Source organism: Protomyctophum parallelum (genome assembly GCF_964188405.1).
Source record: "Protomyctophum parallelum genome assembly, chromosome: 3".
In the NCBI taxonomy this organism is placed as follows: Eukaryota; Metazoa; Chordata; class Actinopteri; order Myctophiformes; family Myctophidae; genus Protomyctophum; species Protomyctophum parallelum.
Window position 1 is genome coordinate 31525808 of NC_139698.1, and position 62472 is coordinate 31588279.

Genomic DNA, 62472 nt, shown 5'->3' on the forward strand with positions numbered 1-62472 from the left:
ACAACTCTCGATCTCAGAGACGCGTATTTCCACATTCCCATCTACCCACCACACAGAAAATTCCTGCGGTTCGTCTTCAAGGGACAGATATACGAATATCTGGTCCTTCCGATCGGACTGTCACTGGGTCCAAGGACTTTGAAGTGTACAACAGACGTTCTGTCGTTCCTCCAGGACCTCTTGGACAAAGGCAGAGCCTTTAGTACTGTCAAGGTGTATCTGGCTGCTATCTCAGCCTGCCACATCGGGTTTGAGGACAAGACGGTGGGCCAGCTCCCGCTGGTGCGCCAGTTCATGAAGGGGGCTAGCCACCTTCATCCGGTGACCAAGTCTCTGGTCCCCTCGTGGGACCTTGCTTTGGTTTTGGACTCTCTGTCCCGACCACCGTTTGAGCCCTTGGAGGGGTTTGAGTATGAAGCTATTGTCGCTGAAGACAGCGTTATTATTAGCTTTGGTGACCGCTAGAAGGGTCAGTGATATCCATGCTTTGTCCACAAGTGTGGAATGCGTGAGGTTCAATGGGGATGCAAGGGTGGTCATGAAGACCAATCCAGCATTTTTACCTAAGAACCGCCTAGCTGCCCCGGTTCCGATGGACTTGGCGGCGTTCTGTCCGCCCCCCTTTGCCTCTGAGGAGGATAGGAGGAGGCATAACCTCTGTCCGGTAAGGGCATTGAGGTTGTATTTGGACAGGACTAAGGTGACGAGGAAGACTACACAACTGTTTGTCTCCTGGGATCCCAAGACTGTGGGACTGCCTATCTCAAAGGTTAGGCTTTCCCAGTGGATCGTGGAGGCTATAGAGCGGGCCTACTCTGGTAGGGATATGGTGCCTCCCGTAGGGTTGAGAGCACATTCCATGAGAGATATGGCATCATCCTGGGCCCTCTGTAGGGGGGTCTCTGTTCAGGATGTGTGTTCCGCTGCAAGTTGGGCGTCGTCTTCCACCTTTGCCACCTTCTATAGACTGGATGTGACAGCAGTGCCAGTGGCGCATGCGGTCCTGGGCGTGGCCTCCAGTTAGTGGAGAGACTTAGTTCCCCGCGGGGGACGTTGGTTTTCTCCAGGGCGTTCAGACGGTTGTTCTGTCGGCCCCTCTTAGGCACATATGGCAGACTTAGGTCTGTTTGGTCTTCCCGTTGGGGTGCAGTAGTCCTGTCGAGGGACGTACTGTGGTCCTTTACTCACAGATAAAGGTACGGGCCCTAGGGGTCCAGACTTCGTGATGACAATAAGGGAGTTAATGGAGTCTCCTGTAGTGAGCGGTCTTGCGAGCTGATTATTAGAACTAGGGGTTACGTATGTAACCTAGGTTCTATAACAGCGAGCAAGACCGCTCACCAAGTTTCCCTTCTTGATTGCTTGAGAAGAGAACAATTGTTATCGAATGGAGACGTGATCGTTGAGGCACGGTTATAAGGTGCACCCGGCGGGCGGGGTCGGCAACGTCATCACGTCTAAAGTCCCAGCCTAAAGTCTGAGTTTATATTGAAATGCTTCTGTGTTTACGCCAGGGGGCGTCAACTCCCGTAGTGAGCGGTCTTGCTCGCTGTTATAGAACCTAGGTTACATACGTAACCCCTAGTTACTTGTAAAGCGCTTGAAGCCCAACACACCGGGAGCGCAGCGACGCGCGGCGGTGTGGGCACCGTCTGCGAACGCCGCGTTATTTTCAATGAACCTATCCCACAACGGCGGCACACACGCGCACGCGCGCAATTGCAGAGTCTTGCTCAACTCAAGGACATTTTGTAGTTTGTTTTGCAATTTCCAGCAGATTTAAATAAGCAGGTTAGTGGGCTTAGCAACGTCAATAATGGGTGCTCGATGTGTTCAGACTCCAAGAATAGACTTGATTTGATTAGCTGCAGATGTGTAGCTGCAGATGTGTTGCCTATACATCATCTAATGCAGCCTGCCATGTTTGTAACCTGAATTGGAAAACAAAATTAGCCTACCTGGATTTCATTCGCCTTTTAATATCAGCAGGTCAATGCTTAGTTGACCCCCAAAATTACACTTAATTGAATATTGATTATCTTTTTGCATTCCTGATCCAGTAGCCTACTCCAACATTTGATTATAACCGGCTTACACAAGGCTTCATGGGGCAATTAATCCCAGAAGCGCTGTCCCTCATTAATTGATATAAAGTAAAGTAATTATGTGGGTGAACTATTTATTTAATGAGTCCACGGCGCTGTCCATGGTGCTGAAGGAGACCCCTTCACGGTGGTGCTGAACCATTCTCCAATTGTGTGTGCTGTCCTTGGTGCTGAAATGTTGTATTGCGAGTGGCACCTGTAGCCTTTATACAAGTCTTGAGAATTGCTTGGTTCAATAAAGGACAATTTGTGTTTCTAATACAATATCAGCTATTTTTTTAAGTGCCTCTGCCCCTCTGTGTTGAGTCTAGCTATCTGTCTTGGTCAGCATTCCTCTCCTCTTGTCCTTCTCACTCATTCATAAGTTCAAACTCTAGCTCTAACATAACATGTACATTGTTTTGTTTTTTATAGATCTTCTACTCTAATGTATCTGTTCCTATTCCTTTTGTGGCCAACAAGTTAATCTGATAATAGCATGACACTGAGCATGGCAAGGACATTATTTGAACATGCTTTGTGTATAGTGTATACATGGGGTGGGGGTTACAATTACATTACAATGAGCAAAACCATCTCCATTAACTTGCATCATATGATCTCCCACTTTCCCTAACCTATTAGTTTCTTTCCACTGCTATGCCATGCCAATACCTTAAAGGTCTAAAAATAAAAAAATATTGTAAATATTGTATTTATTTTATAAATGGATAATCTTTCACTCCAGGCTCCGCAAATAAGGGAGTCCTGTGTGGTCCAGCCCTATGGAATAGGGCTGGACCACACATGAACAAATTACATCAACTTGCGACAGGAGTTGTTCCTATAGTGAAACAAGATAATGTATTTCTAAAAGAAATCTAATATTTCAGGTGTTTTAAGGCATATTTGTCTTATTAGCCAGTGATCCTTTTAAGGGGATGAGTAGGCTACTGCGCATAGCGTTTTCTTTAATATCTTATTCTAATTCTGGGTCAATTTTTACACTCCCAGTGTTAATTTAATTTATTGTTGAAGTTTTCATTTCAAAGTTTAAATTACTTAAGCATTAATAGCAAGGCAAAGGCAACAGAGAGTATACCCAGAGTAGTAACTGAGAAAAGCCAATAGGCATACTCTGATCTGAAGAGTGTTTTGATCACTGAAAGTAATTCTGATATTTGCCGGGAATCGAACGCGGGCTTGCTGTCCGAGCCTATACACTGCACACCTTAAACTTTATCAATGCCCATCCCTCTGGTGAATATAAAACTGGCATTATAATGGTTAAAATTTAAATTATATTTTGTTGATTGGTTAGACAAAATAAAGAATCAAAATAGAATTTTCACTGTCCTAACTATAAATTTAAAAAGTCATATAAAAGATTTGTATATAACATCTTTTTATTTTCCACTTTTACCATAAATTAGTGACAGAAATACAAATAAATTTTATATTAAGAAAAAGGTTTCTGCTGATTCCTGGGGTTCCTTCACCAGTAGAGGGCACTGGTGCACTTGTTTTGTTGCATTATCTTTTTTTATATCACTTTTGATCATCGGTTTATTAACAAGATTTGACACCCTATAGAATCAGTTATTTACATTTTGGCAATGAAAGTATTGAGTTTCTATGTTAGCAGGAATACATTTGCAAGAGTGGCCTCTCTGATCTTTTGAAGCTCACGGCATTGAGTAATTCCGTTTGGTGTCTATTGTGCATCTTTGGCCTTTTGAACCTGAGATGACATTTCTTTTCCAGAGTCCACTTTTCTCATCAGCAGTTCCCAACAAGCCTGCTGGAAATATCTCCACAATAAATAAAGCCATTTTGAAAGTGATAATTTGGCAAAACATATCAGACAGAGGACCACTATCCGTATAGTACCAACCATATGGCACTGAGTTCCATGCATGGGTACCCTAATTACTATGAATAATGATATGATGATATGTGGAGTCCTGATTTCTCATGCCTGTAACAGGCAAACCAAGACATCCATGTACCCGTATGCACACATCATACAACAATTCAGTCTTAACAGATTGAGGTTGGTCCTAGGAATCATCTGTTGAGCCAGCTCTGTTGCACATGAGTTTGGATGCCAGCGATCCGTATGTAGTCTTTGCCTCAGGCTGGACTTTGCCTGTGTGCCTTCTCCCTGTGTAAACATGAATAGAATAGCACATGAGATGGTCACTACTATTGGGGTTAGTGAATACATTGCACTCAACAAAGGAACCACGTTTAGTTCTAGTGGTTAGGAGAAAGGGTTTTCAAAATAGAAAAGCTTTGATTAACTACATTTGTCCTCATGTTGTTTATAGGACTTTATTTGAGTATACATTACAATGCATTGAATTATTTGCTATTATAAAATATTACAATATGCATACCTGGAATCTTATCCATTGCAATAAAGGTTCGGTCTTGATGCTTTACCTTTGGTCTATTTCTGGCTATCAAGAAAACTCCAAGAAAAGACAGAAAGCAACTGGAAAAAAGTTTCACAGGGAGCTGGTTGAGTTACAATAATAACTGTATGATGAATTAACACTCAGTTCAGTAAAACTTAGTGATAACTTACCCTAAAAGGAACATACCGATGTCCAGTAAAGCCAGCCCTTCAAATTCCTGGTAGAACACAATCCCTACAAAATGTTTAAAAAAAAAGATTGTATATATATATAGACACACACACACACACACACACACACACACACACACACACACACACACACACTGCTATGCACTGACTCAGTGTTTACCCCATCACAACACCCAGTATCTCTCAGTGCTTTTGCTCAGTGTGTTACTGTTTACTCCTCACACAGGCCCTAATTAACGCACATGCACATGCCGCACAGGCCTGCAACCATCCAATCCAGCCCAAGGCTCCAGGGGGTCCTGCCCCAAACAATCGGACACATTATAATTTTTTCTCCATTCTGTGCCTGTGTTTGTTTGTGTCAATAATTATCCAACATAGACCAGCTGATAATGATACAATTCCCCTGAAGGAATTGGAATTTCTTCCAGTTACCAGGCACACAGGCAAATACTTCTGTATTGAGTATTGATATTAAAATCACACCCATGTACATCATCTCATTCTGGCCAATCACAATGTGCGTCCTCACTTTTGTCTTCAATGTTTGTGTTTACACAAACACTCAAAACTGGCCATTTAATGTCAATGACATTCAATGTTTGTGTTAACACAATATTTGTGTTTACGCAAACACTCAAAGCTGGACATTGGAGGGGAAAATAGGGGACAATTGTAGGGGGACAATGCTACAAAAAGGTTTTATAAAAAATAATGTATAAAAGACTGCAATCACACATGTGAATTCAACCTGCTCGTAGAATATGGGTGCAATGCATTAAATCTAGTTGGGTTGCATACAGTTAACTGCTGCCTGGAGAGTGGAGACCGGTATTTTCGTTCATTCACACGTGTGAAGTGTGGCATAGTTGACGTGCTACAGATATTTTTGTGCAGATCTTTTCATTGTGGATCAGTTTGAGTAGTTAGGATGGCCTGGATAAGGAGCTGATGGAGATGCATTTAAGTCATGCACATCAGTTGCTCAACGGTCAAAATCACACTTGAAGTCAAGTGAGGGGCATCATACAGTACATCATCATACATCACATTTTGTGCTCAGTCAATCAAATCATTTCCATGGTACAAATCTGGGCATAGGAGGGATAGCGCCCCTCACAAATAAAATCAGCACAGTAGTTCCCAGCCCCACTTTTTATTGCTGTTCAAGGTTTCGATCTCACTAGATCTTCAAAAGGAATTTTCAGGTCCAAGTGACCACTGCCATCTGTGCCACCCAGCTGGTGTTTGGCAATTTAATGTAGCCAATTTCATTTTATTTGAATGGCAAATGGTGTAAAATAAAGGCACTGTCTATGGTGCTGAAACACTTCTACAGGATTCCTTCTGGCCAGGGGTTTTAGGGTTTAAGACTGGTCATAGTCCTGGGGCCAACAAAGTATTATTTGGGCCCTGTCCTCACATGCAGCATTCAGTGGCTCGCAGATCCTCAACAATATCCTGCCCCATGATCCATCAAACATTTTCTAGGCATGTTCCCATAAAAACGCAACTATTATAATGTGTATTGAAATTGCCAGTACACCCGTTTGAAGTGAGGGGCGCTCTTATCATCATACATCATCACATTCTGGCCAATCACAATTGGCTTGAATGAGGAAGAAAATGTTCTGTCCTCACTTTTTATCCTCAAGTCCAATGTTACCTCTTGAGCCCCCAAGGGCTAATCACTTGTGGCGTCCTCAATTTTCTGTCCTCGCTTTTTATCCTCAATACGTACATTGCTCAGCCAATCAAGTCATCGCTATGGGGTGCTAAGCCAATCACATCATCACTATGGGGTACATACGCACACACAAAGCTGGGCATAGGAGGGGCTATAGCGCTCTGTTAATGCATTGGCAGAATCTGCTTCATATATAGGCAGAATCAAGGTTTGTTGTGACTGCACCCTAATGTTTATGTCTCCAGGGCAGATTGCCACAGCCAGTCCATGCTTTTTGACCAGTGACCTTCTGGCCACAAGCAAATGTTTTTAGTCATTATATTGTAGCATTGGTGATTTACTTATGTCTGTCTTGTTAGAAAACAAATAAATGGATAAAAATAAACTATTGATCAGCATGATAATGATCTATGCTGGCTGCCTATAAAGTACATGCTATAAATAGGCTGCTATAAACTACTAAAGAGATGCACTTCAGGGTTCAGGGATGAATCACCATCTTGGTACTATGCTCCACTCCTTTATGCTGTGTCATGCATAGATCTTTTTTCACTCTTCCTCAGAAATGATTTGAAAAGAGTTCATTTCACAGAAATTTCTTTTTTTGTGTGAACCCCCAAAGGAGGAAATCTACAGGCTGTGACGGTAGCATCAGTAAAGCATGTGATTGATTGACAGCACTGGGGTAGGCTGCAGCATACCTGCAACAATGGCACTGGCGGTGAAAAACACAAAGTTGATGGGAACCACCTCTGTGGCATCAAACATTTTCATTGCCTGATTGAGAAATCTGTGGAAAAAGATGAAGGATGCTCTGTTTTTAAGGTGAATAGAATTACCATAATTAAACAGACAGCATAAGGGCTCCTTATCCATCATAATAGTCTAGTAGTGTTAATACAAAATACACGATACTGTACTGTGTATTATACATCATTAGCGTTAGTTCGACAATCTTGTAACCCAACTCTATATTGGTTCTGCATCTATTCTTAGATTGGGAAAAACTGATTGGGAATATGAACTGCACTGAATTGAAACTAGCAGTGACCATAATGACTGAGTCAAGACAAAAGAATATGATGGAAAAGAAAAGAAAAGGGTAGAAAGAGAATCTTGACTAACTTGATCTGGAAGGCACAGGAGGCGACCATGACTACCAACATGACATAGAAAATGGGGTAGATGAGTTGCAGAGGGCCTTTTATAGACTCTGTGATCATCCCCGATACAGCTTTGACTGAGATGACTGTCATAGAGGCTGCAACAACACATGGAAACAAGAAAATAAAGGGTTAGTTCAGGAGAGCATGACCAGTCTACAAAAAAACACATTATTGCTGGATGGAGAGTTTCCCCCCCCCCCCCCTCCCATTTATAGAATTCAGAAGACTGAATTCTATAAAATATTCTAGACACGTTATCTTCCCTCAGAGGATAAGAATAGGTCCATGGCATGCTTAAATAGTATACAGTTTATGGTTATTACATTACAATTGATACAAATTTAATTAAGAGTCCTTCAACATGCTTCACTTATCCACCATAGACAAACTTCTTTACAGAAATGATAATGGACAGGGGTATTGGTCAGTTTTTGGTAGCCAGGCAACAGAGCAATGTGCAACTGCCTGTAATGGCTCATTCGATAACCTCTGGCATCGATCACGTTGTTTCCACTTGTTCATTACCAAGCAGGGCCACAAGTAGCATCACAATGACAATGTGCTTCACGTTCCTCCTCTTGTACACATACAGCAGGACGCAGAACACTATGATCTCTATAAGCTGGAGAGAGTGACAGACAGAGGAAGAGAAGTGTGAGGAGTGTGAGAGGAAAAGATGGGGAAGAACTTAACAGGCTTTACACTGAACAAAATGAACACAGGATTTCACATTATGGAGCTATCCACAGAAGCAAAACCTTGCCCCAAACCAAATACATCTGGCAGTGAGCATTGTGCTTCAGTTGAAACAAAACACCCTGGCAAACAAATTTAATGAGGGCAACCAGGGCTGTCCTTGTGAGGACAGCTGATAAAATGCCACAGAGCTTTAAATGTCTGTCGGCTTCTAAGGCAGGAGGAGAGGACTGTCAAAGCAGAAATGGAGAGAGATAGATAAAACATAAAACATGAGTATCCTAAATACATAGCTGTATTTTATGTTATTATTATGGCACATGACTTTTTTCGGTGATCCCATTGGACGTGTGTTTGACTGTAACCTGTACTGATTACTTTTCTGTTTGACTGTACCCTGTACCGATTACATTTCTGCCAAGTATTCAATCAATCAATGGGTGCCATGCATTAATAGTCTATTTGGATTCAAATTGAATACAGTTAACTGCTCACATTCGCTGGCATTTAATGTGAATCAAAATTCATCAAAGTGCAGCATTTAAAATAAACGTGTTGGCTGGCAGCAATGTTCCAGCATGAGCTGTCAAGACACGTAACACATCAGGAAACACTAACAGATTTTCACATCCTGACCTTTTCACAATAGACAGGTAGGATTTATGATTTATTTTGTATTTAAATATCAGATCAAATATCATGACGTTTGTGTATTTGAGTCATGCAAGTGTGACTGCCGAATAATCAGCATTTTATGGTCATGATATAGACAATGACGATCAGTGTCTATAACAATAGGCCTAATTAGGAGTCCTTCTAGATGAAAGGATTTGACAATAGTATCACCTTATGGAAATGTGGTGAGACAGTGATGGATAATTCATTGTCTTCACAGCATTGCTTTGATAACTATCTACAATGAATCACATGTTGCTTCAGGCGCTTCCTTCATAGCCTGATGAGTATTCACACATGCATTCCCTCGGCTGGTAAAGAGCACCCTCTTTTTAGACGTCATTAATCAGTCCAGCCAGAGGCTAAGCGACACCAACTCCATGTGAAAACATCTACCCCGTCTAGCCATTCAACCATACACCCCATTACCACTATATCTTTGAGCAACATTCTTCTCTGTTTTCTGTCGTCTCTCTTTTTTTATAATGCTTTTTTCAGTCTATGCCTTGGCTTGGTTCAGTGACTAGGATAGATACAGGAGCAAAATGTGAAATATGGTAGGGAGAGATGCTGTGCTCTGAATAATGATGGCGCCCATTCGTCCTGTGTCTACACCACTGGCTAGCAGCACCCCTGATGAGCTGAGAGTGAGTCTTATTGTCAGGTAAACACATTTCAGTTGAATTATGAATGGTCCATCTATCAATAAACAATGAAGGAAATAATCACACTGAGAGTTGGCACAACAATCTTGCCACATGTGGCTGCTTAAAGGCCAGCAATATTGAAGGGATTTGTACTCCGGAAATGTACCAAATGGATCCTTACCAGTCCATTTGGTTCCATTTGTACATTCTCAGAGTTAAATGAACAGAGAAGATTTTGCAGTGTAGAATGGGGTCCCAGAGATAAAAGATTTATGAAATGAGGGTCCTGCATATCAAATCGGGGGTTGAGGATCCCTGTTTAGAACATTCAACATACGAGGTAAAGAAGGAAATGCCAGCTGATGATGTAATTCTGGACCAGGCTGGCAGTGATGTGTGTTGATTTGTGGGGGGCAAACATCACCAGCACATATGTTCCTGTTATGGCCAGAGCGCCACCTGTGGAACAGAGGATGAATCATAATGTTATGGTTTTCTCTAAATATTTAGTGTGAATATGTGACACTGAATTAAATTATCACTGTTCTGCAAAACCTTAAATTACTTTAAGACTTCAAAATTACACAAAGAATTACGTAAAACAAAACATCACGCTGTAATCATGAAAGTAAAAATGTAATTATTTGAGTTAAATGGACACAGACTTTACTGTGTATGTAAATTTCCATTCCTTGAGTTGAAAATGAAGTATTTTAATTAAGACTGAGCTACTGATTTCCATCCTTTGTCCTATTCCCTTTTTGTTGCACTGAGATGTGGTTTATAATGGATTTTTTTTTTAATCGGGAAAACATTCATAATTGCTCTTCAAGCTATTTTACTTACCAACCACATCAGAGGCACGCATCGTTTCCTTGAGGAAAAGCACAGATATGATGGCGCTGGCTGGGGAGAGAAAAGGTAGAAAACACCACAATCAAGGCTTCATTCAGCCACCATTCACAACATGAATGTATACCCTATAATTTGAATTCTATCATAGTAATACCTACACACCCAAACGGTCAGCAGAGAACCTAAGGGCAGATTCACACTGAGTCCGTTTGATTCAAACTGTTCCAGAATACGATTGCCTGGTCACCACTGGCCATGATTCACATTGGCCTTGATTCTTCCACACCCGAGTACACTTCATTCAACTGTATTCAATGCTTTCACATTGCAACAATCCGTATCCGAGTACACTTCATTCAACTGTATTCAATGCTTTCACATTGCAACAATCTGTATCCGAGTACACTTCAATCGGTCCCGACACTACCTCCATGTGGTCCCGGGAACGGTTGAGCTAGTGATCCACTCCCAGGAACGGTACGCAGCATTCACACTACTATTGACACTAGCACACCGATTCTTCTTCTACTTTTTTTTGTTTTGTTTCTCCAGACTCCCCTAAAATTTACTTTGATTTAACATTTAGGACAAGCAAAGTGAGACATTTGATTGTATTGTATTGGCCTGAAACATGGCTATGGCGATAATGCAAGTAAAGGCCTATTGCTAAGCCTATTGTAAGCGCTTTGAGTAGGCACGTAGTGCATAGAAAAGCGCCATAAAAATGCAATTCATTATTGCTAGATGGGAATAATCAAGTTCTACAGCAATGAAGTCACTGAACAATGCATAAGTGACCATATGGAACATTTGTATTTTTAATAAATACCTGGCTGAATAGCAACTGGACTGAACATCTTCCAGGTTCGATTTACAATATGCTTACCTAAAAACTATATATATATACAAAAAAGGGACTCCTGCACATCTAGCAGGCATATTTCTGTGTTAGCCGATACCGATACCGAATACCAGTGTCGTGATCTCATGTTGTGTTTATAACTATCAAGCTATATATCTCGTGTTGTGTTTATAGCAGACTCCTCACTGAACTGAAACTCCACATGCCCCAACACTTAGTTTACCTGCCATATTGTCAACCCCTTACCCCTGTGTCGGATCTGTGGTTAGACTGGCATATTCACCGATACCGATATGATCCGATATGACAAATAAGGGCCGATCCGATACTTTTCCCGATACCGATACAGTATCGGGACATCTCTACATATTATACACTGGTTTGTGTTAGTCAGTCATGAATGTAATAAATAATCACAGTAACACATTCATCTTGGCTCAATTCTGTGAAAACGCATAGCTAAAGGGAGCACGTTATGTCAGAGCACCAAAGTCGGCTTGTTGTGAGATAAAAAAGGAAAAATGTCATGCTATTTCATGCCGTATTTTTATGAACTCATTCATCAGTATCATTGTCAAAGAATGGCAAGCTGAAAAGCAATCAGTTTCACATGAGCTGAGTGTCAGATTAGTCTTGTTAATGCGTCTCAGTGAAAGGCAGAGAGTGAGGCAGTTGGATAAATTGGGCTGTCACAGTAGCAAACAAGTATTACAAATAGACAGTTAACAGGCAGGCAGGCAGGCTGTCTGGCTGGCTGAGAGAGACACTCAACCTGGTAGCATGAGCAGATGCATTGTAACATTGAACTCTTGAGAGTCTTGAGAGTGTACAAAATGTACTCTCACATTTGTACAATGTCAGTAAACAGACAAGCTGACATACAAACACAGACGGCAACATCCTGAGTGATATTATCTGCAACCCTTACTGGTCCATTTTCACACTCTGGTTTGAAATGAACACTAAGCATTCGCAGTGAAAGGGTTATGTCCAAAGGCTACACCTCCATAAGCACCAGAATTAAAGATTAGCAACACATAAAGTCATGCGCGACGGACCATAAATGCCTCAATGCATCAGAGAAAGGGAGCATGTCAGCTGACATTTAGGCTATCACACTGTGGAAAATTGATTCCTACATAAATATTGTGCATTACACAGCAGCATGCTCATATAGTATGCATTCACAGTTTTGTCTCCAGTCATTTACAAGCAGAATGGCTACTATAGAGACATAAAGGGGGTTGGAATCTACTTGTAATATAGGGCATAATATCTCGGAAAGTGCATGAATCATAAAACCCACTTTAAGGATAAGAACCGGTACAGCACAGTGTACAGCACAGCGTCTCAGAAACGGTGCTGTCAAACATCACTCAGTCTTACTTGTTTGCACTTTAAAATGTTATTAAAAGTTATGCTGATCTGAGTGTGTTGACACTATATATACTATCAGCACTTTCACATACAGCGAGGAAATGTTACAGTATGATAGAATCATCAATGTTTTATTTAAAAAAAATGTTTTTTTATAAAGGCTATCATTTTGCTCATGATGAACCATTCAGGTAGCACTTGATCTTAATATTTCACTTAACCAATTAAACCGTCGGGTCATATATTGTCCCCTTCTTTGTTTCCCTCTACTGCAAATCTCTTCACCAATATACAAGCTCACAAAAACGTCACAACGCAACATGTTTTGAGCTTGTAGTTCTGCTATTTCTGAAGATTTGCTATAGCTTTAATGTCCGCCTATTGTTGCTGAATCTTCGCCTCATAAGACATGGCCAGAGTAGGGATGTTAGGGTTCATGTGGTTAACATTTTATCTAACAGGCAATGTTCGTTTTCACATTGAGGGCTCCTCTTTTGCTTCTGGGACCAGCTGGATCTAACAAGTAACCATAGCAACTCCACACAAAGTCAGATTCTCAAGGATTGCTTATATGAAATGTAGAGAACCATACATGGTGCAGAGAGTGCTGTCACCATGTATGTATGACTACACACACACACACAGCGTCACACGCATGAGCGAATGTGCCGCTAGTGTGTGTGTGTGTGTGTGACTGTGTGCGTGGGCACGTGCATGATTGACAACGTGTATAAGTGCATGTGTGTATACACACATGCACTTATACACGTTGTCCATCACTCACTTTATAGAGTGAGTGATTTATGTGCATGTGTCAGAATCTTCATGTTCTTTCTCGGATGTACAGTATAGAAGGGAACTCCTTGGGGAAAACACATCATGTCTGCGCCATATGACCCTGAAAGCGAGGAATGACAGCAGTTGTCAACGCCATGCAAGGCCAAACCGTTTGATCTCAACCTCAACTGTGCAGTACTTTTTCACAAGGTCTAAGTAATCAAAGTAGACTAAGGGCTCGATTTTCTTCCATGCTAAACCCCTTATCCCTAAACTACTTTGCCTTTCTTTTCTTCTTTTTTTACTATTTTGAAAGGTTTTGAAGCTATTTTAACTATTCAAAAATGTTTTTAAAATAGTAAAAACAATATGCTGATGATGTGCTACTGTATCTGTTAGAACCTGCAACAACAATCCCATATCTATCTATCATTTCCGAATATGGGTATTACTCAGGCTACAAAATAAATGTGGACAAAACAATGGCTATGGACATAAGCAGTAAAATACCACAAACAGTTAAAATTCAGAGTGAGTTTAGATGGCCTGAAGAGGGTATTAAATACCTCTTAAATACCTCTTTTATTAGACAAATTATACGAGACCAATTACGAAAAATGTATTCTGACTATTAGTGAAGACTTAAACCGATGGTCAGCACTTCCCCTTTCTCTAGTCTATTGGGTCGAATAGAGAGTATACGTATGTGTTCTTCCAAGATGACGTGGTGCTGAATGGAGAAAGAGCCCTGCAGTGCCTGTCAGTCCTAATAGAGAGACTGGTGGTTTCTGTAGATGGAGAAGTAATTGCACTCCACAGAGCGCAGATGTGTCAGCCAGGAGATCGGACAGGGACATCATGCATATGGAAGAAGTATCATCTCTCCTCTCCTCACCTGTCCTTTCCTCTCTGCTCTCAATATCTCCATTGCTCTTTTAAATTCCTCTTACAGTATCTCTGCTCTTCTGTCATCCCTCCCCGTCCCCTATTCTCCTCCTGTCCCCTCTCCTAAGGACCACCCATTGTCAGCCCCCTCTCTGACTTGTCGCACTGTCCTGCAGCCAGGCACAGCAGGGAGGGGGTGTGATGTTTGTATTTGTTTGTGTTAGCTACAAAACATTGCTAGCAGGCAAAATCAATGAATTTTTTAAAGCAGTATGTTTGCATATAAATGTATATGTACTGTATGTTCAATGTAATCCCTATAGTCGCATACAAAACACTACCTACGAACGACATGCCTTGCGTTGTCTTCTTCAGGTTTGCTCAGGATTAAATTAAATAAAAATCGATTTGAAAACTGGCACCCTGAACGAGGTGTGTGTGTGTGTGTGTGTGTGTGTGTGTGTGTGTGTGTGTGTGTGTGTGTGTGTGTGTGTGTGTGTGTGTGTGTGTGTGTGTGTGTGTGTGTGTGTGTGTGTGTGTGTGTGTGTGTGTGTGTGTGTGTGTGTGTGTGTGTGTGTGTGTGTGTGTGTGTGTGTGTGTGTGTGTGTGTGTGTGTGTGTGTGTGTGTGTGTGCCAGACAGCATCGCTCAGCCTTCCCGTAAGTGTGTGATTGTGAGTAAAGGTGTATTCACAGCCTCAGTAGCTTTCACCAGAGATGGCGTTGCAGTGACAGGCGGCACCCTGCACAGCCTCCCTCAGCTCCACCTGTCAGACGTGAGGTCAGACCATGTAATGCCTGCAGAGTAGACGACATCTTCTCTCCCTCCTTCATCTCTATCGTCTCATTATCCCTGTCAGACATACTGGCATCAGACATGTTTTACTCCAGCTGAGCATTTCTATTTAGCTGTAGCCTTCTCACTGTGTGTAGATGCTAGAGTCAGCTAGACCATTGATTCACTACTTGCAATAGAACATGAGAGGGAATGTGTTTTACGGTGAATAACATTATCTGCCTCATGTTTAATGCAAATGTCATTTCATATTGTGAATGTGTGTTTTTCTCACACTGAGATATCAAGGTTTGATGAAGAGTTAATTCTGCTCTGTTGATATGCATTGCAAGGCAATTCCTATTCCTAGCCATTATAGTATGACAAGAAATTAGTGTGTTTCTCGACCAATCAGGTTATTGATCAGAACCAACAGCTGTATAAAAGAGTTAGAATATACTAATCACGTATTTTAATTAAGGTAATAATTTCTTGTGACTTGAAAAGAAGCAGAGTGAAATAGTGAATGTTAATTGTTAGATTAAATAGCTTGTATAGATCTTCAAAGTCACTTTCCATGGGGGAAAACAGTTGGTTGTGAAAAGTGAGTCTGAAGAGGTGGTTTTTGAGGTTGGGCAGAGAGTGGGCAGCAACTGAAAAGGTGACGGACTGACAGTCCTATCACCCCAGGTTCAGCACTTTGTCCAGGTAGCTCAGTCGGTAGAACACTCGCCTGGACCGCAATGTTCTGGGTTCGATTCCTGCCACTGCCAACTTGGCATATGAGTAACATGGCTTGGATAACTAAGACGAGCAGTAAGTACTGGGACCTGATGGTACAGTAGGTGTTGCGCTCCACCTCAACAGTACACCAACTCCCAGGGGTCTATAGCGCATTGACGAGGGGATAGACAGACACCCTTGCTCTCGGCCGATACCAACAATAAGCCACTCCTGCCTACTTACTGTCTTGATGAGATACCCGAACAAGGTCTTTCAAGTCTTTTATTCTGCCCATTCATTCGTTGGGTAGACAGGCCTATAGGAAAATTATTGAACCATCTGGTAATTAATATCTACGGTATGTGACTCACTGTCATCTCAAGCAGGAGTGAGGGATAGATAGCCTGGTTAATAAACCAGACTAATATCGCACGGACCGCGGGCAATTTTTTTTTGCCAACGGCTGATTCGGTCTGGTTTATTAACCAGGCTAAGGGATAGATGGCCCGGAGGTGGCAGCTTGACCTGTTCAATATTTAACCTGTCATTACTGTGTTTACACTCAACAGCTGCCAGCTGTGCCAACCCAAAGAGCTGCAGCTCTTTGATTGGTTAGTGCCAGTAATAGCTGGCTTAGTAGTTCACACTAGGAAAATCTTTTGCGAAATTTGTTCATTAATTGTAGATTTTATTTATTTGTAGTGTAGAATGTTATGAATGGCAAACAAAGCTTTTTATTTGCAGCGTTTTGACCAATTTGTTGAGTATCATTAATTTTCCATTTTCTTCTTGGGTACTTTAATGAATAAATGATCGAATAATGGGGATTCACGGTTAACACTGGAGCTAAAGGCTACCATTCATTTAATGGAAGCCAGCTACATGAAGATACAAAACCACATATCTGGCGTTTTTTGCTTCTACAAAAGCTACAATTTGTTGTACTGCAGTTGAACTGGCTTCAACTGCAGCTACAAAACGAATGGAGGAAAACGAACTATTTCCATTTGGTAGTTCCATATTTCTTTTTAACCCCATGCTTTATTTTCCTTTAGATTTTTCTCACTTGTCAGATGCATGTTTGATGTCATCAACGAGCATGTTATTCTTTTGTATCTGCCAGTGTGAATGCAGCATAGGAGTGCATGGCATGATAGTATTTTCAGTTTTGTGAGATAAATGCTCACACAACTTGCTTGTGACAAAGAAGTGTAATGCATGGAGCCGGAATCACGGTACCTAATACAGACCTTAGTACAGCTGTGCCATAATACTGAGCTTCCCTTTGTTCATACCAGCAAAAGGTTCCATCTTCTGTTACTATAGGCTGCTACTGTATATGTACTGTAATATTAACTTGGTACTGGGAAGAGATACAATTTATAGTTAAAGACGCACTGAAAAGTTGATCCGTGCAACATTAGCCTGATGAAATGAGTCTTTCCACACCTTTTGAATTCCTCATGAAAATGAAAAACATCGAAGTACACCTATAGTAAAAAGCACAATTATGTGAGTATGGTAGTATAATACTTAATTTATACGCGGTTACCTGCCAGTGCTGGGTGTCGCGTTGTGAGCTTGTATATCTGCTATTTTGGTGCGCAACACCAGCGCACAACCATGTATAGTATAAATCCAACTTCAGTAGAGAATAGGACACTCCACACAACAGTATTTCTGTCTCAGACTGAAAGAAAGCCACCATTTCTCCTGCCTTCATGAATGATGAATAATGTGGCAACCTGTCACTTCAGCATTGGCAGCTGTCAGCTTTGCCAACCAAAATAATGTAGAAAAAGAGTAATAATGCAGGGCCTACCAATGACAGACACGCAGCCCAGAGGAGCTATGAGTGAGGCGGGGGCGAAACCGTAAGCAGTAAAGTTTCCAAGTTCCCCCACACCCATGAGAACAACGCCACACCACCACAGCGCCGAGGTGTAGTAGGGTTTGGAGCCACGCTGAGACTGACGCACGTGGGCATATTTCTGTTAGAGAGAGAGAGACAGAGAGAAAATGGAAAGGAGGCAGATTAGTTTTTCATGGCAGCTGGAGGAATGCTGAGGATTAGGTAAGAATAAAAGAAAATAACAAGAAAAACCTACAAGACAAAATGTAAATGTGAAGAGGGTAAGTCACCTTTATCTTTACAGCTTTATGTAACCAAATAAGAAAAACATAAAAACAACTGGGGCACAATAGAAGAGGTGATAAAGTAATCCAGTCCTTCTTGTGCATTTTTCACAATTCAGTGAGGGATAAAAGGCTTTCCACATAAAAGGACCAATGCATGGGCAGAATTATTATTTTTTAATTGCGACCATAGGTCTCATTTACTATGAAAACCTACAGTACCTTTACTACAGTAGCCTAAAGGCTATAGTACCAAATACTGTAGCCTACCTGGAGCGACAGAGCTTTTAGCTTTGCCCCAACACTGTGGAATGCACTCCCCAAAACAGAGATGCCCCCACCCTCCAAACCTTCCAAACCGCCCTCACAACCCACGTCTTCAATATTACTTTCCCCAGCTAACTCATTCCAATGTTTTTATTGATTTTATTCCTTATTGTTTTTCCCCCCCTAATAAAGTTGTTTTATAAGCGTCTTTGGGTACTCAGAAAAGATCTATATACATTTGTGATATTATTATAGTTATGATCATTTTGTTCCGCTTCACCGCGTTCTTCACACATTGCAGCTTTTAATAATAATAGTGAACACAAGGACAATACAAAAGGGAATAATCAAGACAAAGAATAGACATCATGACCATTTGAGCAGCCGGTTGAATGTGAAACTGAATTTCCCCAAAGGGATAATAAACATAACATACCTTATGTGGGAAAACGTGCTCTTTATATAGTGCTTACAGACCATTTTGGGTGGCTGGATTCTACCGATGTACCTACCTGTATATTAAGAGAAATGCTGATGAGGACATTCCCACATATGGAGACGATGATTCCCAGAAGATATGTCTGTGGAAACAAACGGAAGAACCACAACTGTGAGATAAGAACGCTCCACCAAACACCCCATAATCCACCCTGCATTCCCTACTACCTGCTGTGTGATAATAAGTAATTACCAAGACAACAGCTGGCAACATTAGGACATTGTGCGTGTGTGCGTGCATATTCTGCTATTATATTTAGTTGCTTTAGCATTGTGATCACATCTCAGAACTTTGATGTTGGATATGCTGTGGTGAACAGATTGCACACTTAAAAAACACAAAAAATGTGTGTGTGGGGCCCACGGTGCATTGCTTTTCCAAGGGCTTTTCACACGCCCCTGCGTGCATGTGATTTGAAGGGGGGGTGTCTAGACTTTGGGCAGCCCAACAACGAGATAATCTGTGAACCAATTATCACCTGTTTCAGAGATAGGCCTACTCTGTGCACCCCAACCCCAAAAACGTCATTCATTCATTTACAGCAAATACATTTTTAGTTCATAATAAGCATGCCTGTGTAGTATAACAACGTAGAATACAAGTGATGGTGGTCTCTGTTGTGAAGGATCCCTCAATTCATGCAATGTTATGTCATGGACATCTAGAGAGATCTTTAGAAAAATAATGTAACAAATCCATGGATTCAATCTCAATTAAAGATTTGGAAGATGGTAAAAATATATATATATAAATTGGATGATAAGATACAAATACTTCAGTGGTGTGCATAATATCCAGGTTTCAGACCAAATACAATAGACTGTAGATGGGAATAGTTTAAGATTTTTGAAATTCTGAAGAGAGAATTTAATCTAGATTGATTGGACTTTTTTAATATACAGTATTTACAGATTCGCAATCACTTTGAACATAATATGAAAAACAGAACACTTTGATGACCCAATTGTGAGAAGTATTTGACGCATACATACCGGAACAACTTAGATAAGTGTGTTATTTCTATTCATACAACGCATCGCAGTGTGACACATTGTGAGCTTGTAGATCAGCAGCTATTATATAGGCAAGGGTGTTACTTAAAGAGGGAAAGTGTAATCACTGCAAAGGTAGCAGCAGCTTATCACATCCATGTAATTCCCTCACGATAAGATGGTGGGTGGAGGCAAATTAAAGGGCGAGAAATTGTCACAGTCCGCTCCTCGGACCGTAAACGCTGACTGTCCTTATTTTGATATTGGACTTTAATATACGTATTTCTGTCATTTCACTGATTTCAGTATGTTTTGTATGTATTTGCTCATGTGTTCCTGACTTTCTCTTTGGTTTTGGTTTTCTGTTACTCTGTTGTTGCCCTGGTTTTGTGTTTCTTATTTTGTAGTATTGTTCCTAGTGTTTCTTGTCTTCCTAGTTACTGTTACCTTGTCTAACCTACTTTGTCCTTTTAGTCCCCCAGCCTATAGTGTTGTATTTTGGTTCCACCTGTGCCCTGTTATCCTGTGTCTATTTAAGTCCTGTGTTTGCATTCTGTTCTTGTTAGTTCATAGTTCCCTGTTGCGTGCGTTCTTGTATTGTTTCCAGAGATTTACCTGCCTTTTGCCATTGTATGGAAGTTCCTGAGTTTTATTAATAAATATTCCTAAATGTACCTGTTCTGCCTCCTGTCGCATGCATTTGGGTCCTCATCCCTACTCATCGTAACAGAAATAGACACAAAGAAAGCAGTTAAACTGCCATGTGTTTTTAAAAAGAAGAAAGAAAAATAAGGAAAGGAAAAGAGCAAGAGAGCTGGGAAAATCTATGCAAAATGAGAGCGAAAAGAGAAAGTGAGAGGCTAAACGAGACGGAAGAGAAAAGGGGGGAAAAAGAAAAGAGTAACAGAAGCAGTGAATGTGAGAGTCATTGACAGTATGTCTTGGCGTGTGGTCCTCACTATCGTCCAAACCCAGAGGTTCTCAATCGGGATGCCTTACAGCCGCATGAAAGAGCTTGTGGGTTACTAAAATATGCATGCGAATTACAGCGGAGATAGATTGTCTGTATAGGTGAACTGCAAGAGTCCTACCATGATGGATGGAAACATCATAGCATTATGGTATATTATCACTGTCATCCTTTGAGAATGAATGAGACAGACACACAGGGTAGGCTATTTTCCAGTGTGTACCCTGCGTACAGAGACGAAATTAATAAAATACCACATTGCAATGCAATAACATTCAATATTGAGATGTGGCATTTCCATAATTTCCATAATCACAGCACAGATGGCACAATATAAAGTAATTTGCAACTGGTTTTCAAATTGTTTTCTTCTCGCAATTGTATAATATTGTACGTGTCCCTGCCACAAACGAGAGATTACTAGAAAAAGTGCCCTTCTGGGCACAGGTCTCCACCAGGATAGGAATGTAGGACTAGGACATTGCAGCTTGCTTTCATCTGGTGGTTGGATAAAAGGGCAAACAAAAGTAAATGAACTTTGGAAGCCAATCTTAACCAATCAGGATGGAGTCTGAGAAATCTGAAAGACCGGTTTCGTTGAATGGCTCTAGAGAGACTGTGTACCAATTTGCGTGATCTGATGTTTGGACAAAATCTGTAGGTGTACTGTGCAAAAACCTGTTTTGCACAAAGCGGCCTCCTGGTGGCGCTATAACAGGCCGTTCTGGAAAGCAGAGGTTAATCGTTGGCATCCAGGGAGTGTGTGTGCAAAATTTGGCATCGACCGGGTTAACTGTGGCCGAGATTAGCTGCTCACAGACACACACACACACACACGGACGGACGGACGGAGTGCAAAACATACTCTCCCCCCATGCCTTCGGCCTGGTGGAGACAAATATCCAAAGGGAACTCAACTCGTCTCTATGTAGAGGAAGTTTGCGATGTCTGTCCCTCTAGCTCCACACTGGGCCTGATGAACCCACTGACCCATAGTCACACCTCCAGCGAGGATGATAGTGATGCCCCACCAGGCAGGAGAGAGAGAGAGAGAGAGAGAGAGAGAGAGAGAGAGAGAGAGAGAGAGAGATTTATATTGGAATGATACATTATGTAGACAAAGGGGTAGAGAGCGAAACGGGAGGGGGAGAGAGATTAGGGTAACTTAACTCTGCATGCATCTAACCCAGCATGGTAGCAACACTGGTGATTCATGATCAGGGCAATGTCTTCATCAATCAGGCCAGCGGCTCTCTGTTCACTAAACCAAGATCAATAACCTTGTCCAGCTTTATAGGACAGAGTGTAAGTGGCCTGCTGTCTTGGTGGGTCCTTGGTAGAGTCTATGAGAAGACTGTTAACTGCCCTAGAATCATACTGTGAAATGGAGAGAGATATCATGAAGTGATTGCATGCCCATATAGATAGAACTTGGCATCGAGCAGGTGATGATGAGCTGCAATAGTTGCAATCGTTGCTCTCCATCCCTGCTTACGCTGAAGTCAGCAATGCCATGCAACAGCTGACCGGGGTGAACCACAACTCTGGCAAAACAAAAGAAGTAGATCAAGGCAATGACAGAAAGCAAAGCAAGATGCTTGTCTCAAGACGCGCCTTGTCTTACCTGTTTACACAACATGAAGGACACCGTTCTGAACTATCTCTAAGAAAGATACCCCTTCTCCTCAGATGCAGGCTTGTGCAATATCTCGGTGAAAGTTGAAGGCCAACAGAAACAGCATCTAACATTTATCAAATATTCTGTTGCAATCTGTGGAATATTCACCTATTTTTGTCTCACAAAAGGCCTGTACTAGAGAGACAGCAAGATACAGGGAGCAAAAGCAGGAGAGAGGCTGGGAAAGCAAACTTTTCCTGTCTCAGGAAGTGCAAACAAAGGAGCAAAGCCAGGCCAAACTGGTAAACTGGGCGTGCCCTTGGCTCTGCTATTTGCTTGGTAAACATTAATATCATCACTTTCTTTGCCAGACAGTAAGGTCGCTTCAGGTCATACAAATCTTTCTGTTTGTGGAGCATAATGGACCAGTGGACCGTATTCAGTGGATTAAAACACGGTTTTCATTGCAAAATATCCCACGGTTAAACAGACAATCCAGCAAAAATAAAAACGAATAGAAGATAAGCGCCGGTATACACAGAATTGTTCATACCACCATACAATGAAATAAGCATAATCACTGCATTCAACACTCAGTGCTTAAAATGAAAACCATGTGTAATGTAATACTTTCTCCTGTGTGTGCCAAACAACATAGTGCTCAGGAATAAGTGTCCATTTACGACGGAAATCATGACCAAATAGTGTACTCCAGTATTACAGTGGAATATATCACAATTATATCACAAACACCAATTTAGTCTTTGTTCAGCTCTATTTTTGTGAGTTTGTCCGTCATGGAGTTGTAATTCTAAATGTAAAACTGTAGACAATGATTGTCATGCAAAATAGAAAAGGTGCAGTATAGTCTATATATTATAGACCCACAATATGTTTCACCAGACGTCAGTTCCAGAATTCCAAAATTAAGGGGTAAATCTGCATGCCTAGCGCACGAACACTGGGATACTGTCCAATTAATAACAATTTAGCCTGACATATTTCTGTTGAAGATGCAGTAGAACAGCTTCCATTGGCTGTCACTGCAAATGACAGCTGATATTTCATGATTTATGCACAAGATAAACCGTACGTACGAACTGTTTTAAGCATCTTATTACATGGGAAAATTCAGTGATTATAACTGACCTACAAGCTTGTGACGTGTCCCACCGTGCCACATTGTGTGAGCTTGCCGATTGCCTATTCTTTCCGCGCGACATGGCCGAACAACGAAGTATAATTCAGCCTTAAGTGGTTAGCATCCTTGGCACTGTCCCCCAGCTGCCATTAGGAGTTAGTCTGAGTCTCCTCTCTGCATGGTTCTAACTCAGGGTCATGGAACAGAATGGGCCTGGAGGCTGATGGAGTGACTGACAGCGATGTTCCTGTTCCTGTTCATGTCTCTAGGCCCCAGGGACACAGACAGCCAGACAGTATGTCTCTTTGTGTCTATACGGACAATGGTGATCTGTGCCTACCAAGGATGAGGTGATCTCTGGATGGGCCTTTCAGTCTCTGGCCAGTGGTGGTGGCTAAGGGGATGGGTGGGCGGGCATGGCTTGTGTCACTAGCATACATGGGCAACTGGCCGCTGACGGCCTTGGGGCCCTTCACTTAATGCGGCATGCATGTTAATATCCGAATACTGATATTATTGATTTCAGATGTTAGAATTCCAAACATGAAAACATGAATTAATTAATTATTCTATACTAGTCCTTACCCGTTGTGAGATATTTGCCCCCCCCCCTTGTGGCCGTGAAGGGTACTGCGCCTGGGTGCGTTTGTAATTGTCTAATAAATTAATTAATAATCATTAATGTGTCAAATCGAAAAAAGGGCTTCGTTACGCCCTCCATATTCATATGGTCAATGCCTGTGTGAGTGATTGGTGCAGGCAGTAAGGAGTTACGGCAATGTTTCTGACAGACACACACACACACACACACACACACACACAGACACACAGACATTCGGTTAATTATAGTATGATTAGTAGCTTTATGACTAGTATTACATTTATATTGTCTTTTTATATCCAATTTAGTTCATAATGTTAACATGAAAAACACATAAATATACATAAGTATACATAAATGCATTTGAAATTAAATAAAAAATGTTACTTTAAAATAGCAAAAACATATTCATGATTCAACTTCAAAAAAGCAAAAATAGCTTGTAGATCTGCTATTTTTGCTACTTTTGTGTGACATAATAGAATGACAAAGTAGGGCATTAATTTACGGAACAAATAATAAATACCGAGATAAGAGGTTTGATGATGGAGGGGGCCCTCCATCATCAAAGTTGCCCACCCCTGCTTTAGAGACAAGGGCTTATAGGCTAGTTCAGGCTACTGCACGCCTACTTTCAAACTACACAGTAATATCCCCAACACTGTATACAGTAAAGTAGGCCTAGTACATACAGTATAACTCAGTGTCATCAGATCCTTCTGTTTTAAGATTTGAATTCCCATTTCTGTGTGAATGTACACAGTAAACAATAAACTGTTTCTTATGAGAGTGCATGAGAGGGAGGAGGGGGTTATCATCATCCAGTGTCACTAACTAGAAAAAATAAAAGGGAAAAAGTGTTTGATTTATTGATTGTCAAAGGCCCTGAATGCGCGTACTGGTATTTGAAGTTACACTTGTTGGTTAGATCTCTATCCTAAGCGGGGTGAAGAATCTGGTCTGGGTGGAGCGAATCCGAGGCTGACAATTTGATGATATCACAAAAACCTATTGGGCCAAATAATAATGGTCAACAAAGAACAAATACAAGGTAAATTGACCTGCCCTCAGTGGTGCTACACATCTAACAGGAGTGTGAGGGAGCTGTCAATCAAACCTAGTTTGTGCATGACCACACAGCCCCGAGAAGCGGTATTCAGCCAGATTAACTCAAAAGTTGAAACACAATTCTTCAGAGAGAGAGAGATAGAGAGAGAGAGAGAATAGCACTGCTGCTGGGTGGCAACTTTCCAGTATTGTACAGTTGTATTCTTTCACAGCCTAGCCCTGTGGCCAGGCATTACTCACACCAATCATCACACCTCCCACCCTTGCTCGGTTTCTCTGCCATTCCCTCACTCTCTGCCTATGTGCCCCCGCCCCTCTACCAACCCCTGACTTCTTGCTAATTACTCTTATGTGACTCTTACTTGCTGCAAGAAGCAAAGAATTTACTGACAGGATTGGAAGACAATCATGAGGAGAATGTATGCCAGGCAGTAGGAGGGAGGACACACACACACACACACACACACACACACACACACACACACACCACAGCTCATCAACAAAATGACACACTTGAGAATAGGCTACACACAAAAAGCCTTAATGCACATGTGTGCACAGTGTCCAGACTAGAGGGAGAGTCAGTGTTCCATCATGTTGTATATTATGCTCATTTCCAGGCTGCATAAGCCCTTTCAACATGATAATGTAGGCCTGAATACATCAATACATCATCTTAAAGATCCCAAGCATCCTCATAAGTTCTCATTGCCCAAAAAGCTTCAGGGTTGCAGAGTTGTATTTTGGCTTGATAAATGTCCAGTGGCTAGCCTAGGCCTACTTGAATATTCTCCATTATAGTTCTGAACTTCCTCCTCTCATGGGGAGACGGGGAGTTCCTAAAAAATCAAAATGTCTCTTTCTTCTGATAACAGAAGTTGATGCATATAATGGTTCAAGTAATGAAAAACTGGTAATGTAAATAATTTAACATTTAGAATTAGCAAACGATCTAATCAATAGGCCTATATGTATATGTGACCATGATCTTTGAAAGTTCTACCAGCTATAGACTAATATGTACATTAAGTAGGCATTAAGCTATATTTATTATTTATGATATAGGCCTACAATTTAAACGACAATTAACTTAAACAAAAAATCTGCGATTACCTACCCTGAGTGGATTCTCGCGGACTTCAGTGAGATGAGAGTGATTATATCCAGTTGTTGTTATAGGATTGACAAGTTCAGAACCTGAACTCGCCATGCTTTACGCTCAGGAAATTCGCTCGCATCTCTCATCAAAGGATCAAAACTCCTTTCTTTGCAACTTATCCGTTTTCCAACCTTGTCATCCCATACAGTAGTTTTTTTTACGACACGTGTACGTCCTTCACATGAAAAAGGTGGTTCACGGAGCAGTTGGCTTTAGGCTAGGCTATTTGTGTTAACAACAGGTACAGTTTTCTTGCTGAGCAGTGAGCACACAAGGGAGTGCCCAAAACTCTCCAGTGGCGCATTTAGCGCATAAGCTCAGTTCAGTTGGCTGCGATCTGCGAAATACAACATAATAGGCTATAATAGAAATAATAGCCATGCAAGATCCTATTTACAGTTTGAGAATCATACTAAAACATAATGGGATTGCCTGGCTAGTTCAACGACAATTTATTTTCTTAATTATTAAACTGTTTTATCGGCGGCATGTTTCACATGGTAGAAATGGACCAAATGGTCAATGGTTAACCTAAACATGAAACGATTTATATAGGGTAGTGTAGTCTTCAATTTTAGTTTCCCATCAAAGTTGTTGAACTCCCTTGGTCTTCAGAACAACATTTTATTTAAATACACGCTAAGGTGAAGTAGGCCTAATGCAAACAGTAGCCTATCCTGATTGTATTGATCGTCATAGTCAATTGAAGTGTTCAAAGAAATACCGTTTTAGATTTGTCGCCATCTGGTGGGTGAAAAGGAAATGGCCAATATAAAGCAAGCTAACCTGCACAGTGCACTGTAAGGCGCTGCTACATAAATCACCCACCTAATTGGGCAAAATCGTTTTCATATTTAATAACTGCATGATTTTAATTAAATAAATATCACCGACTCATCCCTTTTGTAGACCTCATTAGTAGCTGAAAGAGAGTTGGAAAATGGACCTGTATGAGTAAAACATAAGGGACAGTTTCACCAGATGGACTGCACGTCTGCACGTCTGCACCCCTTTTGATATCAGCCCAGCTGGGTGTATTTTCTGGTCAAAGAGGTGCATATAGAACTACATCATGTTTTCTTTGTGTGATCCACTGAGCTTCCTTTATGCCAATAGACAGATGATGAATGCCTGTTTGTTCTGCTGTGCTCCAAATAAACAAAATGATCCTGTGCAGATGGGGACTGCTGCTTTCTTTCAAATGCAAACAAGCTTCCTCATCACACGCACAAATGCACATGCATATACAATTTTGCCTTCAGTTGTACCTGAGAGGAACCTCTGTGATTACATCAATTTCCTAATCCCTAAGCAGTGCAGACATGGCACTAACCGAAGATGGTGCCAAACCTTATCCTGATGCTCCTTAAACTGTAAGGCCCAGTCATGTATAACATTCTCTTATTCTTGAATTACTCATCTTTACACACGCATGCACGTGCGCATGCGCGCACACACACACACACACACACACACACACACACACACACACACACACACACACACACACACACACACACACACACACACACACACACACACACACACGTGTGTACAGTAGATACCTCTTCTTTCTATTTGCGTGAGTATACAGTAGATACCTCTTATTTCTATTTGTGTGAGTACAGTAGATACCTCTTCTATTTGTGTGAGTACAGTAGATACCTCTTATTTCTATTTGTGTGAGTATACAGTAGATACCTCTTATTTCTATTTGTGTGAGTACAGTAGATACCTCTTATTTCTATTTGTGTGAGTACAGTAGATACCTCTTATTTCTGTTTGTGTGAGTACAGTAGATACCTCTTCTATTTGTGCGAGTACAGTAGATACCTCTTATTTCTGTTTGTGTGAGTACAGTAGATACCTCTTCTATTTGTGCGAGTACAGTAGATACCTCTTATTTCTATTTGTGTGAGTACAGTAGATACCTCTTCTATTTGTGTGAGTACAGTAGATATACCTCTTATTTCTATTTGTGTGAGTATACAGTAGATACATCTTATTTCTATTTGTGTGAGTACAGTAGATACCTCTTATTTCTATTTGTGTGAGTACAGTAGATACCTCTTCTATTTGTGTGAGTACAGTAGATACATCTTATTTCTATTTGTGTGAGTACAGTAGATACCTCTTCTATTTGTGTGAGTACAGTAGATACCTCTTATTTCTATTTGTGTGAGTATACAGTAGATACCTCTTATTTCTATTTGTGTGAGTACAGTAGATATACCTCTTATTTCTATTTGTGTGAGTACAGTAGATACCTCTTCTATTTGTGTGAGTACAGTAGATACATCTTATTTCTATTTGTGTGAGTACAGTAGATACCTCTTATTTCTATTTGTGTGAGTACAGTAGATATACCTCTTATTTCTATTTGTGTGAGTACAGTAGATACCTCTTATTTCTATTTGTGTGAGTACAGTAGATATACCTCTTATTTCTATTTGTGTGAGTACAGTAGATACCTCTTCTATTTGTGTGAGTACAGTAGATATACCTCTTATTTCTATTTGTGTGAGTACAGTAGATACCTCTTCTATTTGTGTGAGTACAGTAGATACATCTTATTTCTATTTGTGTGAGTACAGTAGATACCTCTTCTATTTGTGTGAGTACAGTAGATACCTCTTCTATTTGTGTGAGTACAGTAGATACCTCTTATTTCTATTTGTGTGAGTACAGTAGATACCTCTTATTTCTATTTGTGTGAGTACAGTAGATATACCTCTTATTTCTATTTGTGTGAGTACAGTAGATACCTCTTCTATTTGTGTGAGTACAGTAGATACCTCTTATTTCTATTTGTGTGAGTACAGTAGATACATCTTATTTCTATTTGTGTGAGTATACAGTAGATACCTCTTATTTCTATTTGTGTGAGTACAGTAGATACCTCTTATTTCTATTTGTGTGAGTATACAGTAGATGCCTCTTATTTCTATTTGTGTGAGTACAGTAGATACCTCTTCTATTTGTGTGAGTACAGTAGATACCTCTTCTATTTGTGTGAGTATACAGTAGATACCTCTTATTTCTATTTGTGTGAGTACAGTAGATACATCTTATTTCTATTTGTGTGAGTACAGTAGATACCTCTTATTTCTATTTGTGTGAGTACAGTAGATACATCTTATTTCTATTTGTGTGAGTACAGTAGATACCTCTTATTTCTATTTGTGTGAGTACAGTAGATACATCTTATTTCTATTTGTGTGAGTATACAGTAGATACCTCTTATTTCTATTTGTGTGAGTACAGTAGATACCTCTTCTATTTGTGTGAGTACAGTAGATGCCTCTTATTTCTATTTGTGTGAGTACAGTAGATACCTCTTCTATTTGTGTGAGTACAGTAGATACCTCTTATTTCTATTTGTGTGAGTACAGTAGATACATCTTATTTCTATTTGTGTGAGTACAGTAGATACATCTTATTTCTATTTGTGTGAGTACAGTAGATACCTCTTCTATTTGTGTGAGTACAGTAGATACCTCTTATTTCTATTTGTGTGAGTACAGTAGATACCTCTTCTATTTGTGTGAGTACAGTAGATACATCTTATTTCTATTTGTGTGAGTATACAGTAGATACCTCTTATTTCTATTTGTGTGAGTACAGTAGATACCTCTTCTATTTGTGTGAGTACAGTAGATACCTCTTATTTCTATTTGTGTGAGTACAGTAGATACCTCTTATTTCTATTTGTGTGAGTACAGTAGATACCTCTTCTATTTGTGTGAGTACAGTAGATACCTCTTATTTCTATTTGTGTGAGTACAGTAGATACCTCTTATTTCTATTTGTGTGAGTACAGTAGATACCTCTTATTTCTATTTGTGTGAGTACAGTAGATACCTCTTATTTCTATTTGTGTGAGTACAGTAGATACCTCTTATTTCTATTTGTGTGAGTACAGTAGATACCTCTTATTTCTATTTGTGTGAGTACAGTAGATACCTCTTATTTCTATTTGTGTGAGTACAGTAGATACATCTTATTTCTATTTGTGTGAGTACAGTAGATACCTCTTCTATTTGTGTGAGTACAGTAGATACCTCTTATTTCTATTTGTGTGAGTACAGTAGATACATCTTATTTCTATTTGTGTGAGTACAGTAGATACATCTTATTTCTATTTGTGTGAGTACAGTAGATACCTCTTATTTCTATTTGTGTGAGTACAGTAGATACCTCTTCTATTTGTGTGAGTACAGTAGATACCTCTTCTATTTGTGTGTACAGTAGATACCTCTTCTATTTGTGTGAGTACAGTAGATACCTCTTATTTCTATTTGTGTGAGTACAGTAGATACCTCTTATTTCTATTTGTGTGAGTACAGTAGATACCTCTTCTATTTGTGTGAGTACAGTAGATGCCTCTTATTTCTATTTGTGTGAGTATACAGTAGATACCTCTTATTTCTATTTGTGTGAGTACAGTAGATACCTCTTATTTCTGTTTGTGTGAGTACAGTAGATACCTCTTCTATTTGTGCGAGTACAGTAGATACCTCTTATTTCTGTTTGTGTGAGTACAGTAGATACCTCTTCTATTTGTGCGAGTACAGTAGATACCTCTTATTTCTATTTGTGTGAGTACAGTAGATACCTCTTCTATTTGTGTGAGTACAGTAGATATACCTCTTATTTCTATTTGTGTGAGTATACAGTAGATACATCTTATTTCTATTTGTGTGAGTACAGTAGATACCTCTTATTTCTATTTGTGTGAGTACAGTAGATACCTCTTCTATTTGTGTGAGTACAGTAGATACATCTTATTTCTATTTGTGTGAGTACAGTAGATACCTCTTCTATTTGTGTGAGTACAGTAGATACCTCTTATTTCTATTTGTGTGAGTATACAGTAGATACCTCTTATTTCTATTTGTGTGAGTACAGTAGATATACCTCTTATTTCTATTTGTGTGAGTACAGTAGATACCTCTTCTATTTGTGTGAGTACAGTAGATACATCTTATTTCTATTTGTGTGAGTACAGTAGATACCTCTTCTATTTGTGTGAGTACAGTAGATACCTCTTCTATTTGTGTGAGTACAGTAGATACCTCTTATTTCTATTTGTGTGAGTACAGTAGATACCTCTTATTTCTATTTGTGTGAGTACAGTAGATATACCTCTTATTTCTATTTGTGTGAGTACAGTAGATACCTCTTCTATTTGTGTGAGTACAGTAGATACCTCTTATTTCTATTTGTGTGAGTACAGTAGATACATCTTATTTCTATTTGTGTGAGTATACAGTAGATACCTCTTATTTCTATTTGTGTGAGTACAGTAGATACCTCTTATTTCTATTTGTGTGAGTATACAGTAGATGCCTCTTATTTCTATTTGTGTGAGTACAGTAGATACCTCTTCTATTTGTGTGAGTACAGTAGATACCTCTTCTATTTGTGTGAGTATACAGTAGATACCTCTTATTTCTATTTGTGTGAGTACAGTAGATACATCTTATTTCTATTTGTGTGAGTACAGTAGATACCTCTTATTTCTATTTGTGTGAGTACAGTAGATACATCTTATTTCTATTTGTGTGAGTACAGTAGATACCTCTTATTTCTATTTGTGTGAGTACAGTAGATACATCTTATTTCTATTTGTGTGAGTATACAGTAGATACCTCTTATTTCTATTTGTGTGAGTACAGTAGATACCTCTTCTATTTGTGTGAGTACAGTAGATGCCTCTTATTTCTATTTGTGTGAGTACAGTAGATACCTCTTCTATTTGTGTGAGTACAGTAGATACCTCTTATTTCTATTTGTGTGAGTACAGTAGATACATCTTATTTCTATTTGTGTGAGTACAGTAGATACATCTTATTTCTATTTGTGTGAGTACAGTAGATACCTCTTCTATTTGTGTGAGTACAGTAGATACCTCTTATTTCTATTTGTGTGAGTACAGTAGATACCTCTTCTATTTGTGTGAGTACAGTAGATACATCTTATTTCTATTTGTGTGAGTATACAGTAGATACCTCTTATTTCTATTTGTGTGAGTACAGTAGATACCTCTTCTATTTGTGTGAGTACAGTAGATACCTCTTATTTCTATTTGTGTGAGTACAGTAGATACCTCTTATTTCTATTTGTGTGAGTACAGTAGATACCTCTTCTATTTGTGTGAGTACAGTAGATACCTCTTATTTCTATTTGTGTGAGTACAGTAGATACCTCTTATTTCTATTTGTGTGAGTACAGTAGATACCTCTTATTTCTATTTGTGTGAGTACAGTAGATACCTCTTATTTCTATTTGTGTGAGTACAGTAGATACCTCTTATTTCTATTTGTGTGAGTACAGTAGATACCTCTTATTTCTATTTGTGTGAGTACAGTAGATACCTCTTATTTCTATTTGTGTGAGTACAGTAGATACATCTTATTTCTATTTGTGTGAGTACAGTAGATACCTCTTCTATTTGTGTGAGTACAGTAGATACCTCTTATTTCTATTTGTGTGAGTACAGTAGATACATCTTATTTCTATTTGTGTGAGTACAGTAGATACATCTTATTTCTATTTGTGTGAGTACAGTAGATACCTCTTATTTCTATTTGTGTGAGTACAGTAGATACCTCTTCTATTTGTGTGAGTACAGTAGATACCTCTTCTATTTGTGTGTACAGTAGATACCTCTTCTATTTGTGTGAGTACAGTAGATACCTCTTATTTCTATTTGTGTGAGTACAGTAGATACCTCTTATTTCTATTTGTGTGAGTACAGTAGATACCTCTTCTATTTGTGTGAGTACAGTAGATGCCTCTTATTTCTATTTGTGTGAGTATACAGTAGATACCTCTTATTTCTATTTGTGTGAGTACAGTAGATACATCTTATTTCTATTTGTGTGAGTACAGTAGATACCTCTTATTTCTATTTGTGTGAGTACAGTAGATACCTCTTCTATTTGTGTGAGTACAGTAGATACCTCTTCTATTTGTGTGAGTACAGTAGATACCTCTTCTATTTGTGTGAGTACAGTAGATACCTCTTATTTCTATTTGTGTGAGTACAGTAGATACCTCTTATTTCTATTTGTGTGAGTACAGTAGATACATCTTATTTCTGTTTGTGTGAGTACAGTAGATATACCTCTTATTTCTATTTGTGTGAGTACAGTAGATATACCTCTTATTTCTATTTGTGTGAGTACAGTAGATACCTCTTCTATTTGTGTGAGTACAGTAGATACCTCTTATTTCTATTTGTGTGAGTACAGTAGATACCTCTTCTATTTGTGTGAGTACAGTAGATACCTCTTCTATTTGTGTGAGTACAGTAGATATACCTCTTATTTCTATTTGTGTGAGTACAGTAGATACCTCTTATTTCTATTTGTGTGAGTACAGTAGATACCTCTTCTATTTGTGTGAGTACAGTAGATACCTCTTATTTCTATTTGTGTGAGTACAGTAGATACCTCTTCTATTTGTGTGAGTACAGTAGATACCTCTTCTATTTGTGTGAGTACAGTAGATATACCTCTTATTTCTATTTGTGTGAGTACAGTAGATACCTCTTCTATTTGTGTGAGTACAGTAGATACCTCTTCTATTTGTGTGAGTACAGTAGATACCTCTTATTTCTATTTGTGTGAGTACAGTAGATACCTCTTCTATTTGTGTGAGTACAGTAGATACCTCTTATTTCTATTTGTGTGAGTACAGTAGATACCTCTTCTATTTGTGTGAGTATACAGTAGATACCTCTCATTTCTATTTGTGTGAGTACAGTAGATACCTCTTCTATTTGTGTGAGTATACAGTAGATACCTCTTATTTCTATTTGTGTGAGTACAGTAGATACCTCTTATTTCTATTTGTGTGAGTACAGTAGATACCTCTTCTATTTGTGTGAGTACAGTAGATATACCTCTTATTTCTATTTGTGTGAGTACAGTAGATACCTCTTCTATTTGTGTGAGTACAGTAGATACCTCTTATTTCTATTTGTGTGAGTACAGTAGATACCTCTTCTATTTGTGTGAGTATACAGTAGATACCTCTCATTTCTATTTGTGTGAGTACAGTAGATACCTCTTCTATTTGTGTGAGTATACAGTAGATACCTCTTATTTCTATTTGTGTGAGTACAGTAGATACCTCTTATTTCTATTTGTGTGAGTACAGTAGATACCTCTTCTATTTGTGTGAGTACAGTAGATATACCTCTTATTTCTATTTGTGTGAGTACAGTAGATACCTCTTCTATTTGTGTGAGTACAGTAGATACCTCTTCTATTTGTGTGAGTACAGTAGATACCTCTTCTATTTGTGTGAGTACAGTAGATACCTCTTCTATTTGTGTGAGTACAGTAGATACCTCTTCTATTTGTGTGAGTACAGTAGATACCTCTTCTATTTGTGTGAGTACAGTAGATACCTCTTCTATTTGTGTGAGTACAGTAGATACCTCTTCTATTTGTGTGAGTACAGTAGATACCTCTTCTATTTGTGTGAGTACAGTAGATATACCTCTTATTTCTATTTGTGTGAGTACAGTAGATACCTCTTCTATTTGTGTGAGTACAGTAGATATACCTCTTATTTCTATTTGTGTGAGTACAGTAGATACCTCTTATTTCTATTTGTGTGAGTACAGTAGATACCTCTTATTTCTATTTGTGTGAGTACAGTAGATACATCTTATTTCTGTTTGTGTGAGTACAGTAGATACCTCTTCTATTTGTGTGAGTACAGTAGATATACCTCTTATTTCTATTTGTGTGAGTACAGTAGATACCTCTTATTTCTATTTGTGTGAGTACAGTAGATACCTCTTATTTCTATTTGTGTGAGTACAGTAGATACATCTTATTTCTGTTTGTGTGAGTACAGTAGATATACCTCTTATTTCTATTTGTGTGAGTACAGTAGATACCTCTTATTTCTATTTGTGTGAGTACAGTAGATACCTCTTCTATTTGTGTGAGTACAGTAGATATACCTCTTATTTCTATTTGTGTGAGTACAGTAGATACCTCTTATTTCTATTTGTGTGAGTACAGTAGATACCTCTTCTATTTGTGTGAGTACAGTAGATACCTCTTATTTCTATTTGTGTGAGTACAGTAGATACCTCTTCTATTTGTGTGAGTACAGTAGATACCTCTTCTATTTGTGTGAGTACAGTAGATACCTCTTCTATTTGTGTGAGTACAGTAGATACCTCTTATTTCTATTTGTGTGAGTACAGTAGATACCTCTTATTTCTATTTGTGTGAGTACAGTAGATACCTCTTATTTCTATTTGTGTGAGTACAGTAGATACCTCTTCTATTTGTGTGAGTATACAGTAGATACCTCTTATTTCTATTTGTGTGAGTACAGTAGATACCTCTTATTTCTATTTGTGTGAGTACAGTAGATACCTCTTATTTCTATTTGTGTGAGTACAGTAGATACCTCTTATTTCTATTTGTGTGAGTACAGTAGATACCTCTTCTATTTGTGTGAGTACAGTAGATACCTCTTATTTCTGTTTGTGTGAGTACAGTAGATATACCTCTTATTTCTATTTGTGTGAGTACAGTAGATACATCTTATTTCTGTTTGTGTGAGTACAGTAGATATACCTCTTATTTCTATTTGTGTGAGTACAGTAGATACATCTTATTTCTGTTTGTGTGAGTACAGTAGATATACCTCTTATTTCTATTTGTGTGAGTACAGTAGATATACCTCTTATTTCTATTTGTGTGAGTACAGTAGATACCTCTTCTATTTGTGTGAGTACAGTAGATACCTCTTATTTCTATTTGTGTGAGTACAGTAGATACCTCTTCTATTTGTGTGAGTACAGTAGATACCTCTTATTTCTATTTGTGTGAGTACAGTAGATACCTCTTCTATTTGTGTGAGTACAGTAGATACCTCTTCTATTTGTGTGAGTACAGTAGATACCTCTTCTATTTGTGTGAGTACAGTAGATACCTCTTATTTCTATTTGTGTGAGTACAGTAGATACCTCTTATTTCTATTTGTGTGAGTACAGTAGATACCTCTTATTTCTATTTGTGTGAGTACAGTAGATACCTCTTCTATTTGTGTGAGTATACAGTAGATACCTCTTATTTCTATTTGTGTGAGTACAGTAGATACCTCTTATTTCTATTTGTGTGAGTACAGTAGATACCTCTTATTTCTATTTGTGTGAGTACAGTAGATACCTCTTATTTCTATTTGTGTGAGTACAGTAGATACCTCTTCTATTTGTGTGAGTACAGTAGATACCTCTTATTTCTGTTTGTGTGAGTACAGTAGATATACCTCTTATTTCTATTTGTGTGAGTACAGTAGATACATCTTATTTCTGTTTGTGTGAGTACAGTAGATATACCTCTTATTTCTATTTGTGTGAGTACAGTAGATATACCTCTTATTTCTATTTGTGTGAGTACAGTAGATACCTCTTCTATTTGTGTGAGTACAGTAGATACCTCTTATTTCTATTTGTGTGAGTACAGTAGATACCTCTTCTATTTGTGTGAGTACAGTAGATACCTCTTCTATTTGTGTGAGTACAGTAGATACCTCTTATTTCTATTTGTGTGAGTACAGTAGATATACCTCTTATTTCTATTTGTGTGAGTACAGTAGATACCTCTTATTTCTATTTGTGTGAGTACAGTAGATACCTCTTCTATTTGTGTGAGTACAGTAGATACCTCTTATTTCTATTTGTGTGAGTACAGTAGATACCTCTTCTATTTGTGTGAGTACAGTAGATACCTCTTCTATTTGTGTGAGTACAGTAGATACCTCTTCTATTTGTGTGAGTACAGTAGATATACCTCTTATTTCTATTTGTGTGAGTACAGTAGATACCTCTTCTATTTGTGTGAGTACAGTAGATACCTCTTCTATTTGTGTGAGTACAGTAGATACCTCTTATTTCTATTTGTGTGAGTACAGTAGATACCTCTTCTATTTGTGTGAGTACAGTAGATACCTCTTATTTCTATTTGTGTGAGTACAGTAGATACCTCTTCTATTTGTGTGAGTATACAGTAGATACCTCTCATTTCTATTTGTGTGAGTACAGTAGATACCTCTTCTATTTGTGTGAGTATACAGTAGATACCTCTTATTTCTATTTGTGTGAGTACAGTAGATACCTCTTATTTCTATTTGTGTGAGTACAGTAGATACCTCTTCTATTTGTGTGAGTACAGTAGATATACCTCTTATTTCTATTTGTGTGAGTACAGTAGATACCTCTTCTATTTGTGTGAGTACAGTAGATACCTCTTCTATTTGTGTGAGTACAGTAGATATACCTCTTATTTCTATTTGTGTGAGTACAGTAGATACCTCTTATTTCTATTTGTGTGAGTACAGTAGATACCTCTTATTTCTATTTGTGTGACTACAGTAGATACATCTTATTTCTGTTTGTGTGAGTACAGTAGATACCTCTTCTATTTGTGTGAGTACAGTAGATATACCTCTTATTTCTATTTGTGTGAGTACAGTAGATACCTCTTATTTCTATTTGTGTGAGTACAGTAGATACCTCTTATTTCTATTTGTGTGAGTACAGTAGATACATCTTATTTCTGTTTGTGTGAGTACAGTAGATATACCTCTTATTTCTATTTGTGTGAGTACAGTAGATACCTCTTCTATTTGTGTGAGTACAGTAGATATACCTCTTATTTCTATTTGTGTGAGTACAGTAGATACCTCTTATTTCTATTTGTGTGAGTACAGTAGATACCTCTTATTTCTATTTGTGTGAGTACAGTAGATACATCTTATTTCTGTTTGTGTGAGTACAGTAGATACCTCTTCTATTTGTGTGAGTACAGTAGATACATCTTATTTCTGTTTGTGTGAGTACAGTAGATATACCTCTTATTTCTATTTGTGTGAGTACAGTAGATACCTCTTATTTCTATTTGTGTGAGTACAGTAGATATACCTCTTATTTCTATTTGTGTGAGTACAGTAGATACCTCTTATTTCTATTTGTGTGAGTACAGTAGATACCTCTTATTTCTATTTGTGTGAGTACAGTAGATACCTCTTATTTCTATTTGTGTGAGTACAGTAGATACCTCTTCTATTTGTGTGAGTACAGTAGATACCTCTTCTATTTGTGTGAGTACAGTAGATATACCTCTTATTTCTATTTGTGTGAGTACAGTAGATACCTCTTATTTATATTTGTGTGAGTACAGTAGATACCTCTTCTATTTGTGTGAGTACAGTAGATACCTCTTATTTCTATTTGTGTGAGTACAGTAGATACCTCTTCTATTTGTGTGAGTACAGTAGATACCTCTTCTATTTGTGTGAGTACAGTAGATATACCTCTTATTTCTATTTGTGTGAGTACAGTAGATATACCTCTTATTTCTGTTTGTGTGAGTACAGTAGATACCTCTTCTATTTGTGTGAGTACAGTAGATACCTCTTATTTCTATTTGTGTGAGTACAGTAGATACCTCTTCTATTTGTGTGAGTACAGTAGATACCTCTTCTATTTGTGTGAGTACAGTAGATACCTCTTATTTCTATTTGTGTGAGTACAGTAGATACATCTTATTTCTGTTTGTGTGAGTACAGTAGATATACCTCTTATTTCTATTTGTGTGAGTACAGTAGATACCTCTTCTATTTGTGTGAGTACAGTAGATATACCTCTTATTTCTATTTGTGTGAGTACAGTAGATACATCTTATTTCTGTTTGTGTGAGTACAGTAGATATACCTCTTATTTCTATTTGTGTGAGTACAGTAGATACCTCTTCTATTTGTGTGAGTACAGTAGATACCTCTTATTTCTATTTGTGTGAGTACAGTAGATACATCTTATTTCTGTTTGTGTGAGTACAGTAGATACCTCTTATTTCTATTTGTGTGAGTACAGTAGATATACCTCTTATTTCTATTTGTGTGAGTACAGTAGATACCTCTTCTATTTGTGTGAGTACAGTAGATATACCTCTTATTTCTATTTGTGTGAGTACAGTAGATACCTCTTATTTCTATTTGTGTGAGTACAGTAGATACCTCTTATTTCTATTTGTGTGAGTACAGTAGATACATCTTATTTCTGTTTGTGTGAGTACAGTAGATATACCTCTTATTTCTATTTGTGTGAGTACAGTAGATACCTCTTATTTCTATTTGTGTGAGTACAGTAGATACCTCTTCTATTTGTGTGAGTACAGTAGATACCTCTTCTATTTGTGTGAGTACAGTAGATATACCTCTTATTTCTATTTGTGTGAGTACAGTAGATACCTCTTATTTATATTTGTGTGAGTACAGTAGATACCTCTTCTATTTGTGTGAGTACAGTAGATACCTCTTATTTCTATTTGTGTGAGTACAGTAGATACCTCTTCTATTTGTGTGAGTACAGTAGATACCTCTTCTATTTGTGTGAGTACAGTAGATATACCTCTTATTTCTATTTGTGTGAGTACAGTAGATACCTCTTCTATTTGTGTGAGTACAGTAGATACCTCTTCTATTTGTGTGAGTACAGTAGATACCTCTTATTTCTATTTGTGTGAGTACAGTAGATACCTCTTCTATTTGTGTGAGTACAGTAGATACCTCTTATTTCTATTTGTGTGAGTACAGTAGATACATCTTATTTCTATTTGTGTGAGTACAGTAGATACCTCTTCTATTTGTGTGAGTACAGTAGATACCTCTTATTTCTATTTGTGTGAGTACAGTAGATACCTCTTCTATTTGTGTGAGTATACAGTAGATACCTCTCATTTCTATTTGTGTGAGTACAGTAGATACCTCTTCTATTTGTGTGAGTATACAGTAGATACCTCTTATTTCTATTTGTGTGAGTACAGTAGATACCTCTTATTTCTATTTGTGTGAGTACAGTAGATACATCTTATTTCTATTTGTGTGAGTACAGTAGATACCTCTTCTATTTGTGTGAGTACAGTAGATATACCTCTTATTTCTATTTGTGTGAGTACAGTAGATACCTCTTCTATTTGTGTGAGTACAGTAGATACATCTTATTTCTATTTGTGTGAGTACAGTAGATACCTCTTCTATTTGTGTGAGTACAGTAGATACCTCTTCTATTTGTGTGAGTACAGTAGATACCTCTTATTTCTATTTGTGTGAGTACAGTAGATACATCTTATTTCTATTTGTGTGAGTACAGTAGATACCTCTTCTATTTGTGTGAGTACAGTAGATACCTCTTATTTCTATTTGTGTGAGTACAGTAGATACCTCTTCTATTTGTGTGAGTATACAGTAGATACCTCTTATTTCTATTTGTGTGAGTACAGTAGATACCTCTTATTTCTATTTGTGTGAGTACAGTAGATACCTCTTCTATTTGTGTGAGTACAGTAGATACATCTTCTATTTGTGTGAGTACAGTAGATACCTCTTCTATTTGTGTGAGTATACAGTAGATACATCTTATTTCTATTTGTGTGAGTACAGTAGATACCTCTTATTTCTATTTGTGTGAGTACAGTAGATGCCTCTTATTTCTATTTTTGTGAGTACAGTAGATACCTCTTATTTCTATTTGTGTGAGTACAGTAGATACATCTTATTTCTATTTGTGTGAGTACAGTAGATATACCTCTTATTTCTATTTGTGTGAGTACAGTAGATACCTCTTATTTCTATTTGTGTGAGTACAGTAGATAAACATCTTATTTCAATTTGTGTGAGTACAGTAGATACATCTTATTTCTATTTGTGTGAGTACAGTAGATACATCTTATTTCTATTTGTGTGAGTACAGTAGATATACCTCTTATTTCTATTTGTGTGAGTACAGTAGATACCTCTTATTTCTATTTGTGTGAGTACAGTAGATACCTCTTATTTCTGTTTGTGTGAGTACAGTAGATACCTCTTATTTCTATTTGTGTGAGTACAGTAGATACCTCTTATTTCTGTTTGTGTGAGTACAGTAGATACCTCTTATTTCTATTTGTGTGAGTACAGTAGATACCTCTTATTTCTATTTGTGTGAGTACAGTAGATACCTCTTATTTCTATTTGTGTGAGTACAGTAGATACCTCTTATTTCTGTTTGTGTGAGTACAGTAGATACCTCTTTGGGTTCTACAAGTCAAGGAATTTGAAGATCAATGGGAAATCTTGTCTTCTCTTTGTCACATACTGGCCTGAATATAAAGGACTGTCAGAACATATGAACATGATGAACCAATAAATGTCCATTCTGATCACCTGGAATCTAGCCCTCTTCACCAAGTAATCTCAGTAATCAAGTCAGATTTTATGTGATTATCTCAGCGTGAAGGGGAGGAGGAGAGATTAATAAAATCAGTTTATTTCTCTAGCCTGGATGTGTTTGTCTGATTATTATTACTAGAGCAGTGCACCTGTGCCCGTTGGGCACGCCTTTGGAACAATGCAAGTTGGAAATGCATGCCCCACCCTGATATTATGTGTTGGAGCCTCTACAGTGGTGCCCGTTGAGCTGGCCTACTTGGAACGATGCAAGTTGCAACTATAGCTGGTCGCTATGGCACCAGCTAATGGGGATCCTTAATAAAAAATCAAATCAAATGCATGCCCCACCCAGATATTATGTCTGTGTCCCTTTTATGCCCATATATGGAGTTGTTTGTCAGGCATGCCCGCTCCATACAGTATATGGCCTTTTGTGGCGGTTATGGACAACCGTGGGTCCGCCCGACTCGAACACCGGGCACATTTGAAGTCGGTGGGGCGAACGGTTCCCGAGTTACGTGGATTACACACACAGACAGAGACTTGTAGATAGATATGATTTTTATTTATTTTTGTAAATCTGTCTTGGGAGTTCAGGCTGATATGTCAAAATCATTCATTTCTTGGTGCTCAGCCTCCCCGCTGAGCACCTTTGGCAACTGTCCAGGATACAACATGTGGCTAACTTTATTGACAGTATTTGTCATGGACAGAGGGCCTTTATTGCCTCAGCAGGAATTGGTCCTCCCCTGATCGCTGCAGGGAGAAATGGATATGAAACTCCATATCATCTTCATGTTCTCTGTCAAGAGACCATGTCAACATACTGTATTTTAAACTCTTACTTAATGCTTAATCTATAGAATCCATCGTACGACAGTGATACATGCCGAAAATAGAAGATGTACAGTAAGCTCACAACAACACAACTGCTTTTTTAGACATGTGAACACTGTCAATGTTTTATTAATTCTAATTGCTATAGTGGGAGAATGAATCTGTTGGAATGATCTAGCTGCAGTGGCCTTGTGGTTAAATTGTCCGCCCTGAGATTGAGAGGTTGTGGGGTTCAATCCCCCGGCTGGGTCATACCAGACTACAAAATGGGACCCAATGCCTTCCTGCTTGGTACTGAGCATCAAGGGTTGTATTGTGGGTCCCACAATCCCACGCTACGACATAGGCCTACTAGCGTTGTTTCCAGGAACTGTACTTGTATATCATGGCTGGGGGATGGTACTTGTACAAGCCACCTCATTGGCTCATGCCGTATGGGCTACATGGCACAGGAACCGTTGGTTCCCAAGGTTATACTTAGGAATAATGGAAAAAGAATGATGGAAAGTTAGAGAGATGGGAAAGGAGAGACAAAAAAACGGTGAAGGAGGGGTCAAGAGAGCATGAAAGAGAAAGATGTAAAGAGAGATACATGCTGCGGAGCACAGGACAGGGAACAGCAGATAAAAATGGAACCTTACAGGTCCAGAGTTAGATTTATCCTCAGGATTTTACGGTGTACGCAACATGAAAACTCCCACACACTCGCTCAAGCCCCTCAGGCTTTGATGGAGAGAGGAGATGCATGAAAGATAACAGTCTCTCACTCTCTCTGTCTCCATTTCGTCTGTGTCCATTTGCCTATTTTCCTCTCTCTCTCTCTCTCTCTCTCTCTCTCTCTCTCTCTCTCTCTCTCTCTCTCTCTCTCTCTCTCTCTCTCTTTACACTGACTCAAACACAGTCGGTGATAAAAACCTCATAAAGCCTCTAACATGTGAAATAGAGTTATTGATTGTCTCAGCAAAATGAGAGGGAAGGGGCTTTAAAGTCACAGAAGAACGATATTTAAACAATAAATAATAATAAATGTGATTGATTGCATACTGCTGAGCACTGAGGATACACTGGAATTTAGAGCCTTCATTTTGAGACAGTAATACCAAACAAGGTACATTATCTAAAATGAGCTTCTGGAAAATCAGCTTAAAGAAGAAGATTGACATTGAGAGTGCACCATATACATTTCAATACACTTTTGTGACCTAATTCAGACATTATTTTGTTCCAAAGCCAAGCTGTTTGAAAGCAAAAAGAGAAAGCTCAAAGCTGGCATGATATCCTGAAGGCAAGTTTATTTTCTAAGATTTATAGTCCAGCCCTCACATTCCAGTCATAGCTCATTTTCATACTGAGCTGTTGTGGCTGAGAAAAACTATAAAAGTATTTTTTTCTTAAAACGATTAAATGTATAATGCTATCTCACAAAAGTCTCACTCAAAACATGTGACAGAGGCTGAAATTTGACAGAAAGGCTGCCTAATGTGTATGTGTCAAAATGACATTGATTTACAAGATCCAAGTCCTTTTTTATCACCCCAATTTTCGGAATAATGTTCATTTTCTCTGTCACAGTTTAGGATTTTGAAAACCAGCCAAGAACCCAGGAGTGTTTTGGCCTGCTCCATCGCTCAAATTTAGTACTCACCAGACTATTAGGCTGTTTCATATTCAGGTGTAGCACAGACAAGATCCTATCACTGGCATCTGAATGTTGTTCAGAGCATTGATTTACTGGAGACTAACTGAGAATAGTGGAATTAGAGTGATGAAAATATGGACATTTTCTTTCCTTGAAATGCCATCAAGTGCACAGACACTTGTTGACAAAGGGCTACTGTAAGAATGAGTTTGAATAGATCTGCTTTGTGTGTGTGTGTGTGTGTGTGTGTGTGTGTGTGTGTGTGTGTGTGTGTGTGTGTGTGTGTGTGTGTGTGTGTGTGTGTGTGTGTGTGTGTGTGTGTGTGTGTGTGTGTATAAATGTCCCTCAGCATCCAAGAACCTACACAAGGACAGTGTGAACATTACAGTACATACAGTATCCATCCATCCATCCATCCACAGTACATTAAGGAAAATAAGTTGTGTTGCAATAATGTAATTCTTCTAGCAGCGAACTCGTGATATAACTGTCACATACAGTACATAACTGTACAGGAAAACATAAAACATTACCATTACCCCTTTTATATTTACACTCCCACGTGCACTGTTATGTCTTAACACAATCTGAAGAACACGGATGTGGTCCTAAAAGGGATTATAAAGCATTCATCCACAGTGAGAGGATGAATCATCATGACAGGTGGAATAGCCAGAATAATAACGAATAAAAAAAAGAAAGACATGGAGGAATAACAGAGAATGGAGGAAGCAACCCAGGCATTCATTAAGATCTTCTGAGCCCCGTCGGAGGAGGATACAGATGGTTTAAATAGGATTATAATCACAGGGAAACAGCAGCGCACAGCCACAAGATGGATAATGCAAGTGAGAACATTAATAAGAAAAAGACTGGAATGTCCCAATAATATCCTCGGAGAAGAGGAACAGAGTGTGATTTTGGAGATTATAATTAAGCCTTCTATAATTATGCCAATATGAGTGCATATAGGGGATCTGAATAGACCATGCAGATATCAAACATACTTCTATTGAGTGTGTGGGCTAAGTTTCAACATAAGGACTGAAGAAGGCTGAGTATGGCTGAAGGTGGACAGGCGCACAGTCACCTTAATCTTCAAATGGCTAAGAGAAAGCAATATTTTGGAATGCAAATATAGGCTACTGTCTAAATCTCTAATTGTCTCACTGACTGTGTTAAGCACATTGAGGGAATGTCATATGAAATGTGCCAGTGCTAGATAAGTAAGCCTGGGACCGAGGCTACAGTGCTACTGTATCTAAGTTTGACTTGGACTCATAGAACGTGCACAAAATCTGAGCAAATCCCCTTGAACCCATGAAATATAGGGCAATTATGAACAGCGGCCAATATGGGATATAATCTATCATATAATATTTTTTGTTTTAAAACACACAACACATTTATCTGTACACAGTATCAGCTCAGCTTCTCAAATGCCAGATTAAAATTGTAATAACTAATAATACAGTATATAGACTACGTCATCAACCAATAACAATGTTGCAATTGTTTCATACCTGTAGCTGCTATATGATCTTTATATTGGGATAGAAGTAACCCTGAATGCTATATGAATGTTATATCAAACAAGGACAGGGCATATTGTTATGGGAAATAAATCGATATTCATTGGTGGTGGCTGAAGTTTATGTTTGGATTATAGTCTACAATGTTTAATAAGTGGGATTAAACGGCAAGCACAGAGGCACGTAAGTGTAAACACATTAGAACCTGGCAACTACCTTTGTTCCATCTCAAAGGGATTAATTCACAAACATCAGATTGGTTTTGATGAACGATAACACGTCTGTTAACTGGATGAAATCCAGGATGAAATCCAGTTCACAGAAGAGGGTAGAGAACATGTCATTGATGTCAATGGAACCCGGTCCTCATCCCTCCCAGTGAACTGCGGGGTTCCCCAATGAAGCATATAACGATATGAAAGCAACCTGTAACTGCAATTTGTTCTTGTTCGGTGATGACTCAGTACTCCTGGTCTCGTGTGTTGACAACATGCAAGTTGAGGAAGCCCTCAGTTCTGAACTCAGCAAAATCCATACATGGATATCGGATAACAAACTGTCAGTACACCTTGGTAAAATAGAATTGAAAGAATATAATTATTTTTTGCGTCCAAACATATATACCGGTAGTAAAGCAAATAATTTCATGGTCAAATTTGGCAATAATATAGTAATTTCAAGCAAAGTAGGGTTATGTAAGTAGTAGGTAGGGTTGTATTCTTGACAACAAACTGACAAACTGACAAACTGAAAGAAACAAGATTTCTTTGTCAAGATTTCCTCTTTTGTCAAGACTCTAGCTGGAGCCCTCATTCAATGCCATTTTGATTATGCTTGCACCTCTTAGTTATCCAACGTTTCAATGTCACTAAAAATATAGCTTCAGACCTCCCAAAACAAACTGACCTCTCTGCCACCCACCTAATTCCAACACACTTTGAGTTTGGGATGACTCAGGGTTAGCCTGAAAGTGAGCCGAATGCGAACGAAAATAAAAGCCTGGGTATACCGAGGCTAGCCTGAAAGAGCTCTGCGCTTTTCTGGGCATAGAGGGGCGGATCAAACTAGCGCTGTGATGTCTGTACCATCCTCTGCATCACTTTGTGCCCGCCTCCCCGTGTTTTGAAGGCCCACCACAAAGCGGAGAACACTGACGTCACCACATTTGGAGCGACGCCCCTATTCACTCTTATTGGTTAGTGAAATACAAGGTTCACTACCACCCCTATGCCACTTTTCCTGCTGGGATCGCCCAGGCTTCCCCCCCCCCCCCCCCCCCCTTTGAAAACAAAATGCCTGCAGTCCCAGAGGCTAGCTCAGCGTAGAAGACAGGGTTAGGCAAATAACAATGGGATTAGTATTTAAGATAGTCAAAGAGACAGTGCCCTCAATACCCTCATACCTGTCTAACTATACTTCTCCAAAGTGAGTGACATGATCTCGTACCACCCACATTTGGAACAAACATGGGAGAATTCTCATTCTACTGCTCTGCCACTAAAATGTGGAATGACCTGACACAATCCATGAGGATGTGTATTGTGTATAGTTGCTTTCAAAATTGGCCTGAAAAAACATCTATTCCCATGAAAGGAGGTGTCTTTCACTGTCGCCATTTTTTTATTGTAGCCTACATATTTGTATTTGTCGCGGACATGTATAATTGTGTTATTTTTAGGGGCTAGCCCCTTCTATGTCCAGCTTTGAGTGTTTGTGCAAACACAAACATTGAAGACAATTAACTGACCCGAATGAGATGTATGAGGATGCACACTATGATGATAAGAGCACCCCTCACTTGACACGGGTGTGATTTTATTAATATGCTATTCATTGAATACATAGTTCTACAATGGAAACAAGTCTCCAGGACTTTTTGTGTTATCCTTTTAGTCTTAAGGCTCCATCTTGCGCCACCCTTATCCCTTATCCCTACATCTACGTTGTGAGCTTGTAGATCAGCTATTTTAACTATTTTAAAAGGGTTTTTTAAATAGTAAAAAATGGCAAATAAGTTTAGGGACAAGGGTTAAGGGGTGGGGCAAGATATAGTCCTTAATGTCTGACTGTATAGGCCTACCACATCATCCACATGCTGTTTACATTTCTGACTTATACATCAATCAATCAATCAAACATCTCGCACACAAACACATGGGATGGAGGCATTATATATCTCACGCTTTCGTTGTGTTTGGTTAATGCAGTCTCACGGTTCAGATATATACATTAACAAAAGCAAATCAGCACCAGTACAAATTAACAAAGGAATTATTCAGCAGCCTTTTCCTCGCCCGCCGCCTGCTGCGTCTCTCTAGAGCTCTCTAGCTTCTACGTGTTCGTTCGTGACTCCCTCTCTCCCGGAGCTGTCCCTTTCAGCACCACGATGTTGAGATCATTCGGAAGGGCGGTGCGGAAACTACGTGTTGCTGCGCAGCAACAGATAGAGCGCGGATGGCTCGAGATGAGAGGGAGGAATATATACGCACGGAAGGAATTCCCTTGCTCAAACAAAAGAAGCAGCCGGGGCGTGTGTTAGTATCCTCGGAGAACACGTACAACTGAGTGCGGCGTAACGAGCAGCTGATGAATGATTAAATTATATCCCACGTCACTATAGGCATCGGGTGTATGTGGAGGAGGAAGCGTCTTCTACAGAAAGAACATCGTGGTGACTGCCAGGAAACCCTTCCCTATATCTCATCCAGCTGTATGCACAGCACATCAGACAGAGGAAGCGGCTGGAGTCAGGAGTCAAGCGACCGCGCTCTCCGGCACCACAACTTGCCCACGAGTTCTGAACGAATTGAAATTTACCCATTGTAAAATGCCGCCAACTGAGTTAAGATTAAGATGCAGGGACGTTTTGTAGAGATCGCTGAATTGGTTCCACAGTAAAGTAAGTTTGCCTTAATAGCCTACATTTTATTTTAAATTAATTAAATGTGTAGAACGCTCTCTCCCGTGCGCGGGACTGGCTTCAGAAGGGATATAGATACGTACGTGCATGCGCAGCGCAACAGGCTATATACTTTGGTTTATCTCAAAGGCATTTTGCATGCGTTAAAATGTCTTTGTTGAAGCCAAGGCATAATTAAGTATTCATACCTGTGTGTGTGTGTGTGTGTGTGTGTGTGTGTGTGTGTGTGTGTGTGTGTGTGTGTGTGTGTGTGTGTGTGTGTGTGTGTGTGTGTGTGTGTGTGTGTGTGTGTGTGTGTGTGTGTGTGTGTGTGTGTGCGTGTGCGTGTGTGCGGGTGCACATGCCAGGGTCTGTTGGCTCTATATATCTTTCCAGAAATGACTGGTCAAACCCTGGGGAAGTTGGATGGCGGGTCTTACACTGGGGGAGATGTCGCCATCCGCATCAACGTTGGCGGCTTCAAGAAGAGTCTTCTGTCCAACACACTGTCCCGCTTCCCGGAGACAAGACTGGCGCGCCTGCTCCTCTGTCATTCCAAAGAATCCATACTGGAGCTCTGCGACGACTACGATGACACAGAGAAGGAGTTTTACTTTGATAGGAACCCGGCACTATTCCCCTACGTGTTGAATTTCTACAACACAGGACGACTGCACGTCATGGCCGAGTTGTGTATCTTCTCATTCAGTCAGGAGATAGAGTACTGGGGCATCAACGAGTTTTCTTCATTGACTCCTGTTGCAGTAGCGCCTACCACTGCAGGAAGCTGGACCCAGACCGAGGAGAAGACTGGGAAGACGGGAGCGAAGCAGGGAGCACCATGACCTCGTCTTTTGACGAGCTGCTGGAGTTCTACAACGACGCCACCAAGTTCGATAAGCAGCCTTTAGGAAGTGCACGGAGGCGCATGTGGCTGATGCTGGATAACCCCGGGTACTCCGTCGTCAGCCGCATTATCAGCATCCTCTCTATTGTGGTTGTCCTGGGCTCAATCGCCACTATGTGTATGAACAGCATGACAGAGTTCAGTTTACTGGACCAAGAGGGGCAACCCACTGAAGATCCCAGGTTCGAGACTGTGGAACATTTTGGCATCGGCTGGTTCACTTTCGAGCTGGTTGCCAGGTTCGTAGTGGCGCCGGACCTCCTCCATTTCTTCGAGCACCCGTTAAATATGATTGACCTGGTGTCCATACTTCCCTTTTACCTGACGCTCGTCATCAACCTGGTGGCGGAGAGCAGCCCCGCCCTGGTCAACCTGGGCCGGGTGGCACAAGTACTGCGGCTTATGAGAGTGTTCCGCATCCTGAAGCTCGCCCGTCACTCCACGGGGCTGCGCTCCCTCGGCGCCACACTCAAGAACAGCTACAAGGAAGTGGGGTTGTTGCTTCTCTATCTAGCTGTCGGGGTGTCATTCTTCTCTGTGATGGCCTACACGGTAGAGAAGGAGGACAGTGACGATTTGTCCACTATACCCTCGTGTTGGTGGTGGGCCACAGTGAGCATGACAACGGTTGGGTATGGAGACGTGGTGCCGATGTCCATTGCAGGAAAGCTGACGGCGTCAGCGTGCATCCTTGCCGGAATCTTAGTGGTTGTGCTTCCGATTACGCTCATTTTCAATAAGTTCTCCCTCTTCTACAAGAGACAGAAACAACTGGAAATAGCAATGAGAAGCTGTGATTTCGATGAGGGGATAAAAGAAATGCCCTCAATCAACCTAAGGAACTATTACGCACACAAAGTCAAATCACTCATGGTGAGCTTGTCAAACATGAGCCGCAGTTCGCCGAGTGAACACAGTCTTAATGAGTCAATACACTGAACGACTTTTATGAAATCATTCAGAACAAGGACAACTGCAGTAAACGAGAAAGGTTTTGTGAAAGTTAATAACACGTTGCTGCACACAGAGCTGTCCGTGGTGCTGAAATGTCATATTGAGAAACGGCACTGCAAGAGATACATTTATTGTTGCATCCAATTAGGAGAATCAGATTCTTGGATTTCGGTTCGTAGACATTACGGCAAGGAGAAAAAGAGCAAAAGTAGCAATAAAATAACAATAGAAATAACAGTGAAAAAAGTACAAAAAATTATACATTATTGCACAATGTAGGGTGCCTTCCTTTGGGTGCTGTGTCACTACATATCTCACACACACACACATACACACACCTTGAGGTGTTTGCCAGATGGTAGCAGGGTGATAGAGTCTGTGTTTACGGTGGCTGACCTCTTTGATAATTACAGACACATTGTATATATCCTGATGGAGGGACGCTGACACTGGGATGTCTGTACCACACCTCAGCATCACTTTGTGGTCGACTGCAGTGCCGTTCCCATACGAGGCAGTGCTACATCTAGACATGCCAAACATTTTCAGCCGCCTAATATAAGGTGACATGGCCATTGTGCTCGACCCAGGTGAAGTCCTTGGTGAAGTAAACGCAGCGGAACTTAATTGTACCTGCTGACTCTCTCTGCAGCTGACCCATTGGTGACTTCCTGCAGTCCACAATCAGCATCAATCTTCGACATTGAGAAAGGTTGTTCTCAACTGTGTCAGGTTTCTTGACCTCTCTCCTGTAGGCTATACTGTAGTAGACCCTATTCCCCCGGAGTAGCTCAGTGCAATAATGTATCAATCTATGTGTAAATATCAATATGAAAGCAAATTAATTCAATACTCTGATTAAAATATTACACTGTGCATTTTTTGGTTACTTCAGAGTATAGGCCAACAGTTCAGATAAGGAAATTGACTTTGGTTTAAAAAAAAAAAAGAGGACAAATTGATGAAAAAGACAGAGGGTTCCATAGTTGTTTACAGTCGTGAGCTGTGGTGTGTCACACATTGATATAATCAAAGTGTAGTTTACCATTCAGCTGTACTTGTGATCAGATGTGCCTGGAATATCTTATCTTATCTCTTATGAAAGAGTTTGATGTATTGTTGTAGTGTTGCAACAAGTTGACTTCAGATGTGTATAATGAAGCAAATTATATTAAAAAAATATCTATAATACTGCTTCATATTCTTACATGTAATCAGTGAGCTGTGCCTACATTGACATGTGACATTGACATGTGTTACTTGTAAAGTAAAATGTGTATTATTGTAGGCCTGAGCCTTTTATATTGTGATAATAAAACATGCAATTGTTACCTTGAAGGGAAAACAAAGCTTGTGAGATAGCAGATAGTAAATGCCACAATATCTAATTATATTTGACGGGTATAGAAACCACCACTCATGGCTGCCATGTTGAATAAATGTATATTCACCACCACAATTTGTTTTTCTTTTTAGTTACAGAACCATCATAATAGTCACGCAACAAGTGTTTATCAATAAGCATTTTAACCATACTAAATGAAGTTATAACAACATGCCTTATTATGGTTTAGGAAGATTATTAAAACGACATGCAAATAGTAAATGTAATGCCAATGTCACTAATTTAAGCATATAACAAGAATCAAAGCTGAGCTACTTAAAAATTGTAAATGGTGCATATATATATAGTGCCTTTATCCATGGCACTTTACATAGATCAATTCACCCATTCACATCACACATTCATACACCGATGGCGGTGGAAACCATGCAAGGCACCAACCAGCACATCAGGAGCAATTTGGGGTTCAGTGTCTTGCTCAAGGACACTTCGACACCAACTCTGGGGGAGCCCGGGTTCGAACAGGCAACCTTGCGGTTACCATCCAGCTACTCTACCCCTGCCACCGCTCAGAAATAATACTATAATTCTCCCACTTTAACGACAACACAAACACTGTTTTCCTGCTGTTGTTACAGCTTGTCTTTCCAACCAGCTCATCTCCATAGTAGCAAGAAACCAAGTCAGCTCCCTGTTCTCTGGGTTTTTGTACAACTTAGAAGGACACTATCCATTTCCCCCCATCACGTTTAGTTTTTGGTTTAGCTTTGTATCTTTCAACTCAATCTTGAAGTTGAAACCAGCTCAACTTGAATTTGTAGCTTTGTATCTTTAGTCGCTGTTGTAGCATGCTACCAACGTCGTATACATACAGTATCTTTGTATCTTCATGTTGCTGCCTTACATTGAAAATGATTCTGAATGGTAGACTCTAGAGTAGACTGTAGCTTTGTACTGTATCTGCCCGTGTGAATGCAGCATCAACGTGTTGAACTGAGTTGTTGTCCTTTTAAGCAATGGGCTGAATGCAACAAGTCAGTAAAGGCCAGTGACCGTAAAGGGCTATCAATGATGTATTCATGTATTTGTCAAAAATAATCGTGAAATATCAATGATCCGTTTTTGAGAACACTCATTCAAGCATGTAGCATGTCACAAGTCAAAAGTCAATGTTTTTTTTTTTATTCTCACACAGCACCTTCTATTGTTTGAAAATCAATAGAAGGGTTTTTTCTCATTCGCAAAGGAAAGAAAAGGGCAATATGTCCTTTTAAAATAAAATAACAAAACAAAAAAGTATTTTATTCAGACAGTTATGAATGAAAGCAAATAACTTGGTTTAGTCCTGCCTGCACATTTCAGTGACCCGAACAGTCAAATGTTGAAATGGATTGGAAATTCAAATACAGGCTGCTGGATTTGGTAAATGGACTGGAGTATTTCATATTCACCCATTCACGGACACATTCACACACCTGCATGCTCATTGGAAGCAGTTAGGGATTCAGTGTCTTGCTCAAGGACACTTTAACACGCGGCCAGGTGAAAGTGGGTAGAGAGAAGCCGTTTGGCACTGTTCGTCCATTGATTGGAAGGGTTAAATGCAGAGGAATACCAGTTATGTATAAATATAATAATAATAATAATAATAAGGGTAATAATAATAATTATTATTATTATGACCTTTGACCCTAATAATAATAATTATTATTATTAGGGTCAAAGGTCATGTCTCACTTGTGGGGGAGAAATAATGAATAAGAAATAGATGCGCATCATCAATGGGTTTTCTCAGTAGAGTGCTAGACCCAAAATCAAATATACTGTATATCAAAAGAAAAAAATCCCCAAAAGGTAGAAGAGGAATGTTATATAATGCAGCTTTAACATTAGGAATGTTACTGTGTACAATTGTGTGTGTATCTGGGTGGAAAACGTGCTGTATTGCAACATTGCTCTGTCTGGACTGGAGGACACAATGCATGCACAGTTTATGATAGGCCAGGAGGCATTAATTATTTTAAGGTGTGTGAAACACTTTAATGATCACAAAGACCATTTTAAATAATACATCATCCAATGTATTATCCATGTGTTAATTTCTAATCGCCTAATGAGAAACTTTCATATTGCTGGTTGTTTCCTAACAATTACCATTCGTGTGTATGTGTGCTCACTTGAAACTGTCTTTATACCTCAGAGACCAATTATAATCACATCCTGTTGTTGAAGCATGTCCATGGGGAACAGTCCCAAACACCAATTCTGCAAACTAGAAATAGAAAATAGAAAATGAATTGAATGTGACAGCAGGTGACATTTTACTATACTAACGATGGCATAATAAAAAAGACCAATAGATAAAAACTACAACCAATGAGAACACTGTTGATGTTGATTTTGTTGCACACGCGTTGGTGTTGGGTAATATCTGAGACAATGCACCAATCCCTAAGTGTACAATTCAATTATTTTCAAGGACGATAATCACAAGGCAAGGGATTAGTGGGGAAAAAGACTCCCGGTAATGTATAGGATCACCCATGGCGTCTGGGGAGGGAGATTGAGATGTCTGGCCACTCTGCCCCCTCCCGAGCCATGATGCACCTTACATTAAGAATGAATTTGACTTTGTCTAAAATATCATCTCTGCAAACTCACAACACATTGCATCCACAACACGTAGTGAGCTTGTGGATACTAGGCTATTTTTGGTGCATGACACCGTCGTACGACCTAATGGACTGGTGATTAATGTCAAATAAAGGGCCCGTCCTGTCTCCTGTGTCTCTCCTCCTGGCACAGGAGGAGAGACACAGATGGTAGACGGACTCTCGAGTCATTAGTGGAAGGCAATGGCAAACATCTGCTTCCCTCCTTCACAGCAGTGACCAGCTTTAAAAACCCTTCCCTGCTTCACAGCAGTGACCAGCTTTAAAAAGAATAATACACTCTTTTCTGTGTAGTGTGAAGGGAGCTGCTTCATTAGACTTGAATTGAGTCGAGTTAAATGCATATTTATCAGCAAGGAAATTGTAAGCATGGGGTGGGTGGGGCAATTTCTACATGATGGCTTGTGCAGTGCTTTTAGATTTTGTGTGTGCGTGTTCATGTGTGCGTGTCTCTAATGCTGAACCTATTTAAGAACAACACACCAGGGCTGCTATCTACAAGACTGGCTGCATCAACACCCTCCTACAGCTGTAAAGCATCGACCACATAGATCAAGTCCCTGGAGCGCTTCCACATGGGATGCCTACAGCGCATCCTGGGCCTCACCTGGCATGATCGTGTGCCACATACTGAAATTCTGCAGGAGTATTGAGGCCACGATCGATCACCCACCACCAACACGCTTGGACACGTGATCCGGATGCCCCAAGAGTGCTGTATGGCATTGGCTAGTTACACTATAGCCTCGCGTAGCCAGCCTTCATCTGCCTTTGCAATGCATATTGCAAAAATCGAACACTGAGATAGACGAGACTAATATCCACGCAGTGATATTAGTATCGCTACGTGAGGCACCATGGTCGTCGCTTGGCAAGAGGGCCGAAGAAGAGGTACAAGGACCAGCTGAAGACCTCACTGACGAGGCTGCTGCTATTATTATTATACAGGCTGGAGGAGGACAGGACTGCCAGACAACAAAGACTCAGTAGGAACACACCCAATACTGCCAGTGCCACCACCACTACAACCTACACATGCTCTACCTAGAATAGAACATGTGGTTCCAGGATAGGACACTTTAGCTGTGTGTGTGTGTGTGTGTGTGTGTGTGTGTGTGTGTGTGTGTGTGTGTGTGTGTGTGTGTGTGTGTGTGTGTGTGTGTGTGTGTGTGTGTGTGTGGCAGACAGTGTGTTATGCTGAGCCTATTGAATCTTGCAGCAACATTCTCCAGTTTGTCTGTATTGGTGGTGAGCAAATGGAACAATGTTTTTGCACATAACCATCTGCTACTATCCAATCTACTTTAAATAGTGTGGGAAGATTGGATCTTGCTTTCTTGCGTGCATCATTTCTTTCTGCACCCCCCCCCCCCCCCCCACCCCTTCCACCTCTTCCCACATCCATATACGTTCACACGTTACATAGCTAATTATCACATATACTGTACAAGTAATCATAATCACTATTTGTATAGCACCTTGCACACATTCTTCAGCTCTCACACACACACACACACACACACACACACACACACACACACACACACACATATATATATATATATATATATATATAATATATATAAAAATGGAACATCATGAAGTAATAGTCAATGAGTAACATAAGAGTAAAAAATAAAAATAAAAAGGGGGGATTTTGAGCTGCATTTTAAATTTCCACCTGAGTCTGCTATCTATCTAATCTAATATAACTATACATGCACCAAGTCTGTGTGTGTGTGTGTGTGTGTGTGTGTGTGTGTGTGTGTGTGTGTGTGTGTGTGTGTGTGTGTGTGTGTGTGTGTGTGTGTGTGTGTGTGTGTGTGTGTGTGTGTGTGTGTGTGTACGTACGGCTGCAGGGAGTGCAGTGCCTGGTGTTGAGTCGGTCGGACCCACGGTTGGCCAGAACCCCCACAAAAGGCCTCTGCCCGGGCTCTGTCCAAATATGGAGCTGGCCTGTTCTGACATAATTCTGACGTCTGCATAGACATTTGGGCATGCCTTACAAATAACTTCATATATGGGCATAAAAGGGACACAGACAGTCCGTCGGATAGCCAGTTGTCCAGAACCAGCACAAAAGGCCTCTAGACAGGGACCCTGCCCAGGCTCCATATGGAGCTGGCCTGTTCTGACATCGCAAATATTAATTAATTTCCAACTTGCATCATTCCTAGTAGGCCAGTGCCCAATGGGTTCTGTCAATTCTGATGTTCTGTGGGAGAGTGTTACAGAGATATGGTGCATAAGAGCAGGTACACTAAGTAAGAATGGATTATCTAAGTACTGAGGACAACACTGAGGAAGGCCGACTAGGCCGAAACTCATGTCATGTCTACTCGTCAGTAATATGAGTTCCCAAACGCGTCAGAGGTAAATAATATCATGTGAAAAAGGACATATTGAGTGCTGGCATTTTCTTCATTCTATCATGTATCATCGAGCCTTGCACCTACAGTATAAGGATTTTTGTTGTGTGTTGTCTGCTTCGGCAGTACTTTTTCTTACCAGTCTATAATGTATAGCTAGCCCATCTATGTATGATGTGACTCAATAAAACATTTTGAAATACATTTGAAAATACGTGAAAAAAATTATGCTTGCCTTCCGGCAGCACGCATCAGAAATCTGACACTAATCAGTCCAGTGGTTTGTAAGTTGAACCCTGGACAGACAACCAAACACAGACTGAAAGACATGTACAGATTTAGGCTGTTTTGGAGATTAATAAAAATCAAATGCCCTGGATGCCTCCGGCTATGGCTTTCACAGAGGAATAACTACAGACTCTGGCAGAAACCTCTGGCATTATCTAGGAGGGTGATAGAGATACAAGAGTGAATAACTTTGATCTAAGCCTATATTCCAAGCTTTGGAACTTCATGAAAAGAGGTTGTACAACAAAGAAAACGTCAGAAAGAATGGAAAGGAAAATGCCACCGATTGTTGAAAGCCATAATTGGGATAGAGGCTTTAATGAGTGCAGCTGAACCGACCTATTACAGCCAGGTTTCTGTCATTAAAATTACGTTTATTTAGAGAGATAAAATCATAACCATCATTGTCAGTGACCTGATGTTCAAGTGTCATATTAATCCTCTAATCGTCACACATGGGAGTCGTTTGATTAAATTACTCTTAATTGAATCCTTCAGAGCTTTTACAATGGTTGGTATTTTACAAGAAACAATGGTAGCAAACGGAAGCATAGTGAAAGGTAGATGTTGGCTTTGCATGCTGCGTTTTCTTTCAGACTCAGCATTTAGTCAGGTGTGTCATACTCTTTTAGTGCTCAATTACATCAGAGATACACATGCAAAATATTACCAGAATTCTGTCAAATGTATTCCTCTCTGTCAAAATATAAAATAACAACAACAAAGAAATCTTGGCCCGGATCGCTGACGTAGTCGTCAGTCTATACTGTCCGGAAATAAAGGCACAAAAGACCAAAGAAAATCTAAAAAAGAAGACAAACTAACTAATAACTAACATCATGGGAGTAACACTGAATTAAGAACTCTCATGATACTTATTTGATTTAAAATGTTTTATAAACAGACAGTAACAATAGCATGAACTAAATGTTAATTATCATAATTGTGACCCAACACAACTAAAGATTAAGCTGCTGAGAGAAGGTTTTGTAGAAAGCATCCAACTGCAACTTGAAAATCAAAGAACTTCTGAATAATACTGCTATATTAATGGGCTATGCCTTATTTTTTATGCAGTTCTCAATCTGGCACCATTAACAGACTCAAAAAGAGAGAGATGCTTTGGGCACTGAAATTACCATAGTCTTCACACAGAATTACAATAGATAGTCCATAGTGGTTCAATGCAACATAAGCCTAATTTATACTAGTATACTAATTGGTTGGTTATTTTTGGAAAGCAATGCCAGAGTATAGGCCTACTGTAAAAGAGAGATTAAGGCTTTTTCACGTTTTTACAGTAACTTCTATGAATATGAAACTCCTAATTTATGTAAAAAAAGCAGCTGTGCGAAGCAGCTTGTTATGTTATTGTTTGGACCGAACAAATGTGTTCAAACACATTGTCTAGTCACGTGGTCTAGTCACGTTGTCTACTCTAGTAGCAATGTATTGGCGAGATTTTCATGATTGTCTGGCCTCTAAGCCAATGGGAGACTATCCCTATTCGACCAATGGGACATTTCTGGCAGAAGCTTTCTGCTTAAAGCCATCCAGCTGAAAAGAACATCTGGTCTGGAGCAGTAGCTCGACTGGGAATGGAGATTTCTAGATGTACATACACAGTGCAGACTCCATCAGACTTGATCCAATCAATTCAATTCAATTCAAAGGGCTTTATTGGCATGAGAAAACATACGTTTACATTGCCAAAGCAGAAAGAACAATACAACAATATACAGCAATACAATCAAAACAAAAATGATGTACATTTGAAGGTCAGAATCTTCAATAGATCAAATTCTATGTACCAAGGTCACTCAATGCAGGTATAGTGCAGGAATATACACAATGATTCGTCTTTAGGGTGGTTGTGTTCCATTTGATATCCTTCTCCTATCACAGCAACTCACAAATCTTGCTGCTGTGTTTGCACATTGTTGTACTTCGCCCAGCAGAGTTTTTTGTCATTGGTCATGTTTTCAAAATCTCTGTGTGTGGTTGTAATCTGTGGGAAGTATGTGTCTCTGATGTCTTGGTACAATGGACAGATGGTTAGGAAGTGTAGCTCGGTTTCCACTTAATTTTGTGTGCAGTGGGTGCATAGTCTGTCTTCTCTCGGGATACAGGTCTGCCTATGACGGCCTTTCCCGATTGCGAGACTGTGCTCACCATATCTCAATCACCAAAGTCCTGACGTCATTGTCGGTAGAGGGCACCAGTACACAGGTTTGTGTACTTTTTATTTGAATTGAAATCCCCATAGGGGGATTTTAGATCTCTTCATATAAGAACTGTGTTTGAAAAATAAACCGATCATCCCAGCCTTTTCACTCATATGGATATGAAGCATCGACTGAAGGTGGAAATGTACAAATATACCCAAAGAGTAACACAATAAGCGCTAGAAACGAGTCCAACATCCCAGAGACTACATTTCCGGGTATAGTGGCTGCATCATCACAGAAACTGTTAATTAAGTATTTTTATTTTATTTTATTGATATTTAATGTTTCGTTGTTACTACGAGTCGAGTCACTGGCAGCTGAGCTTACGTCAATGAGGAATCTCAGGAACGCAATGTGTTGACAGCTGGCTGTGACGTATATTAGCAGCGACATTGCTCTCATACCCTTCAAGGCTTTTGCGGCCACATTAAAGGGACACTTCACCCTTTTTGCTAAAAAGATATGTTAATGACGTTTAGAAAATTTAGAACACTTTCCTGGGAGTCATTATGTGTGTAATATGTGGTTTTAGATATTTTAGATTTTAGCAGTGAGCCCAGTGTCTCTGATGTCATCAACACTGGGCTCACTTCCTTCCTGGACTACAATTCCCATAATGCTTTGGTGCACTGTTCCTCCTTTCGGTTTATTTTTCAAACACAGTTCTTATATGGAGCGACCTAAAATCCCCCCATGGGGATTTCAATGCAAATAAAAAAAGCACACCTGTGTGAACCGAGTGGTGCAATTCCCCCCTCTCTCTCTCTCTCTCTCTCTCAGCACTACCCCTCTCTCTGTGTCATGTCATTGCTGCATTGCTGGTTTCACGCATGCGCACACCACTCGTGCTCATGACGGATACATGATACACACACCCGGACATTCCTGGTTGTAGGAGTGGTTGCACCACTCAAAAATACATGAACCTGTGGACTGGCGCCCTCTACTGAAAGTGACGTCAGACTTCGGTGCTCTCTACAGTCTTGTTAGTTGTATACAATAACATAATATGCTTGTTAGTAATGGAATTTTATTTCACCGGAAGAAAAATACTTTTAGTTACTCCACTGCACCCTCTTGCCAAGAGAAAATCCCATAGACAAGATCTTTCCTTCCGGTGAAAAAGAAATCCTTAGGCATTAGGGCTATGGACCAGAGCTAGGGTGGCAGTGACTCAGGGGTTGAGTGGCTGGTAGAACAGCTGGATGGGAACCGTGAGGTTACCAGTTCGATCCTGGGCTCCCCCAGAGTTAGTGTCGAAGTGTCCTGGTGGCTTGCATGGTTTCCTCCGCCATCGGTGTGTGAATGGGTGAATGTAATGCACAATCTACAGTATGTAAAGCGCCTTGGATAAAGGCCCTATATAAATGCACCAATTAATTTGCACACAAACTTTTATTTGTAACTATACTCTTGCTCAATGTCGGATTTCATATTCAGGACCACAGTTGTCTGCAGCCAAATCACCAGCCTTGACTAAAGCACTGATGCAGGACTGTTACTCAAAATCTTTCTGTTCTAAACCAGGGAAGGTTGCAACTTAAGGCGGACTGTTGAAGGATATGTTTCTAGATAGATGAGAATAATCCAATTAACTGGATATAAAGTTACAATTTGATTTGGTATAATGCGAAGGAATTAGCACCATTATTTCAAACTGTCTTATCCTGCAATTTAGGCTTGTTAAGACATAATATTCATACTACTGTACACTCATGCGAGGAGTCAGACAGACCAAACAGAAACACTCACGTCTCAAATGACCCAAATGAGCATAGCTGCTGAACGTGTTTTACGCATGTCTGAAGTCTATTGCAAACATATGTGAGAGAATGTTAATAAGTTGTTATTTCCAAAATGCATTTTTTCTTTCCTACAATATAAAAAAACATAATGTCAGTATAATAATGAGTATGTTTTACACTGAAAACATCATAGGCCTATCCATGGAGGAACATAAAAGCATAGTTTGTAATAATTTTAGCATTGTAACTTCTCTTGTGTGGTTAATTGCCTTGGAAACCCATCTGGCGTTTGCATTGATTTCACTAGTTACAGCTTTCTCCGGGGGGGACAGCATTGTCTAAATAAATGAAATGGTGATGGAAACAAAACAACTTCTTGGCTCTCTGCACCCAGCAGAGTGGCCTGGTGTTCTTTTCTTATAGTCAACTAATCTAATTTTGAAGCACCCGGAAGAACACTCTATTTCAAAATTTGGTGTCCAAAAAGCGCAAACGGGCGCTCAATGTTAAAGCCCAAATGCATGGGGTTTCCTCGTCATAAATCCATGGGTCCGTGTGCTTCAACGTTGGAGAACCTCACTGGGGGCTTGGTGCAAAGTACCAACAAACTGGCCAGATGCATGGAGAACCGGGATGACTGGAACTTGGAAGCGAAGATGGAGGGCTCGTCTGAGGACTGAAGACGAGAGAGCTGAAGAGAGCTGAAGTAAAATTGAGAGTGATTGACAATCTTGTTAATTAATCACCACAGTTGTTGTTACTGTGCATGAAACTATTTAGGTGAGTCACTGCTGTATATGTGGGTGTAGCTGAAGCCTCATTATAAGCAGCATTGACTTTACCCCTCAGAGGAAAAGCGAATAATTTATAGCCACAAATATAGCTTCTCCTGACAAAGTTACAGTCCTTAAGAGAGAAAGAAAGTTAAGTTAGAGAGGAGGTGTAGGAATGTAGAGGGCAAGATGTAGGAAGGGAAGGTAGGTGGAATATAATGGGTAGGGTGGCTGGGAAGAAGAGATAGGGTGAGACAGAGGAGGAAGAAAGACAGATGGGGACAGACACAAAGACAATTATAATGTGATGAGAGTTGAGTGAGCAAAAAATATTCTTCAACTCCACTAATGGGATATAACTCCTCTGGGAGATTTTCTAAATGGAACCTGGATGATTCAGCAATCCAAGATGAGAGAGAAGGATGGTGCCCCTGGTTCTTCATTTTCCCACTGGAGGCACCGGATTTGGATCTGAGAACCCAAGATTAATGAAAAAATAGGCAGAACATTTCCCCTTTTTAACAAGCATTATCCGATACAGCCAGTTGTCTGCTAATGAGTGTAGCAGTGTATTTATATTGGGCCTAATTACTATTATTATTTTTTCCCCTAGAGGCAACACCAAGAGTTGTTAAAGCGTGAAATAGAGTGTGACTTTATTTGTGTTATTCATGCCCATGCTGGGGTCACAGAGGGTATATAATTTGAATAGTTTTCCTGCATGTCGGCAAGGTTCCCAGCTATAAGTACTGTCACATCAAGTTTGAAT

General features: G+C 39.8%; 2 protein-coding genes across 3 annotated transcripts; one reads left to right on the plus strand and one right to left on the minus strand.

The window, feature by feature from the left end:
• Positions 1–3501: 3501 nt before the first annotated feature.
• nipal2 (NIPA like domain containing 2) lies at positions 3502–26475 on the minus strand. Of its 2 annotated transcripts, none has more exons than XR_014569075.1 (11): positions 26228–26475; positions 18734–18802; positions 17641–17809; positions 10413–10472; positions 9904–10025; positions 8074–8170; positions 7508–7643; positions 7084–7172; positions 4691–4738; positions 4484–4581; positions 3502–4248 (listed from the first exon to the last, which is right to left on the minus strand). XR_014569075.1 is itself a non-coding variant. In XM_083761732.1 (11 exons), the coding sequence occupies exons 1-11, from the start codon at positions 26318–26320 to the stop codon at positions 4145–4147; spliced, it is 1101 nt and encodes a 366-aa protein (XP_083617858.1). In that variant the 5' UTR covers positions 26321–26475; the 3' UTR covers positions 3502–4144. The 2 variants fall into 2 exon arrangements, 1 of the variants encoding a protein (XP_083617858.1); XM_083761732.1 differs by having other exon boundaries at positions 4675–4738.
• Positions 26476–48820: 22345 nt separating this feature from the next.
• kcns2 (potassium voltage-gated channel modifier subfamily S member 2) lies at positions 48821–50268 on the plus strand (the record flags this gene model as incomplete). Its single annotated transcript, XM_083762127.1, is given in 2 exon segments — positions 48821–49162; positions 49165–50268. Coding segments are annotated over 2 exon segments (1446 nt in total).
• Between the last annotated feature and the right edge of the window lie 12204 nt (positions 50269–62472).

What these genes read in the sequence shown, in the direction of transcription:
- nipal2 (XM_083761732.1), bottom strand. Translation starts at nt 26,320, where the DNA reads ATGGCGAGTTCAGGTTCTGAACTTGTCAATCCTATAACAACAACTGGA. An exon ending in TCCGCGAGAATCCACTCAGG is followed by an intron (nt 18,803 to 26,227) that starts GTAGGTAATCGC and finishes TTGTTTCCACAG; the next exon opens with ACATATCTTCTGGGAATCAT. An exon ending in GCATTTCTCTTAATATACAG is followed by an intron (nt 17,810 to 18,733) that starts GTAGGTACATCG and finishes TCTCTCTAACAG; the next exon opens with AAATATGCCCACGTGCGTCA.